At 60.4% G+C, this 62,861-nt stretch overlaps 4 protein-coding genes across 7 annotated transcripts; 3 read left to right on the top strand and 1 right to left on the bottom strand.

The window, feature by feature from the left end:
- Positions 1-6,762: 6,762 nt before the first annotated feature.
- On the top strand, positions 6,763-14,464 carry ECHS1 (enoyl-CoA hydratase, short chain 1). Its single transcript, XM_044240783.1, has 8 exons — positions 6,763-6,865; positions 8,004-8,201; positions 8,719-8,846; positions 9,595-9,694; positions 10,935-11,039; positions 11,513-11,632; positions 13,042-13,109; positions 13,957-14,464. Exons 1-8 carry the CDS (start codon positions 6,778-6,780, stop codon positions 14,020-14,022), a joined length of 873 nt encoding a protein of 290 aa, XP_044096718.1. The 5' UTR covers positions 6,763-6,777; the 3' UTR covers positions 14,023-14,464.
- Positions 14,465-19,392: 4,928 nt separating this feature from the next.
- On the top strand, positions 19,393-23,818 carry FUOM (fucose mutarotase). Its single transcript, XM_044240781.1, has 6 exons — positions 19,393-19,493; positions 20,231-20,299; positions 21,820-21,890; positions 22,051-22,149; positions 22,803-22,876; positions 23,118-23,818. The coding sequence occupies exons 1-6, from the start codon at positions 19,409-19,411 to the stop codon at positions 23,182-23,184; spliced, it is 465 nt and encodes a 154-aa protein (XP_044096716.1). The 5' UTR covers positions 19,393-19,408; the 3' UTR covers positions 23,185-23,818.
- Positions 23,819-24,356: 538 nt separating this feature from the next.
- Positions 24,357-30,580, bottom strand: PRAP1 (proline rich acidic protein 1). Of its 2 annotated transcripts, XM_044240776.1 has the most exons (5): positions 30,368-30,580; positions 27,801-27,867; positions 27,100-27,152; positions 25,985-26,085; positions 24,357-25,886 (listed from the first exon to the last, which is right to left on the bottom strand). In XM_044240776.1, the coding sequence occupies exons 1-5, from the start codon at positions 30,373-30,375 to the stop codon at positions 25,654-25,656; spliced, it is 462 nt and encodes a 153-aa protein (XP_044096711.1). In that variant the 5' UTR covers positions 30,376-30,580; the 3' UTR covers positions 24,357-25,653. The 2 variants fall into 2 exon arrangements, with proteins under 2 accessions (XP_044096711.1, XP_044096710.1); XM_044240775.1 differs by lacking the exons at positions 27,100-27,152; positions 27,801-27,867; positions 30,368-30,580 and having other exon boundaries at positions 25,985-26,665.
- Positions 30,581-34,770: 4,190 nt separating this feature from the next.
- On the top strand, positions 34,771-43,542 carry CALY (calcyon neuron specific vesicular protein). 3 transcript variants are annotated; one of them, XM_044240778.1, is made up of 6 exons: positions 34,771-34,845; positions 40,642-40,800; positions 41,845-41,958; positions 42,520-42,633; positions 42,799-43,154; positions 43,396-43,542. In XM_044240778.1, the coding sequence occupies exons 2-5, from the start codon at positions 40,666-40,668 to the stop codon at positions 43,129-43,131; spliced, it is 696 nt and encodes a 231-aa protein (XP_044096713.1). In that variant the 5' UTR covers positions 34,771-34,845; positions 40,642-40,665; the 3' UTR covers positions 43,132-43,154; positions 43,396-43,542. The 3 variants fall into 3 exon arrangements, with proteins under 3 accessions (XP_044096713.1, XP_044096714.1, XP_044096712.1); XM_044240779.1 differs by lacking the exon at positions 34,771-34,845 and adding an exon at positions 34,854-34,928; XM_044240777.1 differs by lacking the exon at positions 34,771-34,845 and adding an exon at positions 37,418-37,766.
- Positions 43,543-62,861: the final 19,319 nt, after the last annotated feature.

The following is a 62,861-nucleotide window of genomic DNA, read 5'->3' as shown; positions in this document are numbered from 1 at the left end:
TATACACATGAGGTACAAAGTTCAAGAGAAAGGGGAAGTGAAGAACTTTCTCGCACGTGCCCCTTCCCCCGCCACCCACCCCAGGAGACATTTCGTGCGTATTCAAGCACGCAGGCCGTTCTAGAGAACTGCCCGAATTCAGCAAGGTCTGTTCTCTACCGTCTTGTGAGGGTTAGAAAGCTTCTGCCCTCTGCCCAAAGGCTTTCCTGTAACAGGGTATTAGGGCACGTCATTCCTTCTTAGTCGTGCGCTAGATCCTGCTGTCCTAACCCACTGGGAGGCTTCCGTGCACTTTCTGTGGCCCCTGTTCCAGCCAGTGAGGGTGGCCGGGATGGGAGGCTCTGCAGCCTTCAGCTACCACTCCTAAGTCAGCTCCAGACTGGGTATTCCCCTCTCCATGTCCCAGAGGATTCCCTCCTGTCCCCCTGTGCGGGCCCTCCTCAGCCATCTATTCTTGTTTCTTAATTCACTCACCTGTTTGGGTGAAACTGAGAAGAGGTGTCTGGGAGATCATTTTTTTTAACAATACTGCGAACCTGAAAATGTCTTGGTTTCGCCCTCACACTTGATTTGTAGTTTGCCTAAGCATAGAACTCTAGGTTAGAGACCTCCTCCTGCAGGCTGTGAAGGCATTGTCTCATCCCTTCTAGGAGTATGGTTAGGAAACTCACAGGCAAGGGCACCTGGGTGGCTCAGTGGGTCAAGCATCTGACTTTCAGCTCAGGTCATGATCTCAGGGTCATGGAGTTGAGCCCTGCATTGGGCTCTCGGTTTAGTAGGAAGTCTGTTTGTCCCTCTTCCGCTCTCCATCCCCCCATTCGTGCTCTCTCTCACTCTCTCTCAAATAAATAAAATCTTAAAAAAAAAAAAAAAAAGATTCACAGGCACTCAAATTTATAATCCTTTACCACAGTGGAGGCTTGTTCTGCCCTTCAAATATTTAGGATCATTTGCTGAAATTTCACAGTGTGGTGCCTCCATGTGCCTGGACTTTCACTATGTTGGGAACTCAAAGTCTGGAAACTCTGTCCATCAGTCCTGGGAACGTGTTTCATGGGTTATTTCACTAATCAGTTGTTTCCACCATTGATTTATCCCCAATGTGCTGTTACTCTTTCTAAAATTCCTACTTTAGGGGCACCTGGAGGGCTTAGTCATTACGTGTCTGCCTTCGGCTCAGGTCATGATTCCAGGGTCCTGGGATCCAGCCCTGAGTAGGCTCCCTGCTCAGCGGGGAATCTGCTTCTCTTTCTCTCCCACACCCCCTGCTTGTGCTTCCTCTCTCACTGACTGTGTGTGTGTCAAATAAATAAATAAAATCTTAAAAAAATAAAATTCCTACTTTAGGACGTCAGAGGTTTCAAACTGAACCTTGGATGCTCAGTGTATTCACTCCTGTTTTCCATCTTTACCTGTTGCTCTGCTTTCTGCAGGATTTCTCCCCATGAGGCTTTTGTTTTTGCTGTCACAGAGTTTAATTTCCAAGAGTTCTTCTTCCACACATGTCTGTTTTTAGAGAAATGTGCTGTTCTTCAAGGAAGCGATGTCTGAGGATATAAAAAGAAACTCTGAAGTGGCATTCTCCTGCTTTGGGAGGTTTGCTCCAAATTGTTTCTTCTGTTTCCTCCAGGAAGACACTTTACACACTCGTGAATAGTGTCTGTTTGCTCATGAGGAGGAATAGGCCAAAGGGATGTTTGGAAATAGGTTTGTAAGTGGGGCTCATTGAATTTGAGCTTGACTCTGCACTGCTCAGGGTGGGGAGCTGTTAAATGGGGAACCCCCCATCAGTATCTCTAAGTCCTTCCTTTGGGCTGGCCAGGCTCCCCAGTAAGGTCTTCCAGTGTTCTTCCTGCAGCATATAGGTCTGGCTGCTAGTATTTTTGAAGCCAAAGAATGGACAGGAGTGGGGAGGGTCAGCATTCTGGGTGCTGGAGACCCACTTCCAACTGTGCCTCCTTCCAGAATCCCTCTGTGCAAAGACAGATGTCCAGGCTGCTGCCAGAATGGCCTAGGGCCAGTACTGGTAATTGAACAGCTTCTTAAACATGAGGGAACCTGTTCAACAAATTCATGGTGCTCAGAACTCACCCCGGAATAAAGACAAATCCCCCTTATGGCATTCAGAAAATGGACATAGAAATATACATAAATATGTGATTCACAATGAAACATACATGCAAGGGGTACGTGGGTTTTTGAAGAATGATGTTGGGAGAGGTGTTGCCATCGGCAGAAAGCGGTGTCTGAAATTCCTTGCAGAGTGCCCAGACCAAGGCTGCCCCTTCTCCTGATACTGAACGGTTTCTGCGGCTGGTCATATAAGAAACCAAGCAAGTCAAGGCGCCCATGAGTGACTGCCAGAAACGGCCTGCTGTCATTCTGCACCCATCCCAGCTCCCCGACACGGTTCTTGACAGCTGGCTGTGCATGCCCCCCGACCCAGGGCATGCGTCACTGTCGCACAGGGAAAGCTCCTAGGTGACAACACCCGTCAGACTGTGATCCTCCTGCGAGGTACACCCTGAGTCCGATGGCTTGCACCTGACTGCTGCACAGCCCCCAGGTGGGGACACAAAGCCCTGGGCGGAAACCGGAGGTCATGGGGACCCAGAAGTGGGCTGCAGCACTGGGCCTTGGACCAGTTCACAGAGCTGACTGCCTGACCCCTGGCCTTGTCACTCAGCCCGACACCTCAGGCAGTCTGACTATGAGTCCGCATATGTTTGGGTGCAGTCACCCTGCCCCCAGTGTCACCTGTTTGCTGAGAGGAACAGCTCTCTCTTTGGGGGAAAATTTACCCCCTTCCAGCTCCCGAAGCAAAGCTGCTGACCCCGGGGGCTTCCTTCTCAGAGGTCCCCCCCATATGACTTCTGATTCCCCCCAGGGTTCAACTCAACAGTGTCACTGTACTGCGGCCAGTGTCCCAGACGTCTGGTCTACCACTGGGGACACTTCAGCCCACAGATTAAAGATTCTTTGAGGCCCAAAACTCAGCAAAGTGGCCGCTGTTGTCTGGGTTTCTCACAGGTATGCCCACGGTGAGGGCTGGTGGTGGAACCTGAGAGGCCCAACGGTTACCAAAGTGGCCTGTTCTTTTCCTACTCAAGACTGTTTGTGAAATAACCAAACGGTATTTCACAGCAAGCTGGTAATTTATTCAATGACCAGAGAATGGAGAAGGGCAGCTCAAGCTCTGAAGGTATCTTCTTCATGATTTGGTCTCATGGTCAGGGTTATATGGGGTTAGGGTAATTAAAGGGCTGGTAAGCAAGCTGACTAGGGGTTTTTTAGGGAAGAGGAAGAGGTGCTGTCTTGGATTCAGACTGCCACCTCTTTTTTTCCCTTAAATGGGTGCAGGTGGATTTGTCAGTGCACTAATAGGTGTTTGGGGTTTTTTTTTTCAAGATTTTATGTATTTATTTTGGGGGGGGCAGCACAGCAGGCAGAGGCAGAGGGAGAAACAGACTCACTGCTGAGCAGGGAGCCCGATGGGCTCGATTCCAGGACCCTGAGATCATGACCTGAGCTGAAGGCAGAGGCTTAACCAACTGAGCCACCCAGGCTCAGTGTCTTTGTTACGACAATGACATGGTCATGATCCTGAGATCACCTGCAAGGTTAGTGCAGTGTCTGAACTGAATCAGACTGGTCCAGAACTGGGTCAGTGAGGCTTCTTTGGAGTTATGGCTTCTAGCACCTTAGTTTCTGGTGGCAAGCAGCACCTCTAAGCAGGGCTGGAAACGTGGGTTTTTTGGGCTGTTTGGAGCTTACTGGAGTCTCGAGTGACATGCCCACTGCCCCTGACGAGGCAGCCCTATGCCACCTTCAGGGATTTGACTGTGGGACCGTGAGGGACGTATCTGTATGCTCATCCTTGGGTGAAAGAAGCCTCCTAGCACGGGCCATGGCCACTTTCAGCAGACCAGCTGGCTAGACGCTGCCCTCTCTCCAGGTGACTGCGATGACTCAAGGCTGCAGCCCCATTTTCAGGTTGCATCGTCACTGTCCTTGCCCTGTGAACTGGCTCTATCCCCCTGAAAATTACCCTGTGTTATGTTTTCTGCTATCCTGTCCCTTTATAGTCTGCCAGTGGTCACCCAGCAGTTGGCCCTAGTGCAGGTATTCCAACACTCACTGACACACTGCCTGTCCGGTCACAGGGATTCTAGTACGTAGGAAGTGTGTCCGCATTTCCCTAGTGAATAATGATATCGAGCACCTCTGTGTGTGGGCACTGGCCACTTGCATATCTTTTTTTTTTTTTTAAGATTTTATTTATTTACTTGTCAGAGACAGAGGGAGAGAGAGCGAGCAAGCACAGGCAGATAAAGAGGCAGGCAGAGGCAGAGGGAAAAGCAGGCTCCCTGCCGAGCAAGGAGCCTGATGTGGGACTCCAGGACCCTGGGATCATGACCTGAGCCGAAGGCAACTGCTTAACCAACTGAGCCACCCAGGCGTCCCCCACTTGCATATCTTTATTGGGGAAATTTCTGTCCAATCCTTTGCCAATCCTTTTTAAAAAGTGATCTCTGCATCCAACATAGGGCTCAAACTCATGATGCCAAGAACAAGAGTCTCATGTTCTTCCAACTGAGCCAGCCAAGCACCCCTTCTTTGCCCAATTTTTAATGGTTTGTCTTTTCATTATTGAGTTGAACATGTTCTTCAGATATTCTAGAAAGAAAACCCTTACCAGATATATGATTTGCAAAAACTTTCTCCCATTCTGGGGATTGTCCTTTCACTTTCTTCATGGTGTCCTTTGAAATACAAAAGTTTTTAATTTTGCTGAGGCCCACTTACAGATACATGTATGTGAAAATTAATGATGGGAACCCTCACAGAATGGAGTCAGGAGGCCAGAGGGGGAGCCATATGGCTCCATGGTGAGCACAGAACCAACTATGAGTTACAGACCCCAACAGAAGAGCCCTTAGCAGGAGACAATCAACCACGGCCCCACCAGAAGAGGTGAATCTGCATCCGCCACCAAACCACCAAAACTGGCCCACCCCTGCGCCTAGGCCAGGAAGCCCTCATCACCTTCATCATCACGGTCATTGCTTGCTTCTCAGCGATGGACTTTAGTTCAGAGCAGTCCCTCACAATGTCCTCCTTCTCCTTTGTTGGACCGGCCCATGATTTTTCTATAGCTTGCATGTCCCTAATTGCAATTCTCTGCTATTCCCAAATAAACCCATCTTTCTGGTAAAGTAAGTGACTTTTATTTTGAAGGTTCATACAAATACTTTGTGTTTTTTGGTCACTTGTTCTTTTGTCCCCAACCTTACGTAGACAACAGCTGCTCTCCTCCACGCCAGCCCGCGGGCTTAGAACTTCTTTTAGGCTGGAACCATTTCATTTCGTGTGCCTGTCCCAGCAGGGTGGCCCACAGGGGCGCAGTCTCCGTGAGCACAGCGTTGGTCGTCTTGGAGTGAAAGTGAATAAAATTCTACCTCGACCTCGGAATGAACTTTGCTGAGTATCCGATTCTGGTTTGAATTTTGTTATTTATTGGAAAACGTCCGTCTTCCTTTTCATTTGTAGGCGTCTTCTGTCTCGGCTGCTTGCAGAACCTGAGCGAGAATTCCACGGAGGCTGAGCACCGACGCGCCGTAGCGGAAGTAACGCGGGTGCGCAAACTGGCAACACTGTAACAGTCACTGAGCCACTGGTAACACGGTAACGAACTATGCGTGACGTCGAACTCCGAAGCCACCAAGCTGCTGGCTGGGAGCACCGGGTGGGCGCGTCCTTCGCGTACACGCGTCTCCCGGGTCTCCGTGGCTTCACGCGGCTGAGCGACCCTCGGCGGCGCGCACCGAGCGGAGCAGGGCGGCCCCGCGAGCACCCCGGCGCGGAGACGCGGGCCGAGCTCGCACCGCGGGAAGCGCCGCTCGCTAAGGGCGGCGTCGGTACCCCCGCGGGGCTAAAGCTAGGGTCCAGGGGCCACGGTCCTTTTTTTTGGTTAGATTTTTATGTATTTCACGGAGGGAGTGAGAGAGGGCGCGCACACGCCGGGGGAGCGCAGGGGGAGGGGAGAGGCAGGCTCCCCGCGGAGCAGAGAGCCCGAGGCGGGGCTGGGGCCGGAGGCGGGGCAATCCGGGACGCGATCCTAGACCGGGGAACCAGGACCCGAGCGGAAAGCAGCCGCACCCCGGACTGAGCCGCCAGGCGCCCCTTACTGCCCCCGCCTTCTCCCGTCCACGCGCTTCCTTCCGCCGCGGCCCGTTCGTGCCCCGCAAACCCGGCTTCCGCGGACTTCGCGGGGGTCCCGGCCCCGCGCCCGCGGGCTGCGGGCGGGAAGCGCGTCCCCGGGGGCGTGAGGCATATCGGGCCGGGGTTCAGCCGGCGACTGCCCAGCCTCCAGCCCGCTGGGCTCGTCCCGGAAGTGGGGGCAAGGGCCGAAGGCCAAAGGTCAAGAGGCGGCGCCGGCTCGCCCGGGGGTCTCTGCGGGCCGCAATAGGCCGCCGGGCGTGCCCTCCGGGGTCCTCCGGGCTGCTGCCCCACGGCTCGGGGTCACCGACGGCCAGCACGGGGCTGCGGCACCCCACCAGGCCAACCCTCCAAACTCCGCTCCCGGACCCCCGGCCACGCCCACCGCGTGCCACGCCCCTTCCGCCGCCCGCTGGTCTCGCGATGGCGGCTCGGAGTCGGGCCGGGCCCTGACTGGCGCAGCCGGGGGCGGCTCCGCGGGGCGGGGCGGGGCGGGGCGGGGCGGGGCGGGGCGAGCGGCGGGCGGGGCGGGGCGGGGCGAGCCGTCCGCACAGCGCCATGGCTGCCCTCCGCGCCCTGCTGCCCCGCGTCCGCGGCCCGCTGCGCCCCCTCCCCGGCTCCGCGGCCTTGCGCCCCTTCTCTTCGGGTGAGTACGCGACTGAGAGCGCGTGGGGGTCCGGTACCGCGGCCGCACCCGGGACCTCCGGACCTCACTTCAGGGCCTGACCCCGGCCTCCCCCGGCACCCCCGTGCCTCGCCCTGGACCTCACCCCCTCCACCGGCCTGACCCCATCAGCCCTCCCCCTCCTCCCTATGCACCCAGGGCCCGGCCCCCACGGCTCTGCTGTTAGGCTGGGCGCCCCCTTCCAGCACCTGCTGCCTCAGCGTGCTGACCTCTGCGGTTACTGGTGGCCCCTCCGTTGGGGGACTCGGGATCACGTGCTAAGACCTCTAGCCTCTTCAGTTTGGTTGTTGGTGAAATTCCGCGGGGTTTGCAGGACTTGGAGAGAATGTGCATCTGGGGCCTCGAGTTGGCAAAGTTGTGTCGCGCAGCGCCTGGGACGCAGGCCTGCCCATGGCCACTGGTTTTCCGACTCTTGTCTCCCCCAACTGGCCTGGCCTGTCCTCCCCTCGCTCAGCCCTCGGGTTAGGGCCGCAGTGTTCCTGAGGCGCTCTTGGCCCTGTCCCCGAGCTGGGGGGCATCCCTGCATCCTCCTCCCTCCCGGGTGTCCCTGTGCCTGCCCGGCTACCAGAGCGTGTTGATTTTCCCCGGAGCTCTCTTGGCTGACAGGTGTCTGCGGGTCCTGACCTGCGGTCAGCAGTCCTGTCCTGGGCTGCATCAGGCTGCTGCCAAGCCTCTCACTTGCATCCCTCCCCACCAGACCCTAGGGTGAGTGCCCATAGGCACACAGACCTGTGGCTTCCGAGGTTGTCCTTCTTCCTCTCCAGGCCATGCTGGCCCCGAGTCAGCAGCCTGCCCCTCCGGCCCGTGAGTCACCTCTCCCCGGTGTGTGCCTCCCGCTCTGCTCTGTGCACACACAGCTCGTTGCCTCACCCAGCTGCAGTCTGTGGAGGGAGCCTGTTTCCCAGCCCTCGCTTCTGCGGAATCCCAGGGTATCTGCAGAGAGGGTGCTGGGAGGTGTTCAGACTCCTGTGAAGGTGGAGAGCGGTGCAGAGGCCACTGCGAGGCTGAGAGCTGTGGGCTGCTGCCCAAGGACTGGGCGGGGGACATGTTGGGGTCACCCTGTCCACTGACCTGTCTGAGGCCTGCTCGAATCCCCTAGGTGCTGGCTTTCAGTACATCATCGCAGAAAAGAAGGGGAAGAACAGCAACGTGGGCTTCATCCAGCTGAACCGCCCCAAAGCCCTGAATGCCCTCTGCAACGGCCTGATTACCGAGCTCAACCAGGCCCTGGAGGCCTTCGAGGAGGACCCAGCCGTGGGGGCCATTGTCGTCACGGGTGGGGAGAAGGCGTTTGCAGGTGCGCTAAGGGCATTGTGCGCATTGTGCGCATGTGGCATTGTGAACAGACTTACCCTGCGTGGTGGCATCAGAAAAGTCAGGGCAACTCAGGGTTGACTTAAACATAGTGTAAACAGACACAGAGCCGCTTTGCCTGTTTACCGTCCATGCGTGCCCTGCCAGCAGAATAAGGTTATTCAAAGTGACTCGGGTCCTTGGCAATCAGGTTTTGTATGTGCCGGGGCTTAAGTGACTGATGAATTAGCCCTGCCTTCCGAGTCTAGCTTGCATCAGTTTCCTGTCCCGCAGTCCCTCTGCGTCCTCTCCATCAACACACAGCATGGCGTGTCGCCGCAGTCTCTGCTGCCCAGCTCTGTCCAGGTGGCCAGCACTGCGCAGGGCCTGCGTCGTCGGCCATTCCCAGCAGCCCCCGGTGCCTACACGTGCTGCACACTCGTAGCTCCCTGAGGGTTTGGGGGGTGCAGCAGTCCTCGGGTCTCTGCTCTCTGGTAACTGGGACTCGTTTCCACCCCCAGCCGGAGCTGATATCAAAGAGATGCAGAACCAGACGTTCCAGGACTGTTACTCCAGGAAGTTCTTGAGCCACTGGGACCGGCTTGCGCAAGTCAAGAAGCCGATCATAGCTGCTGTCAATGGCTACGCCGTGAGTGTCAGGCCACGTCTCCTCTCAGTGCGCTGGGAGGCGTGGGATAAGCTACCCTGGTTTTGAAAAGGCCGGAGCGAAGTTACAGTTCCGCCGTTCCTGCTGAGGGACGTCACAGATCCAGGACATGCAGAGCGGAGGCGCTGTAACGCCAGCTTTCCTTAGCGGGTGTTTGCTGTGGGCTTTCGCATGCTCAGCCCTCCCCGTGGTCCCTGGTTCCCTGTGACTCCTGGGAATCTCCCCCCTCTGCTGGGCTGTAGGCCACACGTTGCCTTCTCTGCGTGGTTTCAGTGGCTCCGGCCTGCTCTGCACCTGCCACGCTCGAGAGCGCGCTGTCCTCTGTGTGGTGTCTGGGTCTCTGGGCACAAGGACACCCGATCGTGGCGAAGCAGTGAGGGCATCTCAGCTCGTGACCAGCTGGTAAAGCTCCCTGTGGGTAAGGCAAGGCCAGCCAGTCAGGTTTATTGGGCCCCAGTCGAGCTGGTTTGCGAGCTCTCTCTGGCTGCCGTCGAGCCCCCACGGCAGAGCAGAGACTGGGGGTCCCAAAGCTGAGAGAGTGTGCTGCAGGGCCCTTCACAGAGTGGGTTACCAGCTCAGCCAGTTTTAAGTAACTTGTGGAAACACTTAAGTGACTTTGTGTATCTGGTAATCTTTGCTGCGCCCTGGGCTGTGTTCGTTTTGATGGGAAATTCATATAAGCAAATGGGGTGACTCTGACCGGGTGCCTGGTGGCCCCTGTGTTTTGCAGCTTGGTGGAGGCTGCGAACTTGCTATGATGTGTGACATCATTTATGCTGGAGAAAAGGCCCAGTTTGCACAGCCGGAAATCCTGCTGGGAACCATCCCAGGTAAAGAGTGATAGCGTCTCTGGCATGAACTCTCCTCGTCATTCTCCAGAATCTGCCCATGTCTCAGGAGCTCGTGGCCTTTTCCAGTCACAGACCAAAGCATGCAGCTTGCCTGTGACGAGGGACCTGGGCTGTGGTCTGCGTGCCGGATGGTGGCCGCCTGTCTGTGCCCATTGCTCCCCCTGCCGACCAGCACACTAAGCCTGGGGGACACAGCAGAGCTCAGAGAGTGGCCCAGGGGGCCTCAGGTCCAAGCAGGCTCCACTGATGACTGCCAGATTGAGTGAGTGTCAGACACTATTAGGGAAGGCTGGCCACATACCGCCTTGTCACTGCAGTGACGCCTGCTTGTGACCCTCCGTTCAGCAGAGCAGGGAATCTGATCCCCCACAAGTAGGGTGACAGGAGCCATGGTTAGACAGTGACTCCTCTGTACCCTGGGGGCTACCTGACGAGAGCTCTGGGCTTATGGCCCCACAGGGTCTCTGCCCTGCAGGTGGAGCCTGGAGCAGGGCATCTGCTGAGCAGCTGTCAGATCCGCAGAGGGTGTCTGAGTCGGCCAAGGATGAGCACAGCCTTGCATGATGCTGTGCTGGCCGCTGGGCTGTCCCTGTCCCAGGGCCCAAGGTCTCCGCTTCACTGAGGCAGCGCCTGAGTCTTGGACTGTGGGTTTCTCCATCAGGTGGTCCCGGTGGCTCACCCGGGCAGCCTGGGGTTCTCTGTGGGGCAGACAGAAGACAGAGCCTTAGGTGGAGCAGACAACAGGGCCCGGGTATCCCTGTGGGGCAGGTGGACGATGGGGCCTCCGCATCAGTGTAGCCAGTGATGGGGCAGACCTCTCCTGTTCCAGGTGCAGCAGGTCGGGTAAGCAGGAGGGGGAGCGGGGCACGTGGAAACCAGCACTGGGCCAGAAGGCCACAGTCAGAGCAGCTTGGGAGGTAGAGCCCTTGCTCTTGCTTCAAATTCTGGGGGGAGCAGGCCATGATCAGAGGCCACCTCAGCTGCCCTCCAGGTTGTACTGGGCCAGGGCCTGAGCTGCACGGACCCAGTGTGCCGGGCATGGGGCCCAAGTATGAAAAGGAGGCTCACCTGAAGTTTCTTGGGTGGCCTCCTTTCTGCCCACCTGCCCCACCCAAGGAGCCTATCTTCATCCCTCAGAATTTGCTGGACGTGTGTCCGTGCCATCTGGCCTTGTACTAGCCATGAGCCAACTATGACCGATAGCCCTCTGCCCCTGCAGGTGCAGGGGGCACCCAGAGACTGACCCGCGCTGTTGGAAAGTCATTGGCCATGGAGATGGTTCTCACTGGTGATCGGATCTCGGCCCAGGACGCCAAGCAAGCAGGTGTGGGCCAGGGCCACCCCACGGAGCCACCTGCGTGGGGAGCTGGGTGGAGAGGGTGGTGGGGGCTGCGTCCAGGTGTGCCCATGGGCGACAAGCACCGTCATCTCGGGTGTCCTGAGAAGCCAGGGCACATGTGCCTTTGTTTTTCTTTGGAATGCCACCCACAAGAGAGTAACTAAAATATACATCAACTTCAAGAGTCAAAACATTCCTGTTTCCCTAGCCGGACGTCAGCAGTAAGGGATCTCCGAGGCCTTTGCAGGCACACCCTGTCCCCGCCCCAGGGACCTGCTTTCCCTCCCTTTTGGGGTGTCTGTAAGTGCGTCGTGGCCCCACCTCAGGGACGGTGTGGAGCCTGGGTTCCCACAGCCCCTTGTTGGCCCCCAGAAGCCCCCAGCCCCAGGAGCAGCACCGTGACTGGGAGAAGCACATTCAGGACCATCTGCACTCCTGTTTACCTGTTCGTGTTTCAGGTCTCGTCAGCAAAATATTTCCTGTGGAGAGACTGGTCGAGGAGGCCATCCAGTGTGCTGAGAAAATCGCCAGCAATTCTAAAATCGTACTGGCAATGGCCAAAGAATCCGTGAACGCAGGTAGGGTTCCGCCAGGAGGAGGTGTTGTGCAGGCCACCGGCACGGGACCGGTCAGGAGCCGTGCTGCTAAGCCAGTCTTCCGAGGCCACCCTGGACGGAAATCGGGAGGATTGTTAACGTCGGGATCCCGGCTTTTTGAGAGTTCCGGTCTTTGGTTGCTTGCTCATAGACTGTCCTGAAATGTTCTGAATTGTCCTTGGTATTAGGACCCAAGAGAGGAGCTAGCCTAAGGGACAGAGAGTGGCAGGCACTGGGGTGCAGGGAAATGGCCGGGAAGGACAGGACGATCCCTCAAGTAAAGGTAGTTCTGGCTGCAGAGAAGCCCGGCTCACCTGCCGGGTCCCGGTGGAAGGTGTTCTCAGCCGCTCTGCCCGCAGCCGGGTGGCCACACGCGCCCTCGGGACACCAGTGTGAGCCGCAGCGGGGGCCACGCTGCTCCCTGTTGCTCTGGACTCACAGAGGCACCGCCTCTCTGAGCCTTGCCGAGAGCTTCTTGAATCTTAGCATAGCAGGTTGTGCTCAGCATTGGGGGAGCGCTCCCCAGGGCCGCTTGTTGAGAAGGCCGCGAGCCCGGGCCGGCCGCTGAGTCGCTCCGGTCTGGGTGCTCTTCTGCAGGGAGGCAGGCCCCTCCGGGGTGGCTGCCAGCCTTTCGTGGGCTGAGCTGTTGTTCCTGACGCATCCACAGGGATGAGCAGGTAGCATGTGCTTACACGGTGGACACTGCCATGCGTGGAGACGGCCAGCGAGGCCACAGTCATAGGCCTCACCGCTCACCCCAGGTGCTCAGCCAAGAAAGACCCTTCGCCTTCGCTGGAAGGACGACCCACAGCAGTGGTGTTCTTACTGCCCAGGACTCTGTTCCGGCACACTGTTCCTGTTCCGGGTTTTCATCCTTAATTTTCATGTCTTTTAAAACGTACTTAGTTCTGGGGTGCTTGGGTATCTCTGTCCGTTGAGCACCCGACTCGTGGTTTTGGCTCAGGTGATGATCTCAGGGTCATGGGATCGAGCCCAGGTCCAGCTCTGCACTCAGCAGAGTGTCGGCTTGTGACTCTCCCTCTGCCATCCCCCGTCTCGTGCATACACGTGTTGTCTTTCTCTCTCAAAATAAAATCTTTAAAAAATGAAATCCATGTAACTGTGCATGCTCTCAGGTCCGGTTGTGATCACTGGACAGAGTTAGCCTCCACGCCCTTGACTCAGTTCCTCCTGCTGCTCCTCTTGGGGCCATGGGGGTCGCAGCCAGGACAGGGCCTTTGAGAAGGGGGTGCTTCCCAGGCTCCCATCCAGATCCCGGCGAAGTGAAGATTCACGTGGGTCAGCGGGGAGTGTTTCCTGTCACCATAAAAAAAGTTGCCTGTACCCACATCTAACACCTGAGTTCCTGACTTCAAGCTTCTCTTTTTCAGCTTTTGAAATGACATTAACAGAAGGAAACAAGCTGGAGAAGAAGCTCTTCTATTCAACTTTCGCTACCGTGAGTAAACATTCGGTGGAGATAACACGTGGGCCAGCCGTAGAAATCCCTGGAAATTCCCTTGCAGGTTTTTTCATTAAATGCCATTTCTCTTTGGTCCAACTGTTTGCTTTCCCTATAGCCAGACCAGATGTGTCCTGTCCGTGAGTACAGTGTGCAGAAGCTCACGCGTGCTCGGGGTGACTTCCTTCTGCGTGGGGTCTGACGACTCACACACTTAGGCAGGGAGTGCTTGTGTCCCGTGCAGGGCATCTGGCCCGCGGTGCTGGTGTCCTGCGTCACACCGCTTACCTGGAGTTCAGGTGTATCCTGACGCCGCCTCTGAAGCTTCAGGTCAGGGTTTTCTAGGATTTGCTACTCACTGAAAGGGAGTCCTTGTGAGTCATTAAAACCCACCTCTCCATATCAGAAAGTCACGATTAGGGTTTTTGTGGAAGAGAGTAGAAGTGACTGCGGCTGCTGAAGTGCAGGTGTGTGCGTGTGCACACGCAGGTGGCGAACGCGTGAGTGGCCCCACCAGGTGCGGCTGAAGCTCTCCGCGGAATGAGAGTTGATCGGACACACAGTGTAGTGGTTCCTGGAGGCTCACACCGAGGGACTGGGGGACATAGACAAATGCCACTTCCAGATGCCGTTTCCAGGCCAAGGTCAGGGAACCCAGGCGGTTCTCAGGTTCCCAGGCAGTCCTGATGCGGTACCTCCCGCCTGTGCTTCTCCGCTCTGTGGAGGTCCAAGATTCTGAGGACCCGGCCAGACTGATCAAACCCCACAGACGGCCAGAGCCCGGCGCCTTGACTCTCTAGGAAAACGTGACCGTCCATCTCTCCTGTTTTCCATTTCCCACCAGGAAGACCGGAAGGAAGGGATGACCGCGTTTGTGGAAAAGAGAAAAGCCAACTTCAAAGACCAGTGAGCAGCACTGCCTCCGCCTTGAGCCCTCCACTTAAAGACAAGTTGCAGCCTGACCGTCTTTGAGCAGATAAATCCTTCTCTCGTAAAGGGCCGCACGGGTGACACCAGTTTCTCTTCGCCAGCCGGGCTCTTGCTCCCCTGGGTGGCGGGCCGTCTTCACCCAGCGGCCGTGAGAACCCAGGCGGGGGCATGTTCACGCTCTCACTGAACCTGTTCTTAATCAGAAGTTACGGGGGCGCCTGGGTGGTGCACTGGGTTAAGTGACTGACACCCAGCCCAGGTCATGTCTCAGGGTTGTGGGATCGAGCCCCACGGAGGGCCCTGCTCAGCAGGGAGCCTGCTTTAGGTTCTCGATCCCTCTGCCCCCCCCCCACTTGGGTGCGTGCGCTCGCTCGCACACTCGCTCAGATCAATAAAAATCTTTCTAACAGTTCTGCTCATGAGCCTTTGGTGGTGTGCTCAAGTTTTTACTTGATCTCAGGACCTGAGAGATAGTTCGGTGCCAGACACTCACTCTGTTCGGTGAGCGGCATTGGGCTGGAAGCGCGTCCCCCGTGTGGTCACTGCAGACTCAGCCGGTGACCGGGACCGCTCAGAGGGCGGGCGCTGCCGACGACGTGGCAGACGTCTCTGAAGGCCAGCCCCACGTCACTCTTCAGACTTCTGTTTTGTCGTGCTGAACCCCAAGCAAACACGTCCGTCAAGTCAGTCCCCTGGCACGCTCCCAGGTTAACCGTCGTTAACAGGTGTATAGCTTTCTAGATGCTTCTGTGCACACACATGCAGACACACACGGGATAGCTGCTTTCTTACAGAAAGGGCTGGTGCGTCCACACCTGTGCACGGTGCGCTGACCCGTTACCTTCCGCTCCGGCCCACAAGTGCACCGTCCCGTTTGCCCACCATCCCGTCATCGTGGTGACTGTCTAAATGGTCTTTAAATGTCCAGCTCAGCGGCACCACGGCCATCCCCACCATCTGTCTCCACGCTGCTTCGTCCCCAGAGACACTGTCCCCACCACCTGCTAACCCTCGGCCCCCCGCAAGCCCAGCGTGCCCTCTGTATCCGGGAATTCAGCGCTACCGGACAGCCCACCCAGCTTGCTTTCCGTTGCTCAGCATTGCCCCTGTGAGCATTCCATCGATGGCCCGCAAGTACATTAGGGCACAGGAACGTCCGTTATTTATTCCCGTGGTGTTGGACATTCAGGCTGCGTCCAGTTTCTTGTTACCGCCACTGTTGTGGATGACCCAGCAGTGGCCGTTCTGCGCATGAACCCTTGCACCGAGGTGCAGACACGTCTGTAAGATTTGGAGAAGCGAGCCTGCTGCGTGACAGGGCCACCCACGGTGGGCACCTGCCTGCGCGGCCCCATCCGTGGCTGTCAGCAGGACCCTCCCCTGGTGCTTCTCGGTGCCAGGCTGGCCGAGTCTCCAGGAGTGATGGGGGACGGCTTGCATCCAAACCTCAGGTGTTTGCTTAAATCACGTGCCCAGAGCTGGATCAGGGCTATGGGAGGCCCTGGAACGCGTGGTCTCCGAGGCATCCACTGGTTCCTGGTACCCAGCAGAGCTGTGCTCTCGGCTGTCACACTGAGTGCCGTTTGCTGTGGGGACAGAATTAACCACTGGCTTCAGACTCTGGTGGGCCAGCTGCATCCCCTGACCCCACCTCCCACGGCACGGGCTGACTGGGGCAGGGGATGCCCAGTTCCAGGAAGCCCCATCCGCCTCACCAAACATCTGCCGCTCCATTTGTGGCTGAGCACAGCACAGTGCTCTGGACCCTCCATCTCTCCAGGCCATGGAACAAAAGTCTGGAGCATGGGTCAGAGACCATCGTCCTGCTTGGGAGGGCTTCATGGGTGCAGGGGCTGTTGCTGTCCCAGAGTGGGGCCCCATCCTCAGAGCATCCTCAGACCCTGTATGGGGAGGTCAGGCCATGTGCATCTCTGCCGGCAGCCGCTGGGCACCAGGGGTCCCAGCCGGCTCCTGGCGCTGGTGCAGACAGGGCAGGTGCAGGCTAACTGATGGGCCCGAGTGAGGGGCGAGGCTGACTGCCATGGAACCCCCATCCCTCACCCCATCGGTCCTGCTCTGTGGCGATGACCCCAGCTCTCAGGGAGAACCCAGGGCTCTGTCTAAGCAAGGGCTCCACAGTAAGACCCGGACCTGGCTGCTGCGGGGGCTGTGCCTCAGAGCCCTCCTCCCCGAGAGCCCGCTCTCCCTGAGCTCAGTGGTGCCCTGGGGGCTCCTGTTAGTGATCCCGCCCACTCTGTCCTGCAGGAAGGTACACCAAGTAGTCCAGTGACCGGAACGCAGCCGAGATCACAGGGCTGGGGTGGGGCCCCGACTGTGTACCCTCCCCAGCCCCCAGGAACTGAGCTGAACGCACCTGCACTTGAGAAAGAACTGAAATCATCTTCTCCAAAGCTCTGGCTCTCTGAACACCTTCAGCTACTCTCGTGTCATTCTTTGCACATAACCCTCAAGGTCTTGAACTGTGTAACACTTATGACAGAAGAAGGTACAAGGGCATTTGGGCAGCATGGTTTGGGCTCTCCCTGTGGGTAGGTTGTCAGAAGGCTGGGCGTTCTTCCTGGTGGCAGGTGTGGAAATACTCATTGACTAAAGCTGAATGCGGGGCGCCTGGGGGCTCAGTGGGGTAAGCGTCTGCCTTTCTTTGGCTCAGGTCATGATCTCAGGGTTGTGCGATCGAGCCCCCTGCTCAGCGGGGAGCCTCCTCCTTCTCCCGCCACTCAGCTTGCTGTCGCTCTGGCTCAAATAACAAATATTTAAAAAAAAAAAAAAAAAAAAAGCACTGAATGCACATTCAGGGGTTTGTGCTGGGTGACATACAGCATATCCTAGATTCCAGTGCCAAAGGAGGACCTGAAAGGTGGCCTTCATTTTCCACGTGCCTCGGGAAGTGGCCTCTATCGCTTGATTGCGCGACAGAGCCCCAGAGCTCTGCGGAGCGAGTTTTGATGGGCCCATGTGACACTTGCCTTCATACCCTTGACTTAGCCGTGCTCAGCCAGGAGCCAGGAAGTGGCTAAACCCTGAATCCATACACCACAGTCTGTGTGCCTCAGAGGTCTCACTCCAGAGCTGGGCAGGGACAGGAGCCCACCCCCTCAGCCTGGACCTGGCATGGGGGCTCCGGGTTGGATGGCTGACTACCCTACGCAGGATAAGCCCGGGGCCCACAAACCCCACAGCGAGGCTCCCACCCCCTCTGGTTTGCGGACCTCTGGCCCCATGTTGTTTGGGATTTTGATTCGTTTTTAAAGAGGGAACCTTAGCTTCTCACCTGTGCCACTTGGGTGGCCCCCTTGCAGGCTGGTTGCCCTTCTCCCTCCCCCTCCCCTGGCCAGCTCCTGACTCTACTCTGCCCAGCGGGGCCAGCCCAAGGCCCTGCGTTCCTGGCCCCGCTGGATGCCGGCTGCTTTCCAATGGACTCCCTTGGCCAGTCGGATTCCCAGGGCCCGGCTGTAAAACACAGAGCCGTCTTTACCTTCTTCAGGTTTTTGCTGTAGTTTTGTTGTTTTTCATGTACAAAGCCTTCCCAGGAGTGGCCTGGCCTCCCAGCATTTCCTGTCTCCAAAAGGCTGGAGGCTGTAACAAAGCACTGGCCTCACAACCCTGAGTCCATCTGGGAATGAAGAGTTAGAAGGTGGGCTCCACAGGCAGGGAGCCTGGCCTTGGCTCTGGGTTGGACTGTCTCCTGCTGGGCCTGTGTGCCAGGCAGCCCCGTGCGCTGAGGCCAGGGCCCGTTGGAGCTGAACAGGGTCCCATCTGCAGGGTGAACAATGAGGTTTGGTGCTGGGTCTGTAAGCAGGCCAGCACACGTGTGGGCAGCTGCGCCGCCGTCTGCCCTCCAGCCTGAGTGTGGGAGAGGGATTGGAAGAGAGCAACCCAGATCGAAAGCCGAGGACCGTGTTGGCTTTTGGCGTCCATGTCGGCAGGGCCCAGGAGACTCCCAGATCCGTCAGCCATGTCTGCAGAATTGCTCCTGAACTCAGTAGCTCAAGGCAGCAGTCCCAGCCGTTCTCACAGTCTGTACGGGTGCCAGTGGGTCAGCCTGTCTTCACCTCACTGTGTCTGGGTCCTGAGCTGGAACCTTCTAACCAGTCACTCGTGTGTTGTTTGGTGCTGCCTCCGCTGGGCCTAGCTGGGGCTAAGGGCCAGAAGATCCACAGGGAGGCTCTCTGTGTGCCCTAGGCTTCCTGCCAATACTGTGTCTGGGCTCCCTGGACAAGCATCCTGACGAGAGAATCAGGAGGAAATCGTACTGCCTTTTATGACCTATCCTCAGAAGCACCCTCTCCAGTACATTCTTTTGGTTGGAGCAATTACAAAGGTCCGCCTGATTCAAGGGAAGGGAAGAGAACCATCTCTCAGTGGAACTGTGCCCATGGCCCTCCAGGATGGCAGATGGAGTGTTGCCACCGTTTTTGGAAAACAGCCTGCTCCACAGTCAACCAGGGTCTGGCCCTGGACATAGACATCCTGTGGGGTGCACCTCGGGGAGGTGAGCATCTTCCCGCAGGGAAGTGGTGACATGGTGGACAGGAAGACACAGTATGGTTAGTGGTCCCAGCATCCCAGATCCCGGGTCTCTAGGGACAAGAGTCCAGCATGTGGGGTACTCTGGCCAGCTGAAGGCAAGGCGCTCCCTCTGTTCAAGGGAACGCGCTGTAGACCCACCCCCCACCCCACCCCCAATCTGGACACCCCATCTTGGAAGGGTGGGGGGTGGGAAGGATGGGCAAGCTGGGGCCCGGAGGGGGGGGCGGGGGGGAGAGAGAAGAGGTCAGGTCACTGCTGTCCTGGGATGGAACACAGCACCCCACTCAGGTGAGGGTGTCAGCAGGTTGGCGCCTGGGAGACAAGGTGGAGACCCCACAGTAAGGTGCTCCCCGATACCAGCTTGGCCCAGAGGCGGCTCCTGCCTGCCCTCCAGGGTTCCCTCCAGGGCAGGCCCGTGGCTGTCCTTGCGCAGAATGTTGGTGAAGAAGTCGGACAGGACTGGCCACCCGCTCCTGCTGGGGTGGGAGTTGGGGTGGGGGGTCAGCGAGGCCTGGGGGCGTAACTGAAGGGTGATGGGGAGGCCGCGAGGGGCTGCAGCGGGGAGTCGGGTCTGGGACCAAGCGAGGGACCTGAGGCCCCGAAGACGCCTGCGGGGTGGGCCGGGTGTCGCCCCCGCCCCCGGTCAGCACGCGAGCCGCAGTCCTCCGTGCGTCCCGCCCCTGGGCTGGCCCGAGGAGCCCCTCCCCACAGCCAGCTCCTGCCCCCAACACTTGCCCCCAACTCCCGCCACGCCCCCTCCGTCGGGCCACGCCCCCTCCGTCGGGCCACGCCCCTCCGCTCCAGACCCGGCGATCATGGTGGTGCTAAAGGGCGTTCCGGCGCTGCTGTCCCCTGAGCTGCTCTACGCCCTGGCGCGGATGGGGCACGGCGACGAGATCGGTGAGGGGCGGGGACAGGGCCTCGGGACCCCCACCCTTGGGCGAGGCGCGAGCGGGGCCCCCCGCCACCCCAGCCCCTGCAGGGGTCCCGACCCAGACTGACCCCAGCCGGGGGGCGACGACTCCCCAAGCCCAGGAAGAGCCGGGTCCTGGGGTGGAGGCCTTGGTTTGGCCGCCGCGTCCCACTTCCCAGTAGGACACCCCCCACCCTACCCCCCCACCCACATTCTTTAGGAAACTGGGGCCAAGTTGGTTGGTGGCCAAGCCCCTGCCCAGACCTTGGTCGGCCCCAGGCGGTCACGAGGACTCTGGCCCTTGGTCCAGGCTGCGCCGCGTCCGGCAGGTCCGGCCCCTCCCCCAGCCCGGCTTTCTGGGGCCCCGGGCCCAAGTTCCCAGCTGCGGCCTTAGGCCCAGTGCGCTGCTCGTTCTCCAGACCCCCTCCCGGACGGCCCCCAAGGGGCCACACCTCTTTCTCTGGCGGTTTGCCTTCACTGGAGCCCTGGACCTCGGGCGGGGGCTGCACGGTCGGCGCCCCAGGGGGTAGAACGGGGCGGGGTCCCGAGTTCTGGCACCGGCAGCTTCTGCCCTAGGAAGCTTCCTCTCCCCGCCCCACCTCTGACGAGAGGGGTCGGGGAGGGCAGTGGGCGTGGTCTACCGTGTGCGACAGGTGCCCCGAGGTCTGTGCCCACCCACGCGGACCCACCAGGGGATGTCTGACCGGGTTGCGTGGCCGTTCAGTTTTCGCAGACGTGAACTTCCCCACCGCCTCCATATGCAGGTGTGGGCCGGAGGAGATCCGCGCTGACGGTGAGCCGCCACCGGGCAGGGAGGGGTTAGGCTGCAGACGCAGTGCTCCCAGCTCTGCGCTCCCCAAGTGTTGCCCTGTGCCCCCATCCCCACTTATGCCCCAGCCTCCACCGGTGACCCAGGGAGGCCCCCAGAAGTCACCCTGGGCCTCCTGCCCCATCTCAGGCACCTCTTGGTAGCTTCTTGCAAGTGGGGAAACTGAGGCCCGGTGGCTTGTTGGCTGTACTGATGCACCCCTGCTCCCCACAGCCCAGGTCAGGTGTTCAGCTTTTACTGTGCTATAGAAATCCCAGTACTGACCTCGCAGTCTCCGGGGGCCCACATGCTCTGTCTCTGGGACCCTCTGACCCTCAGGGGTGGGTGGAAGGCGTGACTCGGAGGGGCCTGGAGCCAGGGCCCCAAGGTGACGGTAGTAGCAGTTAGTACCAAGAGCAAGGGGGTAGGGGGTGTGAGGACACCAGCGTCCTGCCCTGTCCTGTCCTGGGCTGGCACTGGGCTTGGCTGTCCCCCACCCTCGGCAGTGCTCTGAGGGCACACAACTCTCCCTGCAAAATCGAGGCCACTGAGGCACAAAGATGTGAAATGTAGGGTAAACCAGCCCTTCTGGACAGGGGGCCAGTGGTCTGAGGCCTGTTCAATGCGCTGCTGACTCCAGACCCAGTGACCTTGGCTTCCACCCTCTGCTGAGGGAGATGAGCCAGCCGTGCCTGGGTTTACACCATGGGCCAGAGGACCCAGCACGCTCTCCTCTCCAAGGAGGACAGGACAAGGTGGGCCATGGGAAAGGCCAGAATGCTGGAAGGTAAGGAGTGGCCAAGCTTCCGAGTGTCCCGCACGCCCTGCGAGTTAGTGGAAACAAGCAATGAGGAGTGAAGGCCAGCTTCGCAGACAAGTCTAACCATGGAGAAGAGCAGAGAACACAGCAGAAGAAAATGCACTCCGGACAGCAGGGTTTCCCAGCCGCAGGCTAATAAGATGACAGACGATTTTTGTCTTGTCCCCAGCCCCGTATTTCCCCGTTCTGTGCAACCAGCACAATCCCTTTAACAATGAGAAACCAGCTCCACAGGATGACAAGGACCTCGAAAACCAGTGGGCGGCCTGGGGTAGCCTGGGACAGAACAGCCTCTTCCCAGACCCCACTATCCTCATCATAGGAGAAAGGTGGCCACCCAGGGGTCATGGGGGGGTGCTGGGGTCAGGGAAGTGGCCCCGGGTGCCCCTCCTGGTGGATGAGTAGGGGAGGTCACCACCAGGGGCCTATGAAGTACGGACTGGAGGGCAGGGCGAGCCCAGGGCTGGGACAGTCACAGGTGCTGTGGCAGGGAGGCGCTGGTGCGACCCCAGCAAGTGTCACCAGGCGGCCTGCGTCCCCCGCCCTGTCCCGGGCATGAGGCCGTCCTGGCTGGCCAGCTCGGTGAGGCCCAGGGTAAAAGGCGTGGACAGGCCCGGAGGGCAGGCGGCCCTGTTGGTGGCCGGGTGGGACAGGGCTCCCGTCTGAAGCTGGCACTCCGCCCTAGGCCTGGGCATTCCCCAGCTCCTGGAGGTTGTGCTGAAGCTGCTGCCACTGGACACCTACGTAGAGAGCCCGGTGAGTGCCTGTTGCCGTGCCGCCCCCTCCCTGCTCTGGGCCTTGGTTTTTTCTTGGTCAGACCTCAGAGGACCCCTGAACTGTCATCCAGTGGGAGGGGAAGCTGGGACCGGGGCTGCTGGGCGCACAGGCCACAGAGCTGAGCCCCCTCTGCCCCTAGGCTGCCGTCATGGAGCTGGTGCCCGGTGACCGGAAGATCGGCCTTCTGACCCCGGTATGGAAGAGCTACGAGTCCATTCTCCTGGAGGCGGGCTGCGAGGTGAGGCTCAGCCCCAGCCAGGGGGCTCCCGGGGACCCTCCGCGCCTCTGTGGAGGCCGGTGGGAGTAACAGACAGGGCCCCCAAACCCCCTACAGCTGTGGCTCACGTGCTCACCCTCCACAGAAAAGTGACCCTGGGGGAGCGGCTGTTCCCAGCCCCCAGCCTCTCCCCTCTCAGGTCAGGGACCCTGTCGTGGCCTGGGGTGCGTCACCCACCCCAGCCTGTGTGAGCGGAGCCAGGGGCAAGTGAGGCACCCCCGGCCCCTGTCTTATGGCCGGAAGCCTGGCCTAATGCCGTGTGTCACCCCTGCATTGTGGAAGGATGAACCTCTCCTCCCCAGGACCTTCCCCCGACACGTCTTGGGCAGGACCCATCGATGACAGGCGGCCTGGGACTCCTGTCCTGGGCAGGGGCCCTCCTGCCCTTAGACCAACTCCAAGAGACACAGGGCCCCAGGCCACGCGCCACCACAGCCCCCCGTGACCCTGCCTGCCCAGTTCTCACAGCTCAGAGGCTGAGCGCCCCTGGGACGCCAGCCAGGAGAGCCAGTTGTGGAGCCCAGAGTGTCCGTGTCTCCTCGTGCCCCTGGCGCCTGCTTGGGCCCTGAGGGTTTCTGAGCAAGGCCCCTCCACCGCGCCATTTTGCCTTCCAGAGAGCCCTGGCCAAGATAGAGAGGTTTGAGTTTTATGAGCGGGCCAAGAAGGCTTTTGCTGTTGTAGCAACTGGGTGAGTTCTGGCCGAGTCCCTGGGGTCCCTTTGGGTCCTGCTGGTCAGGGTAGCTTTGGCTGGGACTGTCTGGGTCTGGGTCCCGGGCCACTCCCTGTCCCCCTGCTCAGCCCCGGCCCCGCCGGGAATAGGACTGTCAGGATTCCCCGGAGGACTGGTCCCTGGGCTTGCCTAGTGGGCGGGATGGAAGTGGGCGGGACGGGGGGACCCAGCCTGGTGCTCAGCTCAGCTCCTCACGCAGGGAGACGGCCCTTTACGGAAACCTCATCCTCAAGAAGGGGGTGCTGGCACCCGAGGCACTGATCTAGGCCCGGAGAAGACCCCTGGGCCCAGAGAGGAATCTGCATCTCTGGGCCAGACCACGGACAAACCGGCCCTGTCCTGCTCAGCCCAGAGCACCCCCAACTGGGGACCCTGGGGGGCCAGGCCGGTCTTTGGGGGGTAGGGGGAGGTGCTGCTGACGGGGGACTGGGACTCACCCAATTTACGACAATGATGTGAAGTGTGGTGACTCGTCTCTGAAGTCAGAGGTTTCAACAACAGCCCCGTCCTCACAAAGACTTGTTTGGTACTGAACACGAGGGAGGCCACTGGCTCCTCGGAGCGCCCCCCACCCCCGTGCACCCTCAGGGAGGGAGGAAGGCCTCTCTCCTCCCTAAGGTCCGAGGCAGGTCCCTGGGCTCGGGACAAGAGCTCATAGGAGTAAGGTCCTCTTGTGAGGAGGCCCCACGGAGGGCTGGGCCGGGCGGCCACGACTGCACTGCGAGAGCCTGGGGTGGGCAGAGCAGCTGCCCAGGAGCCCTGAGTGGAGGGGGTTCCTCAGTCAGCCCCAGAGCTGGGGGTGGTGGGCAGGGGTCATTCTGGGTGCTGGGGCGGGTGGGGATCGGTCATTTGTTCCCTCTCCCCAGTGGTTGAGTGCCTACTGAATACACAGGAGCCCGAGCTGTTCTGGGAAATGGGCTGGTTGGGGTGGGGAGGTGAAGGACAGGAGGACGTCCCTTGCGTTGCCAGCAGGCAGAGGGCCAGACTGCCCAAAGGCAGCACGTGGAAGGGAGGCTGTGATGGCTTTGGCATGAGGCTTGAGCTGGAGTTCAGGGTGGGGGTAGCCTGCCGTCACTGCTCTGGACCCCAGGGTCTCCCCAGACCCTCCCGCTCCCCTCCAGACCTTCCTGTAGCCATGCGGCTGCTTTGCAGAAGCTGGTGTGCGGGGCGCCTGGGCCTCTAGGCCCCTCAGAGCCCGGGGCTGGTGTCCCAGATGTCACAGAGAACCTGGGGGGGCAGGCAGGCCCCCTGGGCTGGGGGTCCAGGTCTCAGCCTGGCCGGGCCCAGTCATTGCCAGGGCTTAACCTCAGACCCCTGACCCCATGGCCACCTCTAGCCACACAAAGGCGTTGCTTTAAACAGCTTCATTGAGACTTAACTGACCTATATAATAAGCTGCACACATTCCAGGTGTACAGTCAAATGCCTTTGGATGTTGTCTACACGGAAGAGCCTCTGGCCGCTGCCGGTGTCCTCCTGCCCACAAGGCTCGCACACCCCAACGGCCCAGCTGCGAATCCCCAGCTCACCCCGCCTCCCCAGGCACTCGCAGCCCTTGGGCTGGAGGAAATGCCCTTGGGGAGTCCTGGCTCCAGAGAGAGACTGGGCTACAAGCCGCCCTGGTCTGCCCAGGGCCAAGGTCACCACTGACTGACCTTGGATCTGAGCTGGGCACCCCCAAATTGCTTCGAGATGGCCACCCTTGACCTGACGGGGCAGGGGGAACGACCTACGGGCCTGCTAACCCCCGTGCGTGCCATGCGGGATGCAATCTGGGGCCTCCCCAGGCACCTGGCTCCCCAGATCGGGGGCAAGAGCGGGTGCCAGGTGCAGTGAGGAGGCTGGGGCCCACCCTGCCGCTTTAGGGCAGGACCACGGGCAGGTCACGGTCCAGTCTGGGGTCCCTTCAGCGATGACATGAAGATGACCTGGCCTGCTGGCACAGTGCCAAGTGGCGAGCACATGAGCCACTAGGGAGAGCCCTGGGGCGTGGGCTGCCATCCAGGTGCTCAGAGGGGACCCACGACAGGACATGGAATTCCAGGGCGCATGAGGTCACCCCAGACCAGACCGCAGTCCCCGGAGCAGCCGCATGCCTCAAAATTGAGCCCTGGATGGCCTCTGCCTGGAGCTCTGTTTGTCCTAACCAGTGGAGGGGCTCAGGCCGGGGTGTGGGGAGCACTCCAGGCTTCCCTCTTGAGGCAGAGGCGTGATCGTCACAGGCAGCGTCCTCGACCCAGGTTCAGTGCGTCAAATAGCCCCAGTGAGCCCGTGCCTGCAGCCGCAAGGTTGGGCCATGCCCTGGGGTCCGGCCCCTCAGACAGCACTGGACAAGCACCCAGAGAATGGGGAGGACCAGGAGCCTGGGCCTGAGTCCTGCACCACCCCCCAACCTGAGCCCCTGTGCACCTGAGCACCCAGCGACGCACCCTCCTGCTGTCTTTTTAGGGCCCATCTGTGGGACGCTGACTGGTCCCAAGCACTGACCTCTGCCATGCCCCGGGCCCCACCCCACCATCCAGGGAGGAGGCCGGAGGGGAGCCGATCATCCCAGGAGCAGGGGCGCTGGGTTGGGGGAGCTTGGGGGCTCTTAGTCTTTGGAGATAAGCCTGTGCACCAGGAGGACACAGGCCTTTCCTTGTCCCCGACAGAGCAGGCTAGGACCACGGTCACTGTTGCTGAGGACACATGTGGCCTCCACCCCTATGAGGTTTATTTTTCCAGTTGGGGAGGGGTCAGGGCCCCCCAGAATCCTCCCTGGGGTGGTAGATGTGGTCTCGGTCCTCCTCTGGCCCTTGAAGCACCTGGGGAAGTGACAGTGCCCAGGGCCAGAGCCCTGCCTCATCCTGGGCCTCCCTGGCCTCCTCGGGCGCTGGGTGGTACAGGTCATCACGGTCCAGCTCAGGATCCCACCTGGGACTTGGAACATGGCCCAGGGTGTCCTCCGTCCCTGCCTGCGCCTCGGAGCCTAAGGACAAGGAGATGGGGTTTTCCTCTGGAGGAAAGTCAACTCCGCGGGGCTCCGCCGCTGTGACCTTGCCCCCCTTCACCTGGTGCCCACCTGACCTTGCCATTTCTCCCACGTGGCAGCGGCAAGGCTTGGTGCCGCTAGCAGCCCCAGGAGCTGGTTGTCCGTTTTCAGATCCACCACACGGGCGTCCCAGGCCCTGTGAGAGCAGAGCTGGGTCAGGCCTACCTGTGCAGAAGAGGAGCCAGGAGCCCCGCCAGTGAGGGCGCCCACCGCCGTCTGAGCAGCCTCGAGGCGCTGGGTAGGAGACCTAGTGGGAGGTTGCTCCCCACTAGCGTCCTTGGTGGCTCTGTTCCGTCCCTTACTAGCGGCCCCCGGGGGACCGCCGGACAAGCACCACTGACCCCTCCACCGCCCAAGAGCTATGGCCAGGCAACCTTCACGGAACCCAGACCCGCCAGCCAGGCAACCGCCCCCGCTCCGCCGTATCCCTGAGCTATAGGGGCCCAGGAAGGTCGGAGAGTCCCTTGGGTGGCGTCCTAAGGGTGTCCCCTGAGAAAACATCTTGGCCCAGCCCTGCGTCGTGGAGACCTGGAAAACTTAGGCAAGAGCTCCCTCCTGTCCCAGAGGCCAGGCCTGTGCAGGCTGGGGAGTGGCTCTCTGTCCTCTGGCCTGGCATGGCCCTGGGGGAGAAGCCAGCCAGGGTTGCCTCATGGGAGGGCAGGGAAAGGGGCACAGCTTAGAAGCGCCTCTGTGGGGGGCGCCTGGGGGGCTCCGTGGGTTAAACTTGTGCCTTTGGCTCGGGTCATGATCTCTGGGTCCTGGGAACAAGCCCTGCATCGGGCCCTCTGCTCGGCGGGGAGCCTGCTTCCCCCTCTCCTTTTGCCTGCCTCTCTGTCTACTTGTGATCTCTCTGTGTCAAATAAATAAAATATATATATTTTTTAAAGTGCCTCTGTGGGTAACTATAACCCTGGGTGTGGGGGGGGGTAGCCATCCTGGAGGCTGCTAGGAGAGCTCAGGGATCATTCTGGAGCACCCCCCCTTGTAGGTCTCTGACAGATCCCACAGGATCCCATGCTGGTCGGAGCAGTGCCCCCTCCCCGAAGCTGCTGGGCAGGGCCTCCCCACATCCACAAACGCCCTTAGCCTAGAGGGTTCCCAGAAGGGGCAACAGCAGGGGAATGTGGCAAGGGCTGCTGGGGACACTCACTCCTTTGTGTCCCACTCAGGACCCCCGACGTGGCCTTCGGCCTTGATGAGGACCTGGAAGAGGGAGGTCACAGGTGTGGGGTCCGTGGTCGGAGAACACCTGCAGAGAGACGGCTCCAAGGCCCCCCCAGGCCATACTTGCTGACTCCACCCCACCTTCTGGGGACAGGATTGAGGCCCTGTGGTTCCTGGGGAGACAGGGCCACCCCTGGGGCTATGTCTGCTCACCCTTCCCTGGCTGATGGCCTGAGGAAGGAGGGCCAGTTCCTCTGAGTCCAGCCCTCTGTGGAGCCAGGGGAGCACAGGGCGGCGAGTAGAGCATGACCCTCGGGGAAGGGTCGCTGTCTGTTGCCAGGAGGGGGTGGGCCTTCCCCTTCCCTGCCCTCCCAGGTGTGCAAGTCTGAGTGGTCTGGACCCAAGGCAGGGTGGGCAGGAAGAGAGCTGGGGAGACACGGCCCGACACCAGTTACATGCACAGGTCACCCCAGAGCGGCACGAGGTCGAGGAGCGGCTCGGACTCACAGGGCACACGAGTGTCATCAAGGACCCCTCCCCCATCTGGACCAGCAGGCGGCTGTGACAGGGGCCACTCCTGCTCAGCCTGAGGCCCTCGCTGGTGCCCACAGGGCCACCTGCTGCCCCGGGTGCCCTTTCTTCACTTTCCAGGCCGGTGGGGCGGGGCTCACAGAGGAGCACACGTACCTGGGGCAGGGAAGCTGGGCCTGCCTCCCCCAGCAGCAGAGCCAGCAGGCCAGTGACCAGGAGGAGCCTGAGGGGACCAGAAGGGAGAGTGAGAGGCAGGCCAGGGCTGCCCCTGCTCATCAGCCTCCGGACAGGACACCTGGGTGGGCAGCCGGCGTGCTGGCAGCTTGGGTCCCAGCCAGGGAGGCCTGGGGCCAGGTCCACGGGGGGTTTCATTGTGCCTCCATCCCACAGACCAAGGACACACGGGCACAGGGGTGGGACCGCCACAGGCCCACACTTGCTCCCGCGGCCCCTCAGAGCAGACACTGCCCGCGGCACCCAGCACTGTTGGCAGACCCTCCGCGCAAGCTCGGGCCTCAAGGTGGGTGTGAAGGGCCGTGGACCCCCAGCTCCCGGCATCGGGCTGGCAGCTGCACCCGGGCACACGCCCCCGGGGCACAGAGCAGTGAGGGCTCCCAGCACCCTAGGCTGAATGCTGACAGGCTAGGACCCGGGGCAAGATCTCAGAGCGCTCTGTGTCCCAGGCACCCGGAAGCTGTGCGCACGGCGCCCTCAGGGCCCGATGGCCCCTTGCTCGTCTCAGAGCTGCGGCTGGACAGTGGTGCCGGTGCCAGGGCAGGAAGCCCGGGAGGAGGCGGGCAGGAAGGGGTGCTCTTTCCAGACACATTCAACTGGACCCTAGGGTAGCCAGGATGGCTGGCAGGGGAGGGGGGCAAAGACCAAGCCCCAGGCTGGGAGTCTGAGGGGCCATGGCCAAAGGGAGGTGACACAGAAACATAGGACAGGAGAAGGATGACCCAACTGTAAAGGTCCTGGACGCCTCATCCAAGACAGGGGAGGGGAGGGAGGGAGACGGACGGGCGCCTGGTGTGTGTGTGTGCATGTGTGTCTGTGCGTGTCCGTGTGTGTCCGTGCGTGTCCGTGCGTGTCCGTGCGTGTCTGTGCGCCTGTGTGCGCCTGATGTGTGTGTGTGTGTCTGCACGCATGCGTGCACGTGTGTACGTGTGCGTGTGTGCACGTGTGCATGGTGTGTTCGTGATACATACGGTGTGCAAATGTGACAATGTGTATGTGTCTTGTTAAAAAACAAGACAACACACCCAAAATGGAATCGCTCACCCCGAGCCCCAGGTCACAACCCGAACTCAGAACCGGATCCTTAGAGCAGCGAGGCGGGTCGGCCGGGTCGGCCCTGGGCGGGTCACCTATCCCACGGGCCCCTGCGTCCGTCCCCTGGTCACGCCGTGCAGTGACCCACCCGCGTTGTGCTGCTGGGACGTCCTCGTCCCGCCCCTCCTGCCTGTAAGTCCACGTGCAGCACCTCCGAGGGCCTCCCGTCTGCTGGGAGGGACGCCCGACTCTAACCAATTTTGCTCAAATGAACTCAACATTTTCATATGCCTGTTTATCTTTTAGCAGTCTGGGCACTCGGGGCTCTTCCTGGCTCTCCGGGGAAGGGTTCTTTCTGTCTCTGCAGCTGGCAGGGTGGCAGGCTGGGCAGGGCTGGGAGGGGCCGGGGAGCCCCGGAAGTCAGCAGGGGCCTCAGATGAAGACTTCCCACCAGCTGTCCCTTCGCCCCACAGCCCCAGATTCCAGTCCCACAAAGACCTTTGCCTCTTCTCCAAGTGGCTCAGCACTTCAGGGTGAGGGTTCCTGGAGACACCATGGGAGCCACAGGGCAGGGGCGTGCCCTGGACTTGGGGTCGTGGGCCTGGTCTCGTTCAGCTGCCCTGCCTCCCCAGAGCACCAACGCCCAGACAGAGGCCGGCTCCCGGGCCGGCAGGGGCCGACCCGCGGACTCGTGCCTGCGTGTCTGGACTCCACACCTCCACCACCCTGTCCGGCTCAGCCAGGGAAAGCACCTCATGGGAGGGGACGCTGCCGGGTCCAGGGACCTCAGATCCTGGCTGTGGCCCCTGTAGGCCTCTCTCCAGGAGGACAGCTCTGGTTCCAAAGGGCTCCCAAGGCCCCCAGGCCACCCAGTGACCCACCTCTCTACAAGGGAGGTATGGCCTCTGGTTCACACCAGGGTACCAAGGGGAAGCCCCAGAACTGGAGGATGAGGGGAGATCCCTGGCTAGAGGAGGAGGGAAGGGGACCCCCACGGGATGAAGGAAAGAGGGGACCCCTGCTTCCTGGGTGGTGTTCCTTCAGGGGACCGCTGACCCCTGCCCTCGACCCCCAACAGCCTCCAGCCTCCTCTCTCGACCCAACCCTCTCTTTCTGGCAGTCACAGACCTGGTGCCTCCCCCCTCCCATGCGCAAGGGTGATTCCTTGCTGGGCCAAGGGACCCCAAGGGACAGCTGTGCTTTCTCTTTCTCATGGGGGGCCCAGGGGTGGCCCTCAAAGCTGGTGCCCGGATGCAGACCGCAGAAGGGCCACACTCACTGGTAGCTCCGGACAGAGAGCTCCGGCAGCCCTGGGTACAGCAGCCAGACACTGGACCGAGGACAGAGAGCCACCCCCGCCTCCCGGCCAACTCCCTGCTCTGCAGCCAGCCTGAGCCAGGAAGGAGGTGCCCCAGGGACTAGGGAGGTCTGGCTTCAGGGGCATCAGGCATTACCTCCTCATGATGGAGCCCCCTTCTCGGTGTAGACGGTGCTCTCGGGGACCTGTAGTTCCAGACTCAAGCACACAGTGACTCAGACACCTGGCCCTGCTCCTCCCCACCCGGGCTCCTCGGGGGGTTTTATGGCTCCGTGTGGGTGTGTCCGGGCAGAGGTCAGAGACCAGGGATCCCAAATGCACCAGCGACTCATTCTACCCAGCTGGCTCCCCAGCTACCGTCACTCCCACGGCCCAAGCCACACCCATGACAGGATGGACGGTGCCTCCCAGCTTGGCACCCATGCTGGACCCTACACGCCCCATGGCCCCTCCTCCTGGCCACCCACCTGCAAAGTGTTCTGACATTGCAGGCCCGAGCTCAGCGGCCCGGGGATGCCAGACCCCAAACTGGGCTGCCTCGTTGGCTGGAAGCTGGAAAACCATCCCCTGCCCTTTGTGCTCTGGCATTCGGGGCACAGTCCCCCTCCTGGAGCCGGGTTTGCTCATACGCAGGCAAGGGACAGGGCTTCCCACAGGCCGGAGTGAGCAACGGGCTCTGGACCGAGGCCCGAGGCCCGAGGCTCAGGTGCAGCTGAGAAGTGGCTGCTGTGACAGGCAGCTGAGCCTCGGTCAGGAGGGGGCCCGGCAGCCTCCGGGAGGGCGGTGGGCAGAGGCTTTGCGGGGGCACGTCAGGGAGGCAGCCCTAAACATACCTGCGGGCTCGCAGCTGTCAGCAGAGGGCAGAGCCCCCGGACGGACCGAGCCCGGGCTTGAGCAGTGTAGGCACAGGAGGGACCCCCGGGAAGCCAGGCAGCAGAGCCAGGGAGGACAAGTGACCACGTGAGGTCAGTGCGCACAGCACAGGGGAACAGTGCGCAGATCCGGTCTGAGGGAATCACTGAACCCCCATCACCCCCGGGGGAGACGCCAGAATCCAAAGGGGCTACGATCTAGTTTGTTTTTTGTTTCTTTTTTTAAATGAAGAGAATCGACTTTTTGAGCAAATTGAGGTACAGAGAAAAATCTAGCAGAAAGTAGAGCCCTCACCACCCCCTCCGGCTCACCGTTTCCCACCAGGGACGTGTGGCATCAGCATGGCACCCTTGTTCCCCTGACAACACAATTCAAACACATATTTTTCAACTGAAAATTACAAGACAGGCAAAGAAACAAGAGAAGTGTGACCACAATTAGGGGGAAAGCAGGTGATGGAAAGTGTCTCTGAGCCGACCTGGATATTGGGTTTGGGAACAATAGCTGAGCGGAACCCGTGGTAAAGAACTAAAGGGAAGGATAAATGAAATGTCTGAAGTAATTTCAACAAACAGAATTTTTTAAAGAATCAAATGGAAATTCTGGAATTAAAATACATAATCACTAAAACTTAAAAATTCACTAGAGGGTTCAGTAGATGACACATCTAAGCATTTAATATCTTTAAGTTAGATCCACTAAAGATGGATCAGTAGAAATTGTCCAAGGAGGACATCCTAGGAGGCCAGTGTCACCCTGACGGCAGAGGCAAGGACACTACAAGGAAAAGAAAAGCATAGACTAGTATTCCTCATGAACACTGACAACAGACTCAATAAAATATTAAAACACATAAAAAGGAATTTATTTTAGGAAGGCAAAATTGATTTAATATTCAAAGATGAATTACTACGTTGCACTATATTGATAAAATGAAGGACAGAGGGGCACCTGGGTGGCTCAGTGGGTTAAGCCTCTGCCTTCGGCTCAGGTCATGATCTCAGGGTCCTGGGATCGAGCCCCCCCAAAAAATGAAGGACAGAGAACACATGAGCATTTTAATAGACTCAGAAAAGGAATCTGACAAAGTCCAGTTCCCACTTATGATAAAAGCTGGAACTAGGAACTGTTCCAGGAACATGCCTGATGAGAAGGCATGTACAAGACACCACAGCAAACCCGAATTCAGTGTAGGACTGACCGCTTTCTCCCTAAGACTGGGTTGGAGATGAAGACGTGGCTCTTCAGCGCCGTACAGTCGATGCCAAGCAGGGTGGCAAGAGAAGAAAACCGCTTGAACTGGAATGGAAAGTAAAACCGTCTTTATTTGAGGAGGGTGTGATCCCATATTTAGAAAATTTCTAAGGAATCCAAAAAGAAATCACTAAAAATAAATAAACGAGTATCAAGATCTCAGGCTATAGGATCAATATACAAAAATCAGTTGTCTTTATACACTAGCAATGAAAGATTTTATTGAAATTATGGGAAAAGTTGATTCATAATAACACTGGAAACGATGAAATAATAAGAATAAACCTAATGAAAGAAGCACAGGACTAGCGCTGAGAGAAGTCACAGATCTGGGGCGCCCGGGTGGCTCAGTGGGTTAAGTGTCCGACTCTTGATCTCAGCTCATATCTCGAGCTCAGGGTTGTGAGTTTGAGCCCCACATTGGGCTCCATGCTGGGTGGAGCCTTTTTCTAAAAAAAATCAAAATGCATCATTCTTTTTAAAAATGCATCGTTTTTAAATGTAAAAGCTGAAATTATAAAACCCCTGGAAGAAAATAAATGAGAAAATTTTCATCACTTTGGGTTAGATAAAGAGTTTTTAAATACAACACCAAAAGCATGGTACGTAAAAGAAAAAACTGGATGTTAGACCTCATCAAAATGACCAACTTCTGCACTTCAGAAAACACTACCAAGAAAGTGAAAAGACACATCATAAACTGTGAGACACTGTTTGTGAATCATCTATTTGATAAAGGACTTGTATCCAGAATATATAAAGAGTTCTTACAACTCAATAATAAGACAAAAATACCCAACTGAAAAATATCCGGAATATTTGAACAGGTATTTCACCAAAAATATATAAGTGCCTAATAAAGCCATAAAGAGATGCTCAGCTAGCTTCATTAGTTATTAATATCATTAGTTTGATAACTAATTCGTTATTAAAATCAGGTTCAAAACACAGTGCGATATCACTACATGCCCACTAGGTCAGCGTTAGGGCAGAATTGTTCCCCCAAAATTCCTATGTTGAAGTTCTCATCTTCAGCACCTTCAAATGTGGTTGTATTTGGAAATGGGATCTTTAAAGAGATCATTAAGTTAAAATGGGGTTCTCTGGGGGCCACCTGACCGGCTCGGTCAGGGGAGCATGCGGCTCTTGACCTTGGAGTCCTGAGTTCAAGCCCCAGCTTGGGTGTAGAGATTACTTAAATGAATGAACTTGAAAAAAAAAAAGAGGTCATATGGGTGGGCCAAATCCATTCTGATTAGCGTCCTTATAAGAAAAGGAGATGAACGCAGGCACACACAGCGGGGCGGCCGTCTGAAGACAAGCCAAAGAGAGAAGCCTCGGAGGAAACCAGCCCTGCCCTTGGCATCAGGTTTGAAGCCTCCAGCATCGCAGGGAACCCATGGCGTGGCCACCCAGTCCGTGGCACTCGGCCATGGTGGCCCTAGCTGACGACCACAGATGGCTATCTGGCATTAGCAAAAAGACAGTAACAAGCATTAGCAGGAGGTGGAGAGAGTGGAACCCTCAGACATTTCCGGTCCCAGTGTAAAATGGTGGAGCCCCGTTGGGAAAAGGCTAGCATTTTCTTAAAAATTCAATCTAAGCTACCATCTGGCCTAGCAATTCCACTCTTAGGTACCTACCCAGAGAAGTGAGGCCAATGTCCACACAAACACACGTAGGACGTTCCCAGCAACACCGTCTACTGTAGACAAAGCTGGAGACTGTCCAGGTGCCCACCGGTGGATAAAAGGGGCCCAGCCAGACCGTGGCTTTATCTACATTTTATTCAACAGCGGAAGGGGCCAGTCGCTGATAACATGCTGTATTCCTTGCTGTCTTCCTCCAGCTGGGAGCCGGGGATGGGGAGCCTGACCCCAGCCAGGCGGAGCACCGCACTCCATGGCCTCCCTAATGCCTAGAAATGCCTTCTCTAAGGGGGCGCGGCGCAGGGGCTCAGGCACAACCGTGCCCAAGAAGGACAGGCTTGCCCTGGGAACGCTGACGGCCCAGGGGCTTCCGGCGCTGAGACATGAGGAGGAGGCCTTCCTCTCGGGGTGTGAAGGCCAAACCAAGGCGAGCAAGAAGGAAAGTCTGAGCCCCTGACCAAGGTCGGGGGGGTGGAGGGTGGGCGGCAGCCCGGATACCTCCAGGCCGAGAAGCCGCCCAGGCTCGGCTGGCCAGGGTGTGCGCTCCCCTGCAGTGAGGTGGTGTGAGTGTGTGATGTGTGCGCAGTAGGCTTTGCCCCCCCCACCGGGCACAGCTCCAGTGGGAAGTGGGAAGGGGGTGCGCAGTGGGAGCGCAGCGGTGGCGGCAGACGCAAATGCTCCCGTCCCTCCGCCTGCGTCTCCCAGGCAACAGCAGCCTCGGTCTCGGCTCGGCCCCTCCCCCGCCCCGCCCCGGCTGCGAAGCGTCTGGAACCGCATCCTTCCTCCGCATCCTCGTCCTGCGACCGCATCGCGCAGCAGCTGCCCGTTGGAGCCGCCTGTGAGCCATTTCCACCTTTCTCCTTGTGGAGCGGGGGCAAGGGGGGCCGAGTGTGCGCAGGGGAGTGTGCACGGGTGTGTGAGGTGCGTGTACAGGTGCGTGTGCGGTGCGTGTGCCAGATGCGTATGCAGGGATGGGGGGGTCACTGCGGCTGACCTCATGGCGGCCAGGTCGAGTCGGGGTCCTCCCTTGGGGTCTCGGCTGACGGGAGCGGGGAAGCTGTCCCCAGGCCTCCGGACGATCGGGGGCCTCCGCGGGGTGAGCCACTGCCTGGACCTTCCTGAAGAACCGTAGGTATCCAGCCTTGCACAGACCCGACGGCTGCCCGGATCTCCGCACAGTGGGGCAGCTCGGCGGGCGCGCGGGGGGTGGGGGGGTCGGACTGCTGAACATCAGGGCGCCCGCCACGGTCTGAGAGAGACACTGGGAGGTGGGCGTCCCCGAGGTGGGGAGGGGGTGCCGGTTCCAGAATCCGTTCAGCTCTGTCTGAGGGTGGGAGAGAGCTGGGGCCGGGGGGAGTGGCGGCGGGGGGTGGGCGGCGGGGCGCGGAGGCACCAGATCACGGAGAAGCTCTGCCGGCACCGACAGCGGGGTGGCCGTGGCGGGGGCGGCTGGTGGCGGTCAGGAGGCAGGCAGAGGGGTATTTCTCCAGAACCACCTGCCGCAGCCCCAGGACGCGGGGCCACAGGTGGCTGGTGTGTGGGAAGCCGAAGCTGGGGGCCGCCCCGCGCTTCTCCTCCCTGGAGCCCTCCTCCATGGGCTGCGCTCGCAGTTCACCTACCCTTGAACCAAAAGCCGAACCCAGGACGGGCCCCAGGGCTGCGGCTGGGGCGGGGGGCGGGGTGTAGGGGCGCGGGGGCGGAGGCGTGTGCTCCGCTGGCTTTCAGCAAAGCACGCAGTGCCCTGCGCTCCGCAGTGACATGCACGCTCCCGACAGGCGCGGGACGCTCGCGCCCAGCCCGCACAAGCCCGCGCCCCTGCGCACGGGCGCGCGCCCTCCTGCGTGACGCAGCAGACGAGGGGGGCGGTGAACGCGAGTCCGCGACCGCGGATCTGCCGCGGGGTTTCTGTAGTGCGCTCAGCTCAGGGCCCTCGTCCCGCCTCTCCCTGCGTGCGTCGGTCCGTCCGCACAGCCTCCCCACCTGTCCCGCGCCCCCTCCCCAAACATCGGAGAGGAGCCTACACCGCCCCCACCCACGAGTCCTCGGGGTGGGGAGCAGATGAACCGCTGGAGAAGACTATTACAGCGCAGGGCGGACGGGGGGCAGCGGGAGGAGTGGGGGCGAACCCCTAGTCCACGGAGCTGTGTCCGTGGTGTGAATGAGCCCAGCCAGCCTCCCCGGAGGCCCCCATGACTCAGCAAGGGAGATGAATTCGGGGACGGGGGGGTCGCACACGCAGCCCAGCCCCTTCCCCTGCATTCTGCTTGGGGCTCGAGGCCTGGAACCAGACGCGCAGAGTCCAGAAGGCCCCAAATGGCTCCTTTCCTTCATGAAGATGCGTCATCCCCGGCTCCGTTTCCATGGAAACCCGCGGTGACGTAACACAGACGTCACGCCTTGTCGGAGGAGTTGGAGCTTAGGTTTGGCTGTAGAGGACCCCAGAGGCGGAGCTCCTGGTAGGAGGAGGCCTCCTGTGGGGAGACTGGGCAGAGCCGGGCCCAGCCTTCCAGCGGGCGTGGCCACCAACCCGAGTGGCGAGTGGCGGAGCCGCGGGGCCGCGGGGCCGCGGGGCCGCGGGGCTGGGGGCGGTCACGCGCTCTGCCCCTCCGCGCTCTCCCCTGCGGATGGCAGGCTGGACTGGTGAGCCGCGGGGACACTGCGGCCAGAAGGCCCCCGGCTCCCTCGCACTGGAGTGGCACACCCCTCCCGCCCCTGCGGAGCTCCTCCAGCCCTGGCCACTTGCCGCTCCTCCCCCCCCACCCCTCCCTGCCGTCCCCACCTCCGTGGCACCTTGCCGGCGCTTCTGAGCCTTTTTCCTCCTCGCGCTGGAAAGCCCGACCCCTTTATATTTGTACTCCGATGGCCCCGTGTCCATCTCTGCCTCACAGAGAGGGGACCTTGTCGCGGGGTCCGCGTGAAGAATAACCCATCGCCCGCCTGTCCGGCAGGTGCAGAGGCATCCGTGAGTCCTCCCCAGGCCGCTCCCCTGCCAAGCCCCACACTCCTCAGGGAAAGTCCTCCAGCCAGGGAGTGGAGTTGGGGGCGCTTTGCTGACCTGTAAGGGCCCTGGGCCTGGAGCATAAATTCCAAGGGAGGGCCCCAGCTCAGGGCCCCAAGGGGACATTCCTCTGTGGCGGGAAGCCCACGAGGGGGTGGCCCCTCTTGCCCAGCCGGGGGCATCTCGCAGGGCCCACAGTGCGGCTCCTGCTACCCCCGCCCCCCGCCCCGTCCTCCACAGCCCTCACCTCCCTGCCCAGCACTGTGCACACTCTCCATCCCGGCATCTCTCTGCTCTGGGTGGGAGCTCCCCCATCCCGTAGCCCCACCCTGCTTGTCCTGGCGTCTGGGTTGTGAGAGGCTGGGTCACCTCTGGGCCTGGTGGGCACCTGTGCTGGGGGGGGGGTAGTGCTGCAAAAGGGAGAGGTGTTTGGGGCTTCCGAGGCACAGCAGTCTTTGTAGGATGGGTGCAGGCGGTGGCCAGGGAGGGGAGCACAGCCCCTGGGGCTCTGCCCTTGAGTCCTCACAAGGAAGGTAGTCGAGGGACGAGCAGGCCACCATGGCCAAGGGGCTCACTTTCTCTGTTCAGGCGAAAGTCAGGGTCCAAATCCTGGACTTGGAGGGTATGGGGTAGCTGGGCCTCTGCCACCAACCTGCTGTCCTTTGGTTGTTGGTTTCAATCATTTGGAACACTTTTTGTTGTGAAATACAATGAGTATTCAGAAGAGGACATGAAAAAGACGTGCAGCCTGATGATTGAAGGTAAGTGCTCCCCAGTCATCCACGGTCCAAGCGAAGACTGGAAATCCCCACCTCTCCCCGAAGCTGCTCCCTCCCCCAAAGCCCCCCCCATACTCTCCAGACTCAGAAGCAATGAATTCCTCTGGACCCCCAGAGTGCATGTCCCTAATTGCCCGTGATTGGTTCCTAACGGTTATGGTCAGAGATGGCTTGTTCTTGAAGCTGCCTTTGTGCCTGGCTTCTGTTGGCCTCATCTGGTGGGCTTTGGGGCTGTGCCTGCCCGCAGCTGTGACCCTTCACGGGGTAGGAATGCCTCCATCCATTTACTTGCTTTCCTCTGGATGTTGCGTAGTGGTGAGTACTTCTGGGAACAGCGCTGCTCTCCACGTTCGTGCCCCGTCTCTTTGCTGGGTGTCCGCCTGGAGTCAGGGCTGGTCACAGTTGGACACGTGTGGATTATGTGGGTCCACACCACCTGCATGGCATCCTTTGCTCCTTGAGCTCTCCTGGACTTGGATGGGCTTTGGTGTATCTCCTTAAGCTGGTTCTAATTTGTATCCCTCATGGACGAATGAGGGGGGCAGCTTTTTAGTATTCATGGACATCTGAAATCCTTCTCTGTCCATTTTCCAATTAGGTTTCTCTTTCTTTCTATCAGCTTGAGCCGTTCTTCACACGCTTTAGGCAGACATCTGCCTGTCCTGGCTTCCTTGGGTGGCTGTAATGCATGAGCAGAAGTGGGTGGCTTGAAACAACGGACATTTCTTCTTTGACAGGCGCTGGAGGCAAGAAGCTGGAAATCAAAGGCTGGGAAGGGCTGTGTTCCCTTTGAGGCTCTAGGGAAGGATCCTTTCTGCCTCTCCCGGCTCTGGCAACCCCAGGCATCCTTTCGCTTGTGAATGCTTCCCTCCAACCCCTGCCTCCTTCTGGACATGACCACCTCCCTGTGTGTGTCCAAATTTCCCCCTTCTGGAAGGACAGCAGTCATTGGGCTAGGGCCCCGTAATCCAGTATGACGTCATCTTCACTTGATCTCATCAGCAAGGTCCCCGTTTCCTAGTAAGGTTACACTCACAAGTAGTGGGAGTTAGGACCTGAGCATTTCTGGTGGATGAACCTCAGGTCCTTTGCCACGACATGTTCCAAATATCTTCTCCACTCTTGCTTTCTGTTTCCATTTTTGAAGGCTGTGTTTTGATAAGTGGGAGTTCTTAATTTTAATGTAGTCCTTTCATGGTTGATATTCAATTTTCATATTGAGGAACTCTTTCCCTCCCCCAGACCAGGAAAATATTCTCCTGTGTTATTTTCAAGACACCTGCCCAACTGAGGCATACCCACCTGGAGTAGATTTCTGTGTGTGCTGAGAGGCAGGGCTTAGGTGCCCTGTTTTCCGTGTGGACATCAGTTTATCCACAGGCGGCCGTGCCCCCTGCTTTGCACAGCAACTCTGTCACAAGTCCGTGGTCCATGCATGTGTGTGTCACATGGGGCTTTGTGCAGCAGCATCAGTGCCACACAGCCGTGTGAGCTGGACGCCTGCAGACGAGCCCCCTTCTTGCTCTTTCACAAGATGGCACACGTGTTCTTGTCCCCAAAATTACGATGTTTGGCGAGTTCACACACACAGAAATTCTGCTGGGCTGTCCACTGGCACTTATTCATCCTACAGATACAGTTTGGGGGGAAAGGAACATGTTTAAACTTGGAACCTCCCAAAACCTATGACCGTTTTGTTCCCCACTTCTTAAGGAAGTTGGGTCTCCCTTCGTCTTAGTCAATGATGTTTCGCCTGAGGTCTTTCATGATTCTCCGTATGGAATTCCCCCATTTCCCTTAAGTCTGCTCCTGAGCATTTGACATTTCCAATACCATTTAAATGGAGTCTTTCAAAACCTTATTTTCTAATTTTTTGTCACCGCTACATAGAAATATAATGACTCCTAAAAGCCTTGGACGGACCCTGCTGGACTCCCCCTCCAGGCTTGGTCATAGGTCCGCAGATTCACGTGGATTTTCTACACACACGACGTCCGATCCGTGAGCAGTGACTGTATCGCCTATCTCCAGGCCTTTCCCGCCCACTTCTCCTCCCCTACAGCCTGGCTCAGACTTCCAGCACCATGGTTTATAGAACGGATAATAAAAGGCCTTTTTATCTCCTTCCTCATCTTGAAGACAAAGCTTTCACTGTTCACATGCAGTAGGGTTGGCGTAGGGAATTTTGTGGCTGGCTGTTATCCGTCAGATTAAGGACGCACCTGGAGTGCTAACAGACTTTCAGAATAATAAATGGATGTTGAATCTTGTCAAATACTTTTCCAGATATTATTGAAATTAATCAAATGACTTTTTAAAAAGATCTTACTTGTTTAAGAGAAAGAGAGGTGGGGGAGGGGCAGGGAGAGAGAATCTCAAGCAGACTCCCCACTAAGCAGGGAACCCGATGTGGGCCTCGATCCTGCGACCCTGAGATCATGACCTGAGCTGAAGTCCAGAGTCGGACTCCATTAACCAACGGAGCCCCCAGGCTCCCTGGGGTCATTGTCATTGAACAAGGTCGCTGCCCTCAGGGTATGCGCTAGAGTCTGCTGGCCTGGCAGACTGCCAGTGTTGAGTGTCTGGGCATTCACCAGACAGAGACACCACCTGGTGCCCAGCTCTGGGGCCCGTGGGGAGACCAGAAGGCAGGAAGGGACAGAGGCCCAATTTGGCCTCGGAGGAGGGCCTGTCTGCGCATGGCCTCCCTGCTCGGGCATGATAACACAGACACTTACCGAGAGAATACGAGTTCTTCTGGGCACCCTCCCTTTAAGTGTCCACTGGGGCCAGCCTCGCAAGCTCGCGTACACATCTGCTAGGTGGTGAGCGGGCAGTGACATGTGACTACCTCCAGACAGGACAAGGACCACCGCTCACCATGGTGAAGCTGGGTTGCAGCTTCTCGGGCAAGCCGGGCAAAGACCCCGGGGACCAGGACGGGGCGACCACGGACAGCGTCCCTCTGATCAGCCCCCTGGATGTGAGCCAGCTCCAGCCGCCTTTCCCTGACCAGGTGAGGGCCTCGGCTGCCATGAAGGGCCGTTGCAAGCCTGTCCTGGGAATAGAGGGCCGTGGGCTACGGGTTTTTTAGATGTGGTCTCCCCCCAGCACACAGGAGAGCAAGCAGAGGAAGGGCTGGGCTGGGCCAAAACCCTAGTTGGCCACAGGCTCTCTGTGCAAACTGGTCAGCTCTCCAGCTGGTCACCCAGAGTCACCTGTGTGCTGTGCGGGGGACTGGCTGCAGGCTGACCGTCAGGACTCACATGCCATCTTGCAGACAGGGCCAACCCACCGTGCCCCCCGGCAGGGTCTCCGCAAGGAAAATGCCTTCCCTGCGGGCCTGAGGCAGGGTCCTTGGGCCATGACTGAGAGAGCGCAGCTTTTGGAGGAATCTGGAGGAAGCAGGCCCAGCTCTGGAGTGGCCCTGCCTCACCCCACCTGCGCTCTGGAGTGTGACCATCACCAGGAGGGCAGGCGGCAGCCATCTGTACCCACATCAGTCAACTTTCGGCTGGGGACCACGGGGTGGGGACCTCAGGCATTGACAGCTTTGCCCCGCCCATTGGCCGAGGGCAGTTCTCCAGGGATCTAGGCAGGCTTCAGTGGTGTGTGCTCTAGTTCTGGACCCTGTTCTCAACAGACAGGTGGGCCCACTGTTTGCCCCTTGGGAGCTCACACAGCACAGGACTGGACTTGCCTGGGCCACATCGTGGTAGGGGCCTCGAGACTCTGGGAGCCAGAGGGGGAGGTGTACTTCCTGGAGGAAGGAGCTGAGCTGTGGATCAGCTACAGGGGCAGTCCTAGCAGGGAGAGCTGACACCCTTAGAACTGAAGGCAGCCAGCAGACTGAGGGGCTCCATCTGTGGGCCCCCAGGCCGCCATGGCCCAGCAGGCACCCAGCATCCCCCTTCCCCTAGCCTTGGCTTGTAACCAGGGGAGCCTAGCCCACTAGACAGTCCTGGCGGCTGGGCAGCACCCACACCACTGCCGGGCAGCGGCCCCCTGCACCTCTCTAGTCCTGCCCGTTTAGGGTCTTCTGGGTCATCTCTCTCTGCAGGTGGTTATCAAGACGCAGACGGAATATCAGCTTTCCTCCCCGGACCAGCCAAAGAAGTTCCCTGACCTGGAGGCCCAGAAGCTGGCCTGTAACCACCCAGAGGAAGGGCGCAGGGTAACCCCCCCACCCCGTGCCATGCTGCCCAGTGGTCACTTCCAGGGGGAGGCAGGGCAGGGGAGCGTGGAGCAGCTGCAGGCGTGGAGCCCAGACACCAGCCAGGTTGGCTGGGGGCCCCTTGCTCACTCACCTGCTCTCAGCCCAGTCAGAAGCCTTCGTCCTGCTATAAAGGAGGTGAGGGCAGCCGCTGCCTTCAGACCCGCTGCCCAGAGCCAGTCTAGGCCACCCCTGCTCCTGAGGGGCCCTGTTTTCCCCCGGGGTTCACGTGTCTCCTCCGTAGTGACTCAGGTTTGGTACGCAGTACGGAAGGTCACTTCTGCCCCCTATCTGGCTAGTACTTTTTCCTCAGAAAGGATGGTTTTTGTTATTTTTAGCATAGCATTTCTAAAGCCGCTTGTTTTTCATCAGTGAAACCTGCTCCCTCTCCTTTCCTCCCCTGCTTGGAGCTAGAAGTGCCCCTGCCCCCAGGGGCCAGTGACCCCTGATGGCTGTCCTGGCCCTCCCAAGGCTTCACAACCGCCTCCACGGCATCCTTCTCCTTTTCACCCGCCCCTGCAGCTGCCCACGGCGCGGATGATCGCCTTTGCCATGGCGCTCCTGGGCTGTGTCCTAATCATGTACAAGGCCATCTGGTATGACCAGTTCACCTGCCCCGACGGCTTCCTGCTTCGGGTAAGGCCTGGCAAGCAGCGGGACCGCTTGGGGAGTGGGGCAGTCCAGGCCGACCCGGTGGAGTGTCCCCGCCATAGCCCGGGAGGTGGGCTGCCTGCCCTCCCCCCGCCCAGGGAAGACCTCCCCCCCCCACCCGCGCCGCCCCTGACCCGCCCCCTCCCGCAGCACAAGATCTGCACCCCGCTGACCCTGGAGATGTACTACACCGAGATGGACCCCGAGCGCCACCGCAGCATCCTGGCGGCCATCGGGGCCTACCCGCTGAGCCGCAAGCACGGCACCGAGACGCCCTCGGCCTGGGGGGAGAGCTACCGCGCCGTCAAGGAAGGGCCCAAGGCGCCCACCCAGGCGGGCGCGGCGGGGGCGGCGGCGGCGGCGGCGGGGGCGGGGGCGGGGGCGGGGCCGGCCACCGAGCCCCCCAGCAAGGTCTCTGCGCCGGGAGAGAAAGAGGCAGCGCAGAAGGCGGCCGGCAGCGCCCCGCCCCCGGCCCCCCAGTGATGGCCTCGGGGCCTGCAGCCCGGGTAGGTGTGCTGGGGGCCGGGAGCGGACTGATGGGTGGCGTAGTGTGTGGGGGGGGATTGATGGAGGGCGTGGGGGGGGTGCCCGGTGAACTGGAAGCGGAGGTGGGGGGGGGTCCCGAGACCTGGAAGCGAAGGGGCGGGGGGCTCAGCCACGCACTCCTTCCCACGCAGGTGGGCGGTGGGGGGTCACCTGCCCGCCTCGCAGCGCGGCCCTCCCCCCTCCTCCCCTCTGTCTTGGCAGCGCCCGCCGGCACCTGTGACCGCCCTCGCCCGACGCTCTCCCACGCTGTGGTCGTGCCCCTGCTTCCAGGACTCCTCGCTGATGCCCCTGCCCCCAGCCCGAGCTTGTAGCTCTGTTGCTTTTCTCTAAGTAAAGATTCACATCCGCCTGGGTCTCGTGTTTCTCCTGAGCATCCTCTACCCGCGGGCCTCTTTCCTGCCTTCCCAACCCCGCAGGAGTGAGTGCGGGCGTCCTGTCTCCCGCGACTGCCCAGCGGGACCCCTGAAGGATCCCGAAGAGCCGCGGTGGACGGGCGGGGAGCCAGCCTGGGCTCCAGGACCCAGCGTGGACAGCGCTTTCTGTGGTCCATTGCGCGGCTCACTGCAAAGGAATAAGCTGTTCAGGGAATCCTCTGGGACCTGAGCTCCAGCCCTGACTCCCCCAGCGCCCGCTGCAACAGAGCTCCTCCTCCTCCCGCTGCGCCTGCCCCCCCCCCATTTGACAGGAGCAGCTGAATCCCCCTGCTCTGGGCAAGCAGGCCTGGTACCTGACCCCAACCCAACCGCCTTGCCCATAGCAGAGAGTCACTGAAGAAATGAGAGAATGCATGGGTCCATGGGGCCCTGGGCCACGGAAGAGGGGACGTGACCCCTTTCCTGGGACATGAGAGGGCTCCTTGCTCCCAGAGCACCCCCACCTCCCACGGAGCTCCCTGTGAAGCCCGGGTGAGACCTGGTGAGAGGCGAGCTCAGGCCCTAGCACTAAGGGCTGGGATGGGGGTAGGGACGACACCCTTGGGAGCTCAAGCAAAAGAACCAGACAGGAAAGAGACAGGCTTTTTCAACGGGGCCACCTAGTGTTGGGTGACATGGGTCAGAGTCCTGGAGGAGGCCCCTCTTGGCCCTAGTGCTGTCCTGTGGGGGGACACAGGGCCCGGCACTCAGACAACGTGGGACCATCCAGCCTCCAGACCAAGGAGGCGAGGTGAGGGGTCTGAGCAGCTATGGAACAGGGGGCAGTGACCAGGAAGCGAGACGGGTGTTCAAGGTGTTCTGAGAAACCACGGACACACTGGAGGCCAGGTGGGGGGCATGGGGGTGGACAGGTCAGGGATGGGCTGTGAGTACTGTGTCCATCATCATTGGGCTCCGGTCTGTCCAGCCAGCCCTCCATCCATCCATCCACTCACCTGCCAATCATGACTGTCATCTGTCCCTTGTTCCCGTCCTTCCCTAGCAGGTACCAGCTCTCTGGCTGTCATCTGACTGAAGTGCTTCTGAGCCTTGGAGAGAAAGTCGCCTCTTAACTCTTAAACAGCTCAGTGTGGATTGCCCAAGAAGGACGCGTTTTTACGTCACTTGGTGCAATGGTCAAAATCAGGAACTTAACTTTGATATAATACTCTTATTTAATTCATGTTCCTTAGTAATGTTTTCCCAACTGTCTCAACAATGTCCTTCATAGCAAAAAAAAAAATCTGGCCTGGGATGCGGTCCAAGAGCCCGGCCACACCCTCCTTACTGGTTTCTCCCCTGGGGCAGCTCAGTCTGTGTGTGGTGACCTTCACGGCGTGAAGCACGCAGGCCATGTCATCTGTGGACTGGCCTCAGCTTGCGTGCGTGAGGCGTGTTGTCGCGAGCAGCCGGCGGCTGCATCCCCAGGAGTGAGGCCGTGTCCCCTCAGTGTCACATGGGTGGGACATCAGGAGCCACGTGAGGTCCGCTTGTCCACCCCGCGGTTGACTTAGATCACTCTGCTAAGGTGGCTTTGATGGGCCTCGTGACCTTACCATTTGCCCTTTGGAAATTAATACAGATTTTGTGGGAGGATACTCTGAGACGATGTAAACATCTTGGTCCTCACCAACCCTCGTTCAGCATCCCCCGACGATTCTTGTCTGAATCAGTCATGCTGTATTTTCCAAGTGGCGATTGTCTGAATTCAGCATTTTTTCTACTCTGAGCTAGTTGACATAGGAAAAGCTCTCCCTTCTCCCCTTTCATTTTTGTACGTCAGCGCGGCCCCCTGATTCCCATCTTACGATTGACTAAACCCATCGTCAGTGTTTGCTTTTGTGTTCACATTGTTTCGTATCTGGCTCAGGGCAGCCCGTCTCTGGGCACTTCCTAACTTTCTGGCACGAAGATGCTCCAGGCTTGACCTGTGCTACGGGGGTCTGGGAGCCGGTCGCGGGCGTTCCTCCGGCCCCTCGGTGCATCGGGCCGGCGCGGTCTATGTGATACATGAGACATGACGTTCTCAGTCACACACACACGACCTGCGTTTCCCTCCTCTCCGTGCATCTGGGTGTGCACATAGACACACGCACATGGGTGTGCGAGTGTGTGTGCGTGCACGGATCAGTCCCCACGAGTCCACACAGCACGCTCAGACACCTGCAGACTGTGCGCGAACCATGTGCACACATCTCCATGACTTCGGAGTGACGCCTCTAATCCCAACCCCAAAACATCAGGTTCATTCTAGTTCCCCCCTCCCTTACTGATAACGCCCCCCTCCAACACAGAAAAACCTGTTCTCGGTGTATTTGTTTGCTTAGGGTTAGAATACACGGGCGTCCTTTTCAAAACTGGTAAGCCATAGCACGGGTCTCAGACGCGCAGGACTAGCGTTGGAGTCCGTCTTCAGTTTGAGGGCAAAGCTGGCGGTAAACCGCTCTGCTCCTCGCGTCCCCGTGGCTGTGCTGCCCTGCGGACACCGAGCGGACTCACTGTGGCGGCTTGCACTGTTTCTGGGTCCTTCCCCATTTTATTGATTTTATCCTACTATTGAGTATGTAAAACATTAACAGGATTCCGACAAGTGACCGACTCCCTCCCGCCCCTGAGGGAAATCAGTTTCCCATTTTATTTGTCCCGTTTGACATTTTTTCACTGTAAGGATTTTCCCCCGCAAGACAATCAATTCTCCGACAAAACCTGGGTGTCCTGCAATTCAGTCCTATGCCGACATCAACTCCCCAGAACTAGCACAGACCCCACAAGTGGAGGCCTTGGTCTCAGGAGCCCGCCTGATTCCAGCACCGTCACAAGCATCAGGTCTTCGGGCCACCCACGTTTCTGTCCCACTCGACTGCCAAGTGGGGGGATCACGCCTTGTCTTACAATTTGATAACTCAGGTGCATGACTTAGAGAACTCCGGAAAGCACTTAGCGGAGTACTAGTTTGTCACGAAGTACACAGCTCAGGGAGAGGCACCAGGTGTGGGCACAGGCGCACCTCGGAAGCCCCGATCTCCTTGCCCCAGAGCCTATAGCCCATGTTCGCCCCCTCCGTCCCACAGGTCAGGCGGGAGCAACCTCCACACTACCCAGACCTATGTCATTCGCATAAACTCGGGCGTGGCTCTGAGTCAAGAAAGTCTCTCACGAAATCCCTAGTTTTAGGAGCCCTGCCAAGGGCAAGGGGACAAGGGCCAAGAACAATGTTTATTTTTATTTTATTTTTCTCCAAGATTTTATTTACTTATTTGACAGACAGAGATCACAAGTAGGCAGAGAGGTGGAGAGGGGGGTGGGGAACAGGCTCCCCGCTGAGCAGAGAGCCCAATGCGGGGCTCGATCCCAGGACCCTGAGATCATGACCTGAGCCGAAGGCAGTGGCTTAATCACTGAGCCACCCAGGTGCCCCCAAAGGCAGAGGCTTTAACCCACTCAGCCACCGAGGCGCCCCAAGAACATTTTTTATTGCCACGCGGTCCCTTACAGGCACTGAGAATCACCGGCCGCGGGGTGTGAGCGCTCTCCTGGCTCCTGACCCGGCAGGACAGTCCCCCGCCCCGTTCCCTGCCCGGGCTCTGCTGGCGTGTGCAGTGAATAGTCTGTGCTCTGTGCTGCAGAGTTTTACCTTCAGGGCAAATTCCCTAGAGCGGTCTTGCTGACTTAAAATTTTTTACTTTACAAAATGTTATGATTTATAACTATAAATTTAAACCAGGGCCGGGGAGCAAGAATTCCTTCCCCTCAAAGGCCCTCCTGGCTTGAGCAAGAATCACATGGATGTGAGACAGAGGAGCCGGACAAAGTCAAACCTAACGGCGTCCGTCTGTGCGGTCCGGGGAATCAGCAGGCATGGGGACTTCAAAGTCGCGCAGATGAGGTCCATCTGTCACCTCACAGAAAGGGGTGGCCTGGGACTTGAGAGGAAAGGGTGCTCTTCGCAGGGCGATAAGAAGGGCAGAGGTTTGCCTTGCGGACAGGTCACTCCGATGAGCTCACTCTGCTTCTCACCCTTATTTGGGGAAAGACCCCAACTTCGGTTCTTCTGTGTCGTTAAGGGGGAACAGGAGTATGTCTTGGGTCTGCAGGATCTGAAGTGCCCTCAGCACCCAACAACCCCCAGCCTGGCCCGGGCTGAGGGGTCTGTCCTGAACCCCTCCCCCAGCGTCCCCAACCTTTCAAGCCCCGTTTAAAAGCTGACTTGTGAACCCAGTTACGCGTGTGTTAGTGAGTCTTCTCATGCTCTGTAATCAAAATGCCATTAACTTAATCGTCTGATATAGTCAGTCTCTAATTTTTAAAAGACCTTTCACAAACGTGTTGAACTTGATTAACTAGATGTCCTGGGTATTTCAGGCTCTAACCCTGAATGGATACATCACATTCTCCCCGTTGTGAACGTCCTGTGGACCTGCTACCTGCCCAGCAAGCCTCCGTGAGCACTTGGGAGCTGCTCAGCATCGCAGCGAAGTCAGAGCTAGTCAGACCTTGAATGAAACTCTCTCACACTAGAACCCAAGGTTATTGCAATAAAGTTTAACCCTTCAAATTTCGAGTTACTGATACTGCTCAGCAGGAGACAGCAGGACTTCAGGGTGTTCCCAGGGCTCGGGGCAGACCTAGACAGGCCTGCAGGAACCAGGCCCGCAGGGCACCGGACAGGCCTCCTGCCCTTGGCCTGGCTCCTTTCTCAGGGTCCCGTAAATTTTGCTCTCCCCCCAATTTTACAGAAACCTGTCATAAAAACCCTTGCACAAACCAGAGCCCTGCCCTGCAACCCCGTGTTGTTGACAGCGTCAGATACAATGTCCCAACGCTACAACATTTCCTCCACAAACAGACTGTGTCCCACGTTCACGGGCTCCCTGACACAGGACCCCCGGGATGAGGAGATTCAGGGACAATGTGAGAAACTGTGCTCGGGGGGGGGGGAAGAAATGCTGGGCTCTCGGTTCGAGGTCAAACAGGCACAGTCACGCACAGGGCACCGTGGTCTTTGGGGCCAGCTGTCCTTCTCGTGGACACGCCGCAGGCTCGGGGTGAGTCCTCTGTGAATGAATGCTGTGTCCGGGCCAGGCAGCCCTGGGTAATCAGACGCACGGTCAGCCCTGGTCCCCTGGCGCCCATCCCGGCGCGACCCACGTGCGAGGGGGTAATTTAAGCAGGACGTGAGTTTGGCTGGTGTGGCTTCCCCTGTGACCCAGCGGGAAACAGAGCGCGGCACCCGGTCGAGGACGGTGTTCATGCAGGTGCCCACCAACCCCACGAGGTTCACTGGGGTGCACCTACCCCCACCACCCGCCAGTAAGACTCTCCCCAGTTCCTATCACCTCCTCCCGTCTCTTCAGGGCAGCTCTCACGTGCAGCCCTTGGACACCATCCTCAAGGTCGTTTCAAGGTTACGTGCCTCCCCCTATCAGGCAAACACGGAGGGCCAGGCCTGGGCATTCGGAGGTGGGATCCAGCAGGTGAGCCTCTGCTGGCCATTACCCTCCCAGAAACAGAGACACGGCAGCGTGTCCCCTCGTCATCTGGGAGCACAGAGCCTCCTCCCCAGCCAGGCACCTGCCAGCCACGGCCCAGCAGAAAGGTGAGCCCGTGCGGAGGGAGTCAGGAGGGCGACCCAGCTCACAGGGTTAGCCCACACTGCAGTCGGCTGCAGCGGCTGGAACCTCTTAGAACTACAGGTTCCCGGGGGCCTTGCAGTGGGGCCCTGAGGGCTGCATCTTGAGGAAGACAGAGGAACAGAGGCTGGTCCTCCCTCAGAGTCCCGCGATGTGGTGATGCTTCCGGAGCCCCCTGTGCACGCATGTGCCCCACGTGCACACTCACACACATGCACCTGGGCCGGGCACACGCACACACGCTCACAGGCCAGGCATGCGCACACACACGTGCAAACGTGCGCGCACGTGTCCTCTCACTCTGGCCCCTCCCCCAGCGTCCCAGTGGCAGGTCCCCAGGCACGTTCTCTGCAGGAGACCCTTTCCCTGGGTGGGGCAGTGGAGGAGGCAGGCGTCCTGGGCGGTTGAGTAGGGCTCCTTGACCTGGCCAGAGTTAGACCTGATGCATTTTTTTTTTAAAGATTCTATTTCTGTCTTTGAGAGAGGGGAGCACGGGCAGGGGGAGGGCAGAGGGAGAAGCAGACTCTCCGCTGAGTGGGGAACCTGACAAGGGCCTCGGTTCCTGACCTGAACCAAAGGCAGACACTTCACCAGCTGAGCCTCCAGGCGCCCCAGGTCGGACAGTGTTCGGAGTAGACACCGCCCCTCCCCGCCCCCGCGTCTCGCAGGCCAGCGGGGGCCATCCGCGCAAGATCCCAGCAAGAGCGGACCAGACGCCTCCTGGGGAACCGGAGGACGACTCTGGGCTGGAGGCCAAGGGCCCCCCAGGAGCAGCGTCCTTGGCCTTCCTGAGCCCACACAATCTGAAAGCCGCTGGGGTGTCCCACAGCCAGAGTAAAAGACCAACAGTCCTACAAAATGGGTCCTTTAGGCGTTTTCTCTTTATTGTGTGCACAAGTGTGTTATTTCATGACCTTAAAAACCATGGCCTTTGAAGGGACAGGACTTCTTCGTCCTCTCTTTTTTGTCTGTCTGCTGTCTCTGGGCTGCCCGGCCCAGCGCTGTAGGGTGGGAGATCACCGTCACCACGCAGCTTGCCCGAGGGGCGGGGGCGTCCCTGCCCGCAGCTAGGCCTCGGCTCGCAGGCCCCCAGGGACCGTTCCCAGACAGAGCCTAACCCTAACCCTAACCCTGTGAGAGCCGTGGGTGCCCTCTGGGGGTTTGGCCCTGGCCTAGAGTGGGTATAGATGGGGCTGTCGGGTCCTCATCCCATGCCACTACTGTGGGGGCTGGAGGGTCCCCACTGTTCCTGGGAGGCTCTTTCTCAGCCTGGGGCCCAGACCAGGCGCCCTGCTTTGGACATCTCAGAGACCAGGTGCTGGCACCCCTTGGAGTGGATCCTGGTGCCAAGCACTGCCCCCAAGAAATCTCTGGCACCCAAAGGTCACCCAGTGAGCCCTGGGTTCGAGGGACCCTCCTGGGCAGCTACTCTTATGACCTGGGGTCCTACCTTGTGCCTTTCCTCAGACTGTCCTCTTGTCCAGAGCCCCTCCCTTCTCTGCCCCCTGGCCAGCTGCCTCTGGCCAGGCTCCTCCCTGTGCTGTCCTGGGCCCAGGAAAGACGAGAACAGTCCAGCCTCTGTGTTCCATGAACACGTGTTAAGTGTGTCTAGGCTGCTGGGTGGGGACTTTCGGTTTAGCAACAGACCACGGGATCGGCTGCGCTTCCACGAGGGAACTTGAAATAGAGAAGTCTGCTGCTGGCGGGTCCTCGGGGTGGTGCGCGCCTGCCCGGAGAGGCCATGTCAAGGCAGTGTGGTCATGGCCTACGCGGACGAGGCAGGATCACAGCTCCCAGGGTCTCTGGGTGGCGTGCTCTGGGGCTCCTGAGCTAGGACCCGACTGGTCAGCTCAAGCGACAAGAGCAGGGTTTGGTAAGCTCCGTGGGGTGGAGTGGGGTGGGGTCCTGTCTAAGGGGCCCGTGAGAAGGTCTCTGCAGGCAGGCACACGGTTGGCCAGAAGGGCTGCTCGGGGGCCAGTGAGGGACGCGCTGCCCCGCGGCTGTGGTCTGGGGCCCGAGCTTCCGAGTCAGAAACCAGCCTGAGCCAAATACTTGCCAGAGCAGCTCCTGACCACAGGCCCAAGGGCACCAAGGGGCTGGGGACATGGGCCCGGCACTGACTTCAAATCTAGCGGGAGATTCCCTGCCACCCGCACCCCATTTCCAAAGTCCGGCCCTAGCTCTCTGCTGGAGCCGAGGGACCTCTGTGGAGCCCAGCTGACCCTTACATGGGCATGGGCATGGAGTGCGAGGGTTTCAACCCCACCCAGGGCACAGAGCAGAGGGGGCCGTGCCGTGGTGTCCCTGTTCCGACCGCACAGCCGAAACCAGCTCATGTGTTTCATGTTCTTGTCTGTAGACCTCACTCTGTTCTCATGGGGACAGCGTCTGCCGATGACCAGAAACCCCAGGGTGGGGAGTGACGTCTGCACGGGGGAAGCCTTCTGGGTGAGGGGACAAGGTTGGAGAGCGCATCACCTGGCTACAGCCGCCCTCCTCTGGGAAAGCCAGGCTGGGGACAGGCTGAGGCAGGGAGGGAGCAGAGACTCGGGTCTGACCAGGTGTCCATGCTGAGGACACACGCTGGCCTTCTCGTTCCCAGCCACAGTGGGGCTGCAGGGGCCCCCCACGTGCTCCCAGAGTCGGTGGCATGGGCAAAGGCATGAGCGTGTGTGTCGGCGCCTTGACGGCAGAGGGTGAACGGCCCGTGGCCGCTGCTCTCGGCCTGGTGTCCCCACACACCGCCAGCGTCCCCACGTGTCCTGGGAGGAGGGGCAGGCGTCTGTAAATGCTGCTCAGGGAGAGGGCCACAGGGGCCCGGCGCGTCGGCCCTGGTCCCCCCAGGACGGTAACCTGCCGTGTCCACAGCAGCAGGCACGAGCCTTCCCGAGGGGCGGGCGAGATCCTAGGAGGACCTGCCGCCTCCGCAGCCGGCTCTCAGGTCAAAGAGCCCCTTTCCTAACGGCCGGGCCAGCTGGGCTGCCATGGTCACTGTGCCTTCAGAGCGGCCCGTGGGGCCCTCGGGCCAGTGTGAGGGCCGCAGGGCGTGTGTCCTGACCGGATGTGAGGTCCTGTGTGCGCCACCTGGGCCTCGGGGAGGCCGTGTCCACAGCCACGGCCCGGGAGCCCCTCCTGCCGTCACACGGGGTTAACCCCAAGACCCTGGGGTGTCTTCAGCTGCAGAGACACAAACTGGCAGAAGCACAGGCCCAGCTCCAGGTGGCCCGGAGTCCCCTGGGCGTCCTCCCAGGCGGGGAAGTGCGCGTGGGCCACGCAGCAAGTGTAGCTGCACGAGAAGCGCAGCAGGGCCTCTCGGAACAGGGCCTCGCCGTCGGGGGCCCGCAGGAAGACCCCGCGGCAGTCCTCCAGCAGAACGTACACGACGTAGAGCTTGTTCATGGTGTCGCAGCCCATCAGCAGCGACTGGGGCGCCAGCAGCACGTTGGCCTCGCCCACCCGGAGCGCCAGCTCCCGCATCTTCTCCCGAGAGAACCTCCGGAACCAGCACAGGGCGTTCACGCCCAGGACGACGAGCAGAGGGCAGAAAAAGCCCGTGGCGGACACTAGGTAGAAGCGCTCGGCCGGCGGGCTTCTCTGCAGCCCCAGAACCAGGGGGAGAACCAACGCCGCCAAGGAGAGGACGATCAGGAAGATGCCCAGCGGGACCCTGCAGCCCACGTAGCGGAGGCAGGACCTGGGGGACCCCACGCCGTTCAGGATGCCCAGGGCGTGCCTGTAGACCTCAGGGTCCTCCAGCACCTCCTTCAGGGGGTCAGGGACGACCAGGGTGCTGAAGGACCCCACCTTCCACGAGGGCAGGCTGTCCCTGTTGATGCAGCTTAGGCTCAGCAGGACCTTCCCGCTGTAGAGGGTGGGCGCCGGGCGCCGGGCGGGCAGGGCACACTCCAGGCGGTGGCTGGCGTGGCACAGCAGCTGCCCCAGCTTGCGGTAGAAGCGGCCGTCCGTGGCCTCCAGGTAGGTCAGGTGGCTGAGGTGCAGCGGGACCTGGCAGGGCCGCAGGAGGACGGGGATGACCGGCTTCCTCTCCAGGCAGTAGCCGAAGAGAGACAGGTCGGCCTCCAGGAGGCACCACCGGCTCTGCACGAAGTCCTGGCTCAGCACCAGCAGCACTTTCTGGCTCTGCTGGATGCACTCGGCCATGTTCTCCAGGACGTTCCGGCCCGGGGTGAAGTCCCGCTCGTGCAGGCAGACCCGCAGCCCCGGGAGGTCGGCCTCCAGCCGGCCGATGAGCCCGCGCGTCCACACAGCGTCCACGCTGCTGTAACTCACAAACAGGTGGAACTTCTCGCCCGGCCGCAGAGGGGAGATGGCCAGCGCCGCGCCCTCGTCCCCAGGGCCAGGATCCATGGACGCCACTGGGGAATCCACCCCCGGAGAGCTGCCTCTGGTCTCCGGAGAAGGTCCGCCCTCGGGCTGCAAGAGATGGAGACGCAGTGACCCGACAAGACAGGACTGCGGTCCACGGTCTGCGGCCGCCAGCTCAGCCATCGACCGCCCGAACCACTTGCCAAGCCTGCCAGGAAATGGTCCGTGACAGTGAGTTTTCCCACCCACTGCCCTCCCTCCCAACTCAGGACCCACTGGAGAAGGCCAGCTCGCTCCCTTGACCAACATCAGGATACCCGTCTTCCAGCTCCCCGTCCCCGCTTCTCCATCAGGGCACCTGAGCCCCCTTCCCACCATGACGCCTCCCACTCCCCTGCTTGCCCTCGCTCTCTGCCACACACACACACACACGTGTCATGGGACTCCCAGTTCGGTAAACTCTGAGGACCCAGCCTTGCTGTTCCCATCTGCGGGGGCTTCCTTGATGTCCACAAGACGTCGGCTTTGAAAGGTCTGGGGCGCACGGTGGCTGCACCGTCCCGTCCTTTCTGTCTGTTCAGCTGCGGCTCATGTGGTTACTGGTCGGGAGGGGCTTCTGTGGACTGGATGTTGGGGTCCCCAGACTCACGTGTGGAAGCCCCGACCCCCAGGTGATGTTATTGGCAGGTGATGAGGGCAGAAGTGTGGAGCCCCACGGATGGGGTGAGCGCCCTCACCCCTCCCCAGTGAGGACGCAGGGGCAGGCCCTGTGCACAAGCCAGCAGGTGGCCGCCCCAGACCCTGAGCGCAATGGCTCCCCGATCCCAGAGCCCAGGTCTCCGGACTGTGGGAAATGACCGTCTGTCGCCGAAGCTCCCAGACTGTGTGCTGTGCTCCAGAGCCCAAGCCGACCGAGCCAGTGCTCCGCTGTAATGCGTGCTGCACGGAAGGCCGTCCCGCTCTCCAGAACACGCTAGAACTCTCTCCTGTGGCTCCAGAGCCGCACGTCACTTCCCGCTGCTCTGACTCGTGCTCAGAGCTCTGAGCTGCTGCTCGGCCACCGGAGCTCTGCCTGCCGCGTCAGAGGAGGGTCACCGAGCGCCGTCTCCCCAGGACTCACGGCTGAGACGCTCCCCATGCCCGTGGCTAGCTAAGGTGACCCTGACCGGAAGCTCTGCCCACTGCAGCCCTGCACACCCACATGGTAGCTGGTTTGACTGACAGCGTCCCGGGTACGCTGGGCACACTGTGGGCTGCGATGCCGCTTGGCCAGGCCATCGCCAAGGGAGACCCCTCCCCTCCTGGTGAGCAGGAGCAGCAGAGTCAGGACCACCGGCGACCGGCTCCGGGAAGTGCAGAGGAAGGAGCCCGTTCGCCCACTCCCTGCTTCCACAGGGGCCCCGTCCCCACCTGCTCTATCTGGTCCCTGGGAGGGAGGCACCCACGTAGTGCTAATGGGGGGGACACATCCCCCAGCCCAGCCCAGCTCAACATGGGGCTGGAGCCTTTGCACAAGGCCCCAGTGTCCACCTTCCTGCTGGCAAGCCCTGCTGCAGGCCATCCCCCAAACCACCCCCCTTCCAGGTGGCACCAGCACCCAAGGACGGCAGCTCTGGAGCACACAAGTGGAAAGCTTGGCTTCCCCAGGCTCCCCCTAGGGAGGGCTGGCCCTCCCTTCTCTCACCGGCGCCCTGCAAGTGGGTAGTAAGGACGGGCCCTTGTCCAGGAGAAGCCGGCACCTACTCCACGGCGGTCAAGCGCTCTGACTCAGACACTGTCCTGGGCCCCGGGCGCCTGAAGAGTGCAGACTCTGGGCCGGCTGGCTCCGCACCGCACCGTCCTCTTCGTCCTTGTCCTCGGGGAGGCCTGGCAGGCAGCCAGGGACCCTCCCCCAGCGCTGTCCCCAGACAGAAGGAAGTTTGTACCCAATACTTTCTAGAGGCGTCTCCGATGAAGCCCCAGTAGTGGGAAACTGAAAAAAGGAAGCAAATTGGGGAAGGCCCCCCGTGGAAGGGGGATGGGTGGACGGGGCAGAGGCATAGCCCTTCTGAGAGCAGACTTGGGCTGGAACTCCGGGGCCTGGAGATCCGGGGCTCTTGAATCTGCCTGAAAGCGACCCTGGGGGCTTGCGACGCGACTTTGCCGGACCCACGGGGCTCGCGGGCTGCCGGGCCAGGCCCTCCAGCCGGAAGACTGGATGGGAGGGACTGGCGGTGCTTCTGGGGCTCCGGGCCGGCTTCACTGGAACAGGTCTGCCAGGGGTAGGGGTGGGAGGGCATCCTCTGGACCCGTGGGGCCGGCTGCACCCTCCAAGAGAAGGTCCCCGATGCTGGGTGGCCTCCCCAAACAGCCACAGGATGCTCAGGTCACCTCCCCGGCTCCTGCCCTCTCAGGCCAAGCAGCCTGGGAGCTGCACCCCCCAACACAGTTTCCCGAAGCCCCCCCACACCCCATCACTGGCTCCTTCCCCAGTTCTACTCAGAACCCACGGGAGTAGCCACCCGTTCCCTCCGGGCCCTTTCCGCTTCCCCAAGACCTCCTCCCCCTTGAGCCAAGGGTGTGTCCCCGAAGGCTGGGCTCCGGGCTCGGCTGTGGTCACCTCACAAACGGCTGTTCACACTCGCGGCTGAGGACCCTCGAGTGAACAGACCCTGTCCTGCGATTCCTGGGAACCCAGGCAACCCAGGGCCCGCGGAGCTCCGGAAGCGGGCGGGGCTGGTGACACCCGCTCTGGCTCCGGAACCAGCCCGGCCGCGTCCCCAGAAGAGCAGAGAGTGGCCTCCCTGTGAGGACGAGTCCTGTGGGACAAGGCCACATGCCCGGCTGACGGAATCCTGCCTGAAATGACAGGACTTCGAGGGACACACATGTCCAGAATTGTCCCTTTTTTGGAGGATAAAGATTTTCTTTTCTTTATTTTTTTTTAAGAATTTTTTTGAAAGATTTCATGTATTCATTTGACAGACAGACATCACAAGCAGGCAGAGGCAGGCAGAGAGAGAGAGGGAAGCAGGCCCCCCGCAGAGCAGAGAGTCCCAATGTGGGGCTCGATCCCAGGACCCTAGGATCATGACCTGAGCTGAAGGCAGAGGCCTTAACCCACTGAGCCACCCAGGTGCCCCAAGATTTTTTATTTTTTACTTTGAGGGAGTCTGGGTGGCTCAGTGGGTTAAAGCCTCTGCCCAGGTCATGATCTCAGGGCAGGGAGCCTGCTTCCCCCTCTCTCTCTGCCTGTCTCTCTGCCTACTTGTGATCTCTGTCTGTCACATAAATCAAATCTTTATATATATATATATATATATTTTATTTGAGAGAGACCGAAAGAGCAATCACACAAGCGGGGGCATGGGGAGAGGGACAGGGAGAAGCCAGACTCCCGGAGCCTCAGTGCTGGGGGCTTCAGGGCCCACTGGGCTGGGTGGGGGGAGCTCCTGGGCTCGGGGCTCCATCCCAGGACCCTGAGACCATGACCCCGGCCACAGAATCAGCTGAGCCGCCCAGGCGCCATATAAATTAGATTTTCACAGCTAGTCCTTGAGGGGCTCACCCCTCCCTGCTCGCCCTGCGGCCCTCCCACCATCAGATGGACACCCAGCCCTCACCGACACCCAGTCTCCCGAAGCCAGTGTGGCCTGGGGAGGAGAGGGGCAGAGCCTCTGCCTCCAGGCTTCGGTTCCTTCTTCTGGTGGGCAGCCGCTAATGGGGCTCAGGCATGGCTTGCCCTGGCAAGGTGCCCGGAAGGAGGGAGGGCGGGAGGGAGGGCGGGGCAAAAAGCGAATCCGCGGGAAGCGCCTCCGCTCAGGCCTGGGAGACTCCACGGCTCTTTGCTCCTGTGGCCTGTGCCCAAGAGTGGGGTGGGGGGAGTCTCACTCCCATGCCCGGGGTGGGGGGGCGTCACAGTCAGAGCCAGAGGTGACCCTCCTGCCGGAGCTGGGTGGGACCCCCCTGACAGCTGGGGCCAAGGGCGCGGGAGGTCTGCGGCCCAGAGCCCTCCCAGCTGCATAGCCACTCGCACTCGGGTCCTGTAGCATTTGGGGAGCCCCCCCACGTCCTGCAGTCACACTTACCCGGGTCTGGGTGGGTGCGCTGGTCCTGCACCCAGACTTCATCCCACTGGGGCCAAAGGGAGACTGAGGACTTTTCCCTGCCCCCCTCTCTCTCACACACACACACACACAGTCACACCTGGCCTGGGGTGGGGGGACCCTGCTGAGCCCAGGCCCCGCTCAGACCGGCCTGGGGAGGTCGGGGGAGTGCGGGCTAGCCCACGACTCTTCTCCAAGGCCTGTTTGCTCCTAACCCTTAAGTGCCACGGGCAGGGTTCCCGCAGATCCCTGGGGTCTCGGGTGAGCGTGATGCCCCGACCTCCCAGCCCCCAGGGTTCCGGTGTTTGCCCACCCAGTTCTGCAGGCCCCCTGGTCCTCTGGGCGTGGGAGTGGGGGATCCTGGGGGCATCCCGGTCCTCCCCACCTTCCTTGGGCCTGGGCCCGCCCACTCCACCCTGACTCGGGGCAAGTCAATGGGTGTCCAGCACCAGGAAGAGGGGTCTGGACAGGGGAGAGGGAGCTGGGGAGGCGCTGGGGTCCACACAGCACAGCCACTGGCGGGGTGTGGGGGGGTGGGGGAGCGAGATGCTTGCACCCCTCTCCAGGGAAGGTGACCCTCCCCACCCTTGCCCTTCTGGGACACTCCCACCCCTCCCCTGTCACAGGTCAAGGGTCAAGGCTGCTCACTGAGCCCCCCCATCCGTAGTCAGGGACCCTCCGGGCAGTGCTCAGTTGTCCTTGGGGCCTTGTCAATGACACAGGCAACGTTGCACTCACAACCCAGCAACGGCCCAGGACAGGCGTGTCAGCCTGAGCGACCCCCTGGCCTGCAGCCGGCTCGGTTCAGGCCCCTCAGACCTCAGGGACCCCAGAGAGGGCGCAGCTTTCCTGGCCCACCTGGGCTGCTTCTTCCCAACTCTGCCCTGCCCTGGCACTCTGGAAGCTTCCCAGGGACCATGAGGCTCACTTCCCTGCAGGCTGCTCAGCTCCCGACAGGGGCCACCTCCCCACGGCAGTCCCTCTGCACCGTGGTCCTGGTCCCCTCACAGCCCCTCACCATTGGACAGCGACTGTTCGCTGAAGCCCCTGGAAACGGGAGGAGTTAGGGAGAGAAGAGGGTGGAGAAGGGAGGGGAGAGAGGGGTGTGGGCGGCTGCCTTTGGGGCAGTCCGGGGCAAGTTCGCCCCTCCCACAGGCAGGGACTGACCCAGGCCCTGGGCATCCTGGGCTGGAAAGGAAAGCAGAGGGAGGGAGGGAGGGAGGGAGGGAGGAGAGAACCCTGAGCTGGGGAAAGGAGGCAAGAAGGCAGGCAAGCGGCTGAGCAGGCGGTCCCCAGGCTACTAGCCGGAGTCTGGGTGGCTGCGGCCCCTCGGCTCCCCGGGCCCACCCAGGGACACTGAGGGCCTCTTGCCTGCCCTTCCAGCCAGACCTGGGTCTCCCCAGTCCTGAAAGCATCTAAGTCCATCAGCCCTTGTGCACCCCCGAGCCCAGTCTGGTGGGAGAGCTGAGTACAGACATGACCCCATCCCGGGTTCTTGGATGACCTGGGGGCCCCCACCCACGTGTGTTAGCGGGGACAGAGTCTGGAAAGCAAGCTTTCGCTCCCAGCCCTTGAGACCAGAATGTGGAGGCAGGGTGCTGCCTCATCGGGGTGGTTCCTCCCAGCGGCTGGCTGTCCTATCCCCTGGTGGTCGCACCGTCTCCTAGCCCATGGCCATCAAGCGTCTGAGTTAGGGCTGGATCGGTTGTTGTTCTATCCGATACGTTGCCCACAATTTAAAAACGAGCAAGTTGGCCCCAGCACAGGTCCAGGGAGCCCCTCCTTCCCAGGCACCGAGTCAGGTCGGCAGGCAGGGCTGCCAGAGGCAGCTACGAAGCCGCCAGGGTGGGTCTGTGGTCTGTGGGAGTAGAGGACACAGATGCTTCCGCTAGGACACAGCCCCCTGGGCCCCAAAATGTGTCATCCCGCAATGTTACTTATAACGCAAGATGGCACATTCCCCACAATGGCCAAACAGGGGGACCAATCCAGCTGTCCAACAACGGAGGGAGGGATCAAACCACAGTGGGGAGTGGCCCAGCCTCGGATGAACAGCGCGCTGTCCTACTGCAGCACGGCTGAGGCCCGGGAAGCCGCAGGCGGAGGGAAAGGGGTTAGACGCAAAGACACAGCGTGTCTGCTTCCACTGACGGGTGGTCTGCGGAACAGCCCAACCCATGGAGCTAGCAATAGGTTAGCGGGGGCTGGGGGCTGGGGGCCAGGGGCCCAGGGGGAAAGGGAATGACAGCTAACAGGGACGGGCTTTCTTACCAGGACGGGCTGGCAACAGTCTTCTGGAGTTCGAGAACCGGGAGAGCAGCACAGCCCTGTGATACAGTAAAATCCACTAAATGCACACGTTAAATGGTACATTTGATGTTCTGCGTATCGTATTTCAACTAAGAGAAATTGAGACGGCTTCGGGAAAGAGAGAGCGGAGGCAGCCCACGTGAGAACTCAGGCGGGCAGCCTCGGGGTGGCCAGTCAGGGAGGACATGCCACCTGCCGGCCAAGCCCTCTGGAGCTTTGTGTGTTTGCTTCAAATGCAGCCAAGCGAGCTCCTGCGTCCCAGCTTGGCACCTGGGCTGTCATTCCCCTCCCCTCCCTTTCTGATCTGGAGAGCCAGAGAGTGAGCCAACACCGTTCCCTGCCTCTCACTTCCCACCCCCCTTGACCTCTCTCTCCTGAGCTTGGCCCCCACCTCTCCTGGAGGAACAGGCGGTTCCCTCCTTCTTCGCCATTAAAGCTGGACCAGAAGACCTCAGTCCTGCTGTCTGAGCCTCTCTGGACAGCGTCTGGACAGCCACGGGCGTCTCCTGGGTGTGGTGGGACCTGGCCGGTTCCAGCAGCGGTCTCCGCCCCTGCCCCTGCACTCCCAGGGCTCTGGCTGTGCCACGCACTCCGTCCCCATGCCACGGCTCTGCCAGGCCTCCATTCCCTGGGCTGGGCCCCCTTCCCCTCATTGCTTCCAGATCAGTCTCTGCGTCAGGCCCCCATGGGCCTCTCACATCCTTCCCAGCAGCGCCCAGCTCCTGCCTCCCGGCTCACGGGCTCACCTGGCTGGGCCCCACCAGATGCGCGGCGTCCGGGGCATCTATGTGTCCCAGTGCTACTGGCTGACCAGCAGCAGACGTGTTTGCGGAGGGAGGGAGAGAGGACCGAGCTCGACTCAGCCCTGCCTCCGCCGTGACTCGGCCATGGGTCCTGTGTCCATCCCGGGACTCGGCCCGCTCCCAGGTGCGGCTCCAGGCCCAGGGAAGGCCTCGGGCCTCAGCCCTGCTCCAGCCACCCCAGGGTCCTTGCTTCAAAGGGCTCTGACCTGGGGATGGAAGGGGAGCCCCTGCCAGGTAAGGGCCTCTGAGGGACCAGGATCCGAGACTGTGCCGGGCACCTCACTCCACGCCGAGCCAAGCCCCGGACACAGAGAGCCTCTGCTGGAGGGAGGGCCTCCTGTCTGCACAGCAGGCTCTGGGGCCTGCCCCCCACCATGGCTCAGACAGAGCTGCCTCTCACATTGGGCGCACCCCAACATTCACTTCCTCTCCTGGGTCAAGGCCGCGGCAAGAAGCTGCCCTCGGGCCCTGCGTCAGACGTTTCCTGTCCGGCAGCCACTAGGCAAGGCCTCAAATTTCTGCAAATGGGGGATCCTGGGCCCTGGGTGGCCTGGTGGCTGGTGGAAAACGTGCTGCCCATAGCCTGGCTAGCTTGGTCAAGGTCATTGGGGTCACTCAGAAGGCCAAGTGTCCTTGCCAGCCACAGCCACAGGAACAGAGAGAGCACCATGTGGTCACAGCCCTGAGACCCCAACCACGGTCCTGGGGAACAGGGGAGGCCTGAGGCTGAGGGGTCTCTCTGGGCACTGGTCCCTGGTCCTTCCACTCGGGGAGTCCCCTCCAAGGACTCACTCCAAGTTTCAAGGACATCTCTGGCCCCATTGAGGTGCCATGAGTGTGTGCGGGGTCTCGGGAGCCCAAGGACAGGCCGAGAAGAGCGCCGGCACAGGGCATGTTCAAGGCCTTTTCAGGGGCCCCACGCAGCCCAGTGCACCCCTAGCTGGTTTTGTCCCAGCTGACTGCTCAGGTCTGGGTGCGGGCTGAGTCCAAACAGCACCTTAGAAAAGCCAGAGACGAGGCTGGAAAGCCTGCTAGCCCGCCGCTGGGTCGAGCTAGACAAAGCACATCGGCAGCTCCCAACGCCGCTGTTCCTGCCACACAGAGAGCGCCCCTTGCAGCCCACCCAAGGGCCTCTGGGGTCAGTGTCCCGTGCGAGTCCCAGCGCCCATGGCCCCGTGCTGGGTCTGCCCCTTCCCGCACCCCAGCAAGGGGAAACATGCCCTCCTCGTCGGAAGCTGGGCCGTGCCCACGAGGCAGGGCCTGCTTTGGGGGCACCCCTCCCCGGGGACAGCACCCCTCCCCAGCGACCGCCTCCACTAACTGCCCTGCCTTGCCCCCCAGCCCAGATTCTGTCCCCACCCCTGCTGTGCCCACGGCTCCCCAGGTTGGGGCGGCCCTCCCGCCTGCGGAAGCCAGGTCCTGTCCGCACTCCGGCTTGGCTGGCAGACCGCTCTGCCCTCTCTGGGCTCTGTGCCGCCACACGTGGAGAGGTGTCCTCAGACTCGGGGCCTGCAGTCTGGTGCTGGCCAGACAGGACTCCCGGGGCTCCCGTCCCCCGACTCCGGAGCAAAGCTACAGCCAGGCCTCCTCCCCTCATGATCCCCTTTCCCCGCATGCCCTCGGGAGGTTGAAGGTCAGGGGCGTCTTCAGCTTACCCCAGTGACCGAGGTCAGGTACTTCCCCGCCAGCCCGCAAAAAGCGTCCTGCTCTCCGGTCCCTTTGCTGAGCGGGAGCCCGGAAGTCAGACCTGACCCTGTGCTCTGCCGCCAGACCCAGAGGAAAAGTTCACATCTGCTCCGCCCCAACAAAATGTTTGCTTTGACCTTCCAGACGGAGAGCAGAGTGGGACGCGGACCAGCGCCGCGGAGCTGGCCGGCGCAGAGCGGCGGGCGGTGGGAGCCCATGGGCCGGGAGATCCCACGCGCCCGAACCTATGGTCTCCAGCTCCCAGCTGCACAGGAGGGCTCCCCGAGGCCACAGCGGCTCGTAGGGTGCCAGGGGAGACTGGCCGCCTTAGGGAACACACATGGTCCTCCTTTCTTCCCCTGCTTGTTCCTGGGAGAGGGTTTGGAAACAGGCGCAGCTTGTCCCTGCTGGCCC

Source organism: Neovison vison, chromosome 2 (assembly GCF_020171115.1).
Source record: "Neovison vison isolate M4711 chromosome 2, ASM_NN_V1, whole genome shotgun sequence".
In the NCBI taxonomy this organism is placed as follows: Eukaryota; Metazoa; Chordata; class Mammalia; order Carnivora; family Mustelidae; genus Neogale; species Neogale vison.
The sequence above is the reverse complement of the archived record's forward strand: the minus strand, read 5'-3'. Positions and strand labels throughout refer to the sequence as shown.

Excerpts from the sequence above, each read along its gene's own strand:
- ECHS1 (XM_044240783.1), top strand. The coding sequence starts at position 6,778 with ATGGCTGCCCTCCGCGCCCTGCTGCCCCGCGTCCGCGGCCCGCTGCGC. Across the intron at positions 8,847-9,594 it reads CTGCTGTCAATGGCTACGCC|CTTGGTGGAGGCTGCGAACT; the intron begins GTGAGTGTCAGG and ends TGTGTTTTGCAG. Across the intron at positions 13,110-13,956 it reads TCTATTCAACTTTCGCTACC|GAAGACCGGAAGGAAGGGAT; the intron begins GTGAGTAAACAT and ends ATTTCCCACCAG.
- FUOM (XM_044240781.1), top strand. The coding sequence starts at position 19,409 with ATGGTGGTGCTAAAGGGCGTTCCGGCGCTGCTGTCCCCTGAGCTGCTC. Across the intron at positions 19,494-20,230 it reads GGGGCACGGCGACGAGATCG|TTTTCGCAGACGTGAACTTC; the intron begins GTGAGGGGCGGG and ends GTGGCCGTTCAG. Across the intron at positions 20,300-21,819 it reads GGAGGAGATCCGCGCTGACG|GCCTGGGCATTCCCCAGCTC; the intron begins GTGAGCCGCCAC and ends ACTCCGCCCTAG.
- PRAP1 (XM_044240775.1), bottom strand. The coding sequence starts at position 26,450 with ATGTTTTCTCAGGGGACACCCTTAGGACGCCACCCAAGGGACTCTCCG. Across the intron at positions 25,887-25,984 it reads CACGTGGGAGAAATGGCAAG|GCTCCGAGGCGCAGGCAGGG; the intron begins GTCAGGTGGGCA and ends CCTTGTCCTTAG.
- CALY (XM_044240778.1), top strand. The coding sequence starts at position 40,666 with ATGGTGAAGCTGGGTTGCAGCTTCTCGGGCAAGCCGGGCAAAGACCCC. Across the intron at positions 40,801-41,844 it reads AGCCGCCTTTCCCTGACCAG|GTGGTTATCAAGACGCAGAC; the intron begins GTGAGGGCCTCG and ends CTCTCTCTGCAG. Across the intron at positions 41,959-42,519 it reads ACCCAGAGGAAGGGCGCAGG|CTGCCCACGGCGCGGATGAT; the intron begins GTAACCCCCCCA and ends CCGCCCCTGCAG.